Source organism: Cygnus atratus, chromosome 2, assembly GCF_013377495.2.
Source record: "Cygnus atratus isolate AKBS03 ecotype Queensland, Australia chromosome 2, CAtr_DNAZoo_HiC_assembly, whole genome shotgun sequence".
Taxonomy (NCBI): Eukaryota; Metazoa; Chordata; class Aves; order Anseriformes; family Anatidae; genus Cygnus; species Cygnus atratus.
In genome coordinates this window covers 148,052,975-148,125,063 of record NC_066363.1, presented here as the reverse complement: position 1 = coordinate 148,125,063, position 72,089 = coordinate 148,052,975, and the positions used below count along the sequence as shown (strand labels likewise).

General features: G+C 40.0%; 1 long non-coding RNA gene across 1 annotated transcript; it reads left to right on the top strand.

The window, feature by feature from the left end:
- Nucleotides 1–39,801: 39,801 nt before the first annotated feature.
- On the top strand, nt 39,802–66,266 carry LOC118252700 (uncharacterized). The gene is made up of 4 exons (XR_004780214.2): nt 39,802–40,086; nt 40,434–40,525; nt 64,009–64,110; nt 65,658–66,266. It is a non-coding gene; the product is annotated as an uncharacterized LOC118252700 (long non-coding RNA).
- The last annotated feature ends 5,823 nt before the right edge of the window (nt 66,267–72,089 follow it).

The window sequence follows — 72,089 nt, the reverse complement described above, 5'->3', positions numbered from 1 at the left end:
TCATTAGCCAGCAGGACACGTTTTGCTCAGTTTTTCAGGAATGATGATACTCCACAAAAAAAACCAATGAGCGTTAGTGTGTTCAGTCTCAGCTTGAGGCATCTGCTTTTGCTGGTCTTCTGCACTCCATCTACATGCCGACTTTTCATTTTCTTCTTGGGGTAGGGGTCATTTGGTCTGAAGGTGGGCACATCCAAATCCCTGGTCAAGTCCATGTGAATTTTTCACTATCCCTGTGTCTGCAGTATTCTGGAATCTTGCATATCTGAGTATCCAGTGTTCACCCTTTCCTTTGTGAGCCAGTGCTGCATTTGAAATGTCCAGAAAGAAAACAAAAGGTCCAGGACCTTTTGGTCCAGCATCCTAGCTAAGAAATCCAGGAGTACCATACCTTACACTACCCAAGACATGAGCAACCCGCTTCTCCAAGTGAATGCTGTGGGTAACAGTATCAAATAATTTGCTAAAGTCCATGTTAACAAAATCCACACCCTTTCCCTTGTCCATTAAGTGGGTTATCTTACCATAGAAGGAGATCAAATTTGTCAAGAAGGACCTGTCTTTCATAAACTCATGCTGACTGGGTCTGGTCACCTGGTTGTCCTGTATGTGCTGTGTGGTGGCACTCAAGATGATCTGCTACATGACCTTCCCTGGCACCAAGGTCAGAATGACTGACTTTATGCTTCAGCTCTGTCTTGAAATGTAATTAATTTCAATGTTCCCATCACAAACTTGTATTTGCCTCTGAATGAATGAAGGTCTGCTAAGGTGGGCAAGCCACGATCTTTTGGAGGTCCTAGAGTTAATACATCACTTCTCCCAATTCCTGACAATCAAGACAGTGTATCAGAATGGAACTAAAATTGCAAGTGGAGAAGGGGAGTGCAGCCAATACTGAAGGAGACCACCACAGAAGAATTTAATTTAGCTCCTCTTCATTTATCCTGTTTCAAATATTAATCTTTCAGAGAGTCTGAAGCAGTCCTTTTGAATACGTTTTAAATGCGGGGTGTGTGTGTGTGTGTGTGTGTGTGTGTGGAGGAGAGAGAAGGGTGGGGTGGAAGAGAGAATTTTCCCTCCCAGACCAATGTTTTTTGGGGGGTGGTGAAAGCTTTTATTAATGTACTCCAAAAGTTTCTGCTTGTGACAACAGTTTATGGAAGAAAAAAGTAGAATCTGGCAAAAGAACTAAATAACAAGAAGATGGTAGCTATATCTGGGCAAATCTGTAGCAGAAGTTCTGACTGTCCTGATGTGATCAGATACACAATAATTTTTCCTCTTATCTATTGCCTTCAGAAGACAATAGCTACATTACATGCAGGCTTTCTGTCTCTCTCTGTGTTTGTTTATTGTTAAGGAAAAGAAGAGATCAAAGATTTCAGTAAAGTTCTTTGGAGATTTTAGTGAATTTTCTTCGATCCTACTGATGTATGGAAGTATTTCATGCCCAGCTAAATCCGTACCTACTATTCCAAGTTTATATATGGTATATCAAACTTACTTTATTTTTTACATTATATATATATATATATAAAATTTTGATTTCCCTCAACCAATAAACCATTCCTTTTTCCATCTTGTTTTCCCATTGCTTTTTTCCCCATCCTTCCTACCCTCCACTTGAACTGTCAACACACATCCTGTTATTTTTACCTCTAAGATTTCATTTTCACTAGGGAGAAAGAGGACATTTTTAAATCAAGACAGAGGACTCAGTATACTAGGATGAGGTAAAATACCCAGGAAGAGAGTTTAATTCTGACAGATGTCAGCAGACCTGATTAAAGCCTAGGGCAGCCCCAGGGTTTGCTTTGACCCACTAACCTCTGCAAAAGCTATCAAGTACTTTGTCTTCATTAGGCCTAAGCACTATGGTAGCTAATTCAAGTTAAAAGTATATCCCTTTTCCTTGGGAAGATACCACCTTAACATTTCTGACATCCTGTTGATTTATAACTTATTTGCCATCAAAGACTTTACTGCCTGCCTATCTACTGGGGATCACACTTATTATTGTGCTCAGTGAGGATTCAGGGAGGAAAAAAATTAAATATTAATTCTGCACACATTTCAAGTAATTTGTATTTTATATGTTATTAATAGATAGAAGCATGAGTTCCGAGCTGAGTATAGCTGAGGTCTTGGATTTTACTTCAGTCCCTTTTGTGTCTCCAGTTTTTCTGTTTGCTTCTCAGTGGTAGATGTACAACACATGCAGAGAAAAGCTTGCATTAAACAGAGATTTTGGCAAAAATAGTGAGGGAACCATGATCGGTGCAGTACTGAATTTATGTTTTTAATCACCATACAATAAGCAATCCAAACTCTTTAGCAATCTATCTTCCTTACAGAAGGTTTCTGTGTTTTGTTTTGTTTTATTTTTTAATGTTTTATGTCCTGGAAGCCCACATTCGCAACACTGAAAGACAAGAAAGATATTTAACACATCAGAAAGCAATAGCTTTTTTGTTTGTTTGTTTGTTTTTAAATATATATATTCAAATTATTCTGTTGAACTGCAGTGAAGAACCCTTTGGTCAGTTCCCTGGACAGAAGGGGTAGGACTTGGTATCCAACTTTTCCTGAATGCAGTAGGTAAAAATGTCTTCAGGGAGAAAGCCAACATAAGTTTTTGGTACAATTTAAATCTCAGTTTATTCCAAAATTTAATAGTATAAAAGGGATTAAGGAGGTCACTAGCAGTCTGCTGTCCCTTTGCCAGCCATAGGCATCATCTTCTGCCAGGAGCAAGATACACCTATAACATTTATTTTTTTTTGGTGGTGCATCAGATCCCATTTTTCAGCTCTGATTTTGCATGGGAAATATCCAGCAACCCTGCTCAGTGATACTAATAAACGGTGAGGCTGGCATCAGTCAGAACTTCAAAGAGCCAGTGTCATATGCTACCATTTAGGAAACAGCAGCTGATTCCATATGGTGTGTCAATCTCATTCGTTATCTAATTTGCTAATTTCTCTGATTCCCCACAGTGGCATTTTTCAACACAATTGCAGGTCAGTTAGGCTTACCAGCAGGACATTGCCTTGTGATTATACATCCAGAAAACAAACAAACAAACAAACAAACAATGTTGCTCTCTGGGACTAGAAGAAAGCAGAGCCAGTGTTGCAAACTTCCAACTTCTTTATACTTTTTAAGGATAAAAGACAGTTAAGTAGAGCTGTTAATAGAAATATCCTTCCCCAAAAGAAGTGTGAGTCTGGGAACACGAGATAAGTGTTTGGCTGTTTATTTGTCAGAGACCTGTCTGTTCATAAACCCACTGGTCACCACATGCTTCTCTTTGCGCATCATAATTTGGAGCAAGCAGCTTTCCCAGGAGGTGCAGAACTTTTCCCTTCTGTTATGAAAGGCAAGATGAACACTGAAGTAGTAGTAGGGTGCAAACTTTCTTCCTGTATAACAGGACATCTGCAGGTTGTAGCTTTCTTTATACTAAACCTCTGGATGATGTATATACACAGTTTTATTTGAAGTGCCTAAAATAAGGCAGGAAGGAACTTTGACAGGTCATCTTGTACAGATGATTTCAAGCTGTAGTTCATGATTTCTCGGCAAACAGGAACATAGATGATTTTTGTGTGGCCTGTGAAAGCCAGACAACCATACCGTCTCTGAGGTTAGATTTGTTCTACGTAAGGTACACTCCTATGACTATTTGTTCAGGGATCTTCAAATAGAGAAAGGCAGAAACCAGGTGACTAGTCCCTTTCCCTGCCCTGAGGTTGGAAGGAACTGTATCAACATAATTCCTGATGGATATTTACCAATTGAGTATTGTGCACCGAGCAGTGGCATGCAGCATTTTGGAATGTGCTATGTCTTTTTATTTTTAAGTGAGTCAAAAAGGTAGATAGGAGCTGCTCATATAGGAAGAAATTTTGGCACTGAACTGACAAATATATGAAAAAGGAGTGTAAATGGCATTGACAGGAGGGCTGACATGATCTGTGCTAGTACTTTCAAGAAAAGAAACGTGTGATTCCATTGAGTGAAGCAAGTAGCTGAAACATTTGCCTTGCGCCCATGGAGCTGCCACCCAGGACAGTGACTAACCCACAGAGTTGTGCACACCCCAGCCTTATGACAGCTCTTTAGATGGTCATTAGAGTCACTAATGAACTTGGCAAAGGCACCGAGGAAGGGCAAAACACAGCTCCTTATCTCAGGGGTTCCTGTCCTTGCTGGTTTGATTTCTTGGAACAACCAGATTGCGTCTTCTCCCTGTTGTGGCAACCAAACCTGGATGCTCCTGTCTGTGATCAGCTGTTCAGTTCTGGTCTGACACTAGAGCTTGTACGGTCTAGTAATCATTGGAGAGTAGTGCTCGAGAGACCTGGCAATTATTTCCAGCCTGCTGAATGACTTTAGAACATCTACTCTTGCTCTCTATGTATTAACTGAAGGGGAACTGGCTTCTGTTATGAAATTCTTTTGATTATCTACTACAAAGTGTAGATAAAACTCAGTGTCATTACATATAGACTTACACGTGAAATAAGTAGAATTTTCACTAATTTAACCTTCCTCGAATGATAATTTTCAGCCTGTGTCTGAAAAATGTCCTTCATTTCTTTCTCAGTGTTTAGAAAAGGGTAAAACCTTCCTGTTCCCTAGCACAGGAAAACAAACAAAACTTCCAGTGTGATTGATTGGAAAAACTCAATTAGCTGTCATGGCTATAATTACTACATAAACACAGTCCTGGGGTAGAGACCAAGTGTGCTAGAGACCCCTTCATGAGGCCTCAGTAAACCGAGGCACCCTCCATAGTCCACTAAGTAAGTGATAAATGGTAAAGTGCTAATGCACGGGTGTCTCTTTCTGTGAGGTCTGCAGGCTGGGCTACACAGCATGGGCTCCTTAAGCAGGGGTTTAATCCCAAGGTCAGAAAAGGAAAGAAAGTTTGGAGCTATTGCTAATGTCAGTTCTTACTGTTTCCCTGAACAAATCCCTGTTCACTTTTCAGATCTTAGCTCTGTTCCTGAAGACTGTTTCTTCAGCATATTAAAAAACACAAGTTAGGCTCATACAAGCTTTTATACTATTAAAAATCTAGGTTAAAAAAAGCTTTGGAAACCATTCCTTCCTTCCTTCCTTCCTTCCTTCCTTCCTTCCTTCCTTCCTTCCTTCCTTCCTTCCTTCCTTCCTTCCCTAAATTCTCGACAGACACCTCTCTTCCCTGGCTGATATATAACTCTACACGAATGTGGCTAGCAGTAAGGTAGCCACAACTGTCAGATTCAATGCCCTGTTCTGCCAAGTGTTACCTGTTCACTGATTTTACCAGCCTTAGATCAGGTTGTAAATGTGTTAAAAGTAATTGGAGGAGGCATGAAAGAGAGTTTCAAGACTATTCCAGGGACAAATCAAGTTTTCCAGCAAGATACAATTTTTCCTGATGTGTTTTAGCACAGCACCAACACATGAGAAGGGGTGGCAAGATGTACTGGGGCATGCCAGTGAGAGAAGGGCTGTGATGCTGGTTTGCAGACACAAGTGTGCTGAGCTGGTGAGTTGGATGGTGACCACTGGCTGCTCTGCAAGCATCTTCAGGACACTGCTGTTAGTTGAGGTTCATGCTAAGGGCATGGGATTTCTTGTGTTATCAGCACCACAAATAATTCAACAAATGCATGGCACAGAAGATTACCCTGACTGATGTAACGTACACAGTTACGTGTACACATAATGTATGTGTACACGTGTACGTGAACGTAACGTACGTAACACGTAACTTACTGTAGCATATAAGAAAGCATTGACATAACAAGCACAGCTGCACTCAAGACTTAGCTGTTTCCAAGGCTACATGAAGCCACAGTTGATTAAATTTTGTTTATTTTTTTCAGTTCAGACTCTCTGAATTCAGGTTAAGTTTGAATTTCCAGATGTATAATGTGGTAAAAAATGCCACGTATCTTCATCTTCTAGCATGCAGCTATGTGGTGAGCACAGACCTGATGTTAGAAATCTGTCACTGGTGGAACTGTTAGACTCCCTTTACCTACCTGACAATCAACTGGTTCACACACTGATGAGTTCACTAGTTAAGGTGTCATCCTCCTTATAAAGTAGAAAGCCAGTAATAGTCACAGCATCTCCCACTTGAACTCCGGAGTTCAAATCTCACTCAGCCTGAAAAGAAACTACTTTTGCTCTGCTCCTGGCCAATATGGTATTTAAATGTCAATGTGTTTGAAGAACCCAATGGAGATCTGTAACAGTGGTTATGTATGAGCTGCTCAGCATGTTTACTCTGGGTTGTCTCAGGATGCTGGCTGTGGGTCAACGTGCTGTACATCCAGGCAGGGATGCTCAGGAGGGAATGGTGCCTGCTACTGCCTAGGTTTTCCAGGGGATTTAGGCTGCTGCTGCTGCTGGAGCTGAGATATTCTGCCAGGAATCAAGGCTGAGGCACAGAGGTTAAATGAAGACAGTGCATAGCTCATGATGGCTGGTGCCTCACTTCTTCCAGTGAGTACGTTGCAACTTACATTTCAAGACTTTGTGGATATGTTAAACAATAGGATTGCTGTCATGGTACCAGTCCTCTCCCAGGCTGGTCACTGAGTTCCTCATGTGGCTCCCTTTTTCTGATAATGCACTGATTTAGACCTCAATGTCTTGACCCAAAGTGCAGCCTCACCACCTCCTATACCTCCTGAAGATAGTCTGCACTCCAGCATCCCCCCTAAATTTCCACTTCAGATGCCACATTTGGAAAATCACTCTGCATTTAAGCACAGTGAAGATAATAACACTTGTGAGTTATTAACATGGAGAATTCACAACCCCTTGCAAATGCTGAGGGCAGGAGGGAAATAATTCAGACTTTCCAGATTTCATACAGAACAAATAGCTTGTGTGTCCGAAAGCCTGTCCACGTCTTTACAGCTGTGTTAGCTGGGCTAATAACAGATACTCCTTTTCCTTGCAAACCCTGAGAACACAACTGTTGTAAGGGTGATGGGGGAAAGAATATTTGTTTTTGCTGCTCATTTAGTTTATTTGCACTATGGTCACTAGTTAAAGTAAACTGAAGCAGGAAGGGCTGGGGAGTTCCTCTTTTTTGTTCCTTATTTTAAACTCCAGTGTGTGCCAACTCTTTTAACTCATTACAGTTTTGGGGATGAAGGGCTCAAGGCCAGATCTTGAGAATCTGATTCCTCTTCCACTGAAACTGGTATAATTAGTGACCTTAGGTGAGGTATTAGTAATGTATATTGATGTATATTGGAAGATAGTCAGTAGGGCCAACATTTCCAAGTGTGTCTATTAATTCTAGGTGTTGCCATATTTTTGTGCTCAACTTATAACACTTAAAAGTGGCCAGACTTTCAGAGGGCAGCCGTGTACGTGCTTCTGTCTCCATTTATGAAGTTTTCACTTGGTGACTGATCCTGAAAAATGGGAGAAGGTTCCTGTGGTAAGACTTGCAAGAATTACTCAAGGAATAGGCAACGTTACAAACAAGACTCACGGACCTCTGTCTATGTGGTCGATTGGAGAGAACGCCTTGGAATGACAACACAGAGAAAATAAATTCAGTTCAAAAAGACTCTCTGTTTAGGAATCAAGGCAAAACCACTGGAAAAACTCACCAAGGTGAGTTCTCCCTTACTAGATGCCTAGTAAAATAACTATGTGGTTTTCCTGTTGGATACGATGTAGTACATCCAAACCTATGGGACCTCAATGAAATAAACTGGGAAAGTTACTCAAGAAGTGAGATTACATACATAAGTGATTACCACAGAGTGCATCGCAAGTTTATACGCTTCATATGCCATTGCAACTAGTTCATCTGTTTCTACTTTTTTATTAAACAGCTTAGAAACTGAAGACTAAAACCCCATTGAATTATAATTATTTCAGTGTGAAACTAAGAGAAGTACGCTGGTACTATGGCTGGCTGGTACACTGGCTATGTTTTATTATTTGGTGCATGGTTATTATTTACATAGCTAAGAGTCTTTGAGTGCAGCATTGCTAGAGTGACAATACTGAGTGGAAAAGCCACATAAAAGCACTAGGAGTGGTTTGTGACTTGGAGCAAAAAACACAATTAGCCGTTTTCCAGGCTGAATCTCACAGACTGAGATGTTTGGGCTGTGGTCTAGAAATCCCCAGCTGCACTGATCCTGTCCCCAGGTGATGCTTTTTTGCTTCTGGTTCCAGGAATGGTTAACATCTGCTAGGTGACATTTCATTTAAATTCCATTGTTGCTCTGATGGAAAATAATGAAATCTATTAATGGATATTACACAGATAATTCTTTGGGAAGGAAATTCTAGAGTTAAGTTTCATGGGACCAGCTTTGAAATGGATAATTCACTAACTGTATCGGTCTTTTTTTTTTTTTTTTTTTTTTTTCCAAGAGGTGTTATTTCACATTTTTTGATGTTAATTCAATACACAAGAAATCAAAATTGTGCACACCCACTTATATCTCAAATCAGTTAAATCTGCAAAATGCCTATAGACATGTATTTTTGTGCAGCAAGTCAAGTGTGAATGTAAATGATATAATGCATTTTTCATGAAGTTCATAAACAGATCTAAGAGAAAAACTTTCTTGAGGGACTGTCTGGTATGTAAATGTGAAGTTGTAGTAGTCTGTTAAACATTTGAGATCAAAAATGTTTAAATGTAATTGTTCTGTTGCATTTGTCTGTCCAAATTCTGAATAACTCTTTAATGCATTTCAGATGCAATGTCAGCAAATACAATAAAGGATATTAGCATGAAGAACTGGGAAATTTGTTCAAGATATAGTAAAAGAAAGAAAATCTGTAGGCTGCTAACATGTTACGAAGGTTCACCCTTCAGTTCATGCAAGTTCTGTGGGAAAGTGAATCCATAAGTACAAAGAATATATATCTCTAAGCCCATGTACCAGAAAATACAAGTTTTTAGTAATTCTGACAGAAACTGTGACATCATTCCTGCTGGGCAAAGCAATAGTAGTAACCTATCTACACAGGCTGTCCCTGGAGGTTCCATTTTCCACGTTGACTAATTTGCACAAAATAGATTATACATTTTTTTTTTTTTTCCGATGGAATCAGATGGGAGTTGTCCATTTGAGTGAAAAACAAAGGAAATGAGATACTGAGATTTTTTCAAAACTTTTGATGAGCCTTGAATATAGTCACTAATAATTAAGATGATTCTCCACTATAACATCTTTCCTGAAGTTAGATATTCTGTAACATGGTGTTTGCCAGCTCACTGGGCTGAATATAGTTCTCACTTTCTACTGAATAAAGACCACTGATGTTTTGTTTGTGCTGAAGCCCCATCTGCTCTTGGTTCTGCATAACCAGAATTTTGTACTTGTGCAAAGTCACTCTGGAACCAAATGGCCTCTGTGGAGACTTCTCCCCATGGATACAGCTCAGTGTGGGGTTCATTCTGGCTAATTTAATCCATCTAGAAAATTATCTACTGCAAGCTTTTGCTACAGTCAGTGGAGACTTAGAGGCTCCCTTAGAGAATAATTCATCCCATCATAAGGCAGATGTACAAAATAAACTAAATGTATCTCACTCTGATTATTTGTCTACACTCTAGAGTGTGAATGGTGTCTAGAGGGCTGGCTTTATCTGTGCATCTACATTTAAACAGATGAAGATAGGTCAGAAAAAGATCTGAAGGTCTGAAGACCAGATTGCAGTCTTACAACTATGGCCACCATGGCTTGCTCAGTCCTTGGCTAAGTACCAAACAGTATGTTTAATACGTACAGCTATATGTTTGTTAAGACACATTAATTACTTCTACCTATTTCAGCTGCCTTCCATTCTGTGGGTTCTGTTTGTGACTGGTTGTCCCAGAATGTGTTGAGTGCAAGTTGCTAGTAGTGCTCTGAGTGCTTTTCCCATGGGGATCCTGATCTGTCCTGGATCCTCTTCATGCTTTCTCCATACATAAGCCCAGATGTGGCTAGGCAGTGGAAGCACACTACAGATTCTTCTTTGACGGCTGCACGTAAAGCCTGCATGTGCAGTCCACCTTGAACTATGTCTGATCATGAGCTCTATGTTCCTTTATAACACGAGCTGTAACTTATGCAGAAATATGGCATATAAATATAGAAAGAGTGCTCAGCTTCCAGTCAAATCCTTAGATGGCTCATCATGGCTGATTAGTGTAAGCCTTGCATTTACATCATCTTGACAACATGTTCTTACTATGCTGGAATGAAAGGATAGATCCATCATTCACATATGGGGTACATATGCTATAAAAAGAGCAATTTTGCTGAATCGGCTTCACTGAGTAAATTACTAAGGCATGACGCTGATTATCTAAATGGGAATGCTAGCCTGAAAATTAATAATGTAACTTTACAGGCTCATTTGCTGCCCAGGTGAATTTCACTACAGGGGCTTCAAGCAGTGAAAGTGCACGTGCGTATGATATATAAAATGCACCTGTTGAAATAACGTTTCTTTTCCTAGATGTTATGTTATAGGAGCATGGATTAATTTCACTTTAAAAAATCTTACCCCAATTTAAATGCCTGTTTTTTTTCCGCTGCTCTCCTGTTGATCTTAATAAAAATCTCTTCATTGAGGGAACTGGTTATTAGGGAAACAAATAAACTGCCCATAGTCAGGAGCACATATATAGCACTTTTCATCCATATACCTCACAGCAATTTACAGTAAGAGGGCAACTATACCATTTTACACATGGCAAAATAAGAAATACAGAGACTCAGAAGAAAGTCATCATAGAAAGCATAAAATAGAATGCTGCCTTTTTTTTTAAATTTTAAATATTGCTTTTATGTAGGAGATGTAATATCTGTGTATAAATGCAATCATGTAAGCATTCTCTTTAATGTATGATATGTACAGCCAGTTCTGGGAGGAGTAAGGAAAACAAGAAAAAGTAAATGGCTTTTCCTTGAATTTTGATTACTTTGAGTTTGGTGAGACAATCCATTCCTTCCTTCCTCAATTCCTCTTTATGACTCTCGCACAAGACTGTAAGAACAAACAGATTGCTGTCAGCAGCCCATAGAAACGAAAGGGTAGCAGAACAAATTATTTTTCCACTTGATCTTTGAAAATAATTAATGCTAAAATTTTATTGCAACATGTACTTGTACCAGTCTTTGTTGGGAATTGTAATGTGACACATATGGTTCAAGCGACATATGTTGGCTCCTTCGTATTAACATTTTCATTGGTTTCTCCTCAGGGCTGATACTTCAGATTTCTGAAAAGGTTGCCTCTGCACGCAGAAAAGGCCCCATCCCATCACCTATCGCAGGCTGCTACAATGCCAGGCACGTGTTAGTGGATCTGGCTGTGGGAGGGCAGGTGGAGAGTGATGGCAAGTCTCTGCTTGTTCTTGCACGTTGATTTGCTTCAGTTGCCAAAGCTCTGTTAAATAAATAGCCTGTGCACCAAGTAGGAATTTCACATGTACAAGGAGGCTTTTCTCTGAACCTTTCCAGGTGGGAATGTTTTCTGGTACTAGGCTCTTATTTAATGTTCACACTGCCCAAGAGCCACAATCAGCACCTCTGTGTAAACATCAGAAGACATAATCTTTGCCCTAAACATCTCATGGTCTGAGCACGCAGAAGGCCTGGAGTGAGCCCGACAGATGTCACCAAGTTGACAGGTGCCTGTCTTTCTAGGTGCAGTCACTTCCTTTCTAATTCAGTGAGCTTTTATATTTACTTTGGGTCTGTGGTGTCTGGCAGGGAAAGGGCGAGAGACTGGAAACACCAGGAATGAGTGCATGAGGCAGGAGAGCGCTGCTGATGGGAGACAGAAAGCAAGGACCAACAGCAGAGAGGAGATTGAAGCAGAATCCCTTCTGCCAGGAAAACAAAGTCCTTGTTTGATTTCTAATTGCCATCATTCATCTTCTGAAGCTGTGACATCCACTGGAACAGAGAACAAAGGTGGTGGCCTGAACAAAGGTTCATTCTTGTTTTCAGCTCTTACTGGAGGTGACTTGGCTTCTGCTTTCCTCTTGGAGATCCAGGTCCAAGCTCTTTTGGTAAGGCTGTGAAGAGCTAAAAGGGAGTCCAGAAACACAAGTTGAATGTGGATTAGGACTATGTTCTGACTATAGCAGTATAGGAATCAGGATATCTGCAGAGACCTCATGTCCCTGAGCAAACGGGGTTAACTGTTAAATTTCCAGTCTCTGGGAGTTGCTAGCTGCTTTATGTTTACCCCTTAAAGTACATTATAAAACATTACCTTAGCTCATTAGAAATGATTTCTTCTACCTGGAAAAATGACATTTCTGTTATACACCTTTCACAAGGAATGCCACTCAGTGGTTTGGGCACAAGGCAACGCACAAGGAAATAAGGGAAACCGAGATAAGAAAATGCCTCAGAGATGAAGCCAACACCAGAGGCCACTGTCCAGCCCCCATTCCCCCTCTGAAGAGACAATGCACCTGGAGACTCAATATCTAGAGTTGTCTTGAGGACCTGCTCAAGCAGGCAGTTAGAGGACAGCCACAGACACCTGGATGGGCTTCATGCAGAACAGACAAGCAGCCCAACCCAGCATTTAATAATCAGCTTTGCACTGAGACCTGGTGAAGGTGGCCCACACCAGTTCTCCCAGATGATGTGCATGCTCTGAGGGTGGTCTTTGCCTGCCTGTGCACAGCTCTGAAGTATCCAGGTTGGGATCGTCTGCTCCAGACCGTAGCTGGCAACCAGGGTTAGTTTAAGCCTAGGAAAACCTTTCACCTCTTGGCTTTCCCTTTGTTTCCCTTATTTGCTCTCTCCTGAGGTAGGAGTTTTACTGGAGACAGGTAAGAGGTGAGGGAAAAGAGTGAAGGTAGTCCAGCGGCTCATATAGGGAGCCCCTTCATTACTGTAGTGCTGAAAAATGTTACTGAAGTGGCCAGCTCCAGGGGGTATATGAGGATAAAGATCTTAGCTGGAAGACTGCTTCCCACCGATTCCCAGAAATTAATAGAGTTTAGGGAGTAATCGAGTACATTCAGTGCCTTATGTCAGAGCGTATCTTACATAGCAAAGGGGAGCTTGTTATGCTTTGTGCTGCAATGTCCAACACATTTCAGTTCAACACCTCTCTTTGCTTATTCACATCACATCAGAGAAAGAGCAAACTGCTACATCAGCCTGGGGCCAAAAGTTGTTGGCTCTGATTTCAGAGCAGTCCTTTTATGCGGGGAGGGTGTGGTGACCTATTGGCGAAAGCACCTTTAGAAGCCTTGAGACCTGAGTTCAGCCTTGCAACACATACACCATTTTCCCTCTCCGCTTTTCCAGCATCTGACCCAAGTGTAGAAGAGTACCTGGACACCAAGGAATAAGGTGTTGGCAGCTCAGGTGGTGCCTGTATCCAGTCCTTCTGCCATGCTGGCCTCTGAAACTGGCTGGTGTTGCCTGATGGGCTACCTGGGCTCTGTCAGGCTTTTGACTTGTGTTGTGCAGCATTTTTATTTATTTATTTATTTATTTTTTACAAATGCTGTGCAGTCTTCTGTAGTCAGGAATATCTTTTATTCTCTGCCATTTTTAAGCTATCACAGGAGCTTTTTTTTTTTTTTTTTTTTTTTTTTTTTTTTTTTTTTTCAGGAAACTCCAAGCACCCAGTGGAACAGGAGCTATAATTACTCCTCTTTGCTAACAACAGCCCTGGATGTTGGTTCGCTTCTGCGTTATACCATAGTGGGACAGTGTTGACTACTTTTGGGGGGATTGTATACTGTTAAGTTATCTAAGTGCACGTTCATGTTATAAAACCAGCAGAAACCACCCAGAAGCTGTGTGAAACTGTTTTATGGTACATCTCAGACAGACTGAACTCATCATGGCCAGGAAGAAGAGGCTGAAGGTATTGATGGTCAGAAGACAACATCTGGATGCTCCTTAGACTTCTTTTGGCATATAAAGTCTTTAGAGTGAAAACAGATTTAACTCTAAGGCTGATTTTTGTCCAGAGGAAACACCACCTACATAAGTTATGCTAAAAACTTCCCTTCTGGGATGCAATCCCTGAACCTCAGGCCAAGCTACTTGTGCTCAGACTGCTCAGGGTATTTGATTCCTCCACGGTACTATCCGTTCTGCCTCACACTTTGCTCTGGGTCTCCTGCAGGATCCTTGTTGTATCCTCTAAGACAAAATGATGATGTATAGATATATATAAAGGTATTCCCCCGTGTGAATTTATCATTTCCATGACAATGAGGGCCATGCTGGAGCTAGCCAAAAATATGCTGTGGGATGTAAATAAGGGATTGTGCTACATGCCCTGGGGTGTGACAAGAAGGTGCACAGCCAGCTGAAAAACACTGCAGGACTTTGTAAGACATGGGAAACGAACCTCCTGAAGCCTCACCCATCATACTGATTGGGAGGGGTCCTTAGTTTCAAGCACCTCCAGTTCTACAACCCACATGTTTTTTTCCACCTGATTCACTGCAAAAGAGAACTGGTGAGTAAACCTGAACTTAGGCAGCTTGTGTAATATGGTGTCTAAAAAAGAGCTGGGGAGCTCTCTTGCTTGCTCTGAGGAGCAATGCAGGGTGAGTATGGATACATCTATCCGTAGGATACATCCTGTGGACCAGGCAATAAATCACACATCCCGCAGGTGAAAGCTGGCTGAGTTGTCACAGTCACCATACAGCAGCACCTGGACGTCCCTGTGAAAGTGGTTTGTCAGCAGCAGGGTCCTGTATCTCAGCCTTGCTGCTGTGGATGCCTGGTTTCTGTGCTCAGCAATAGGTCTGGATAGAGCATTTCACAGGCATTCCCTCAGATGGACAGGACCCAGCTGAACTAGTGGTTCAGACTCAATGTAAGGACATAAAACCAGATATATTGGGCCAGAGAAAACAGCAATCTAGCTGTGTTTTGTCTCACATGGTGCCAAATGGACACAGCTAGGGAATTATACAAAATAGGGCAAAAATAGAGATATTTTTTCAAATATTTTTCCAGTCTTCAGCAATTTATAAGCTTGGGCCTGCCAAGCCAGAGTTGCCATCTGTATATTTAATTGCCTTTGATGGCTTTCTTTCCTATGAATCTCTCCAGCCTCCTTGTAAAGACATGTGATCACCTGTGATACCCATGGGAAGTTGCTCTGCAGATTGAACAGCTTCTGGTGTGAGGAAAAATGTTCTTCATTTGGTCTGAAACTGCTTCCCAATAATTTCATTTCATGTCTTCTATGTCTTGTATTACAATAGGCAGCAGATATTCAGTCCTCATTCATCCTCTCCCTGATTTTATAGAGCTCCGTGAAATCTCCCTCTGGTTGTATTTGTCCAGGAAGACAACTCTCACCTCACTTTGGTGGTGTTTGTACAGAAAGTGTCCTGTGCAGCCTGGATGCCTTTTATTATTGCCTGTTATCCTTTTCTGAACCTTTTCCAGTTTATTATATCCTTCTGTGCCTGTGATGTCTGGAGACCATGCTATTCAACATTCAGGCCGCAGATGCATAGACAAAAACAGTGGCAGAATAATGGGTTCTTACTTGCTTTTTCCTAACAATTCCTACAACTTTCTTTTTAACAGACTGTTGCACTAAGATATTTTTTTTTCATGGGACTACCCAGTTATAAGACAGCTGCTGTCTGCTCTAAAGAATTGGGAGATTTCTGCCACTAGCTCTAATTAATATAAAACATCCATTGCAAAAATATTTTCATAAAGAAAATGCAAGATAACAAAATAACTAACTAGTAAGTTCTTTTTTTTTTTTTAAATAGGAGAACCAGATGACTCAGGTAGAAAAGAGAATGACCACTCAGCCACCAATGCAAAACTACAAATTGCTGGAGTGTAGATACCTTGCAAATGAGATTAAACAAGCAGCAATTAATCAAAATGGATTTCCTTGATCATATATCATTCATCTTCTTCTTGAAATATAAACTTTTGAAATTATTTGACTTGAGAAGGAGCGGTCGCTGGGGTGTTGAGATGTCAACTTATGACACATGATTTTCCAACAAAGGTTCTTTATTTTAAACAGATGTACAGAAAGTAACAAAAAATAAACTCTCAGACACTGGTTATGGAAGTGGGCAAAATACTGGCATGGCTTCTTTGAACAACTTCACAACTGCTTTTCAGAAATCCTGAGCTTGGAATTCCCATTTTAGCTCTTCCCACCTGCCACACCCCTACCACAGCAGGCCTGATGAGGATACCTGATCCTCATCCCTATTTCCCTAAATTTTGAAGAAAATTGCATTTCTAGGTGATGGGAACAGCCTGCACTTTTGATGACAATAAACTGACCGTCAAGTACAGCTGTGCTGGTCGATTTGTGTCAAGGATGAAAAAAGAAATTATTTAGGAGTGTAACCACGATGCAGTGGCATTTCTTTGTGCTCAGCAGGGCAGACGTAGCAGAGCTATGTTTAGCTCATCCAGCTGAAGTCCACATAGAAGCCTGTGGTCATGCAAGCTTCTATAGTAGTTGCACAAGGTTCTGCAGTGTGTTTGCCAGCAGGAAGTTTTCCAGCATTGCTTGCTTAAAGCTCACGAGTAGGATTACAAGCTGCACTTGGAGCTCAGAACTGCTTCAGGGACACCCTTGTAGGCAGGGACTGCTAGGCAGCGATGCTCTGGGGACTACCGTTGGACCTCTGGGGTGCACACATCTGCTTTAAAGCACTCAGCAGAGTGCCTGTGTTGCCTGTGCTCTCTGCCAGCTGGTCACAGAGCAGGAAGCTGGGCAGCCACATTAACAGGGTGCTCAACCTGAAGCAATAAAGCCATGCTGAGCAATAAGGTATAATAACTCGGGGCCAGCATTAGGATAACACAGCTATATGGTTTCTGGACCACAGCTGGCTTGCATCCGGCTGGCTCACAGCGTGCACAGAGCTGCACACAGCTGCTGCCATTCTTTGCACGTCACTTGTATAAAAGGATCTCCCCAAAGCTCAAAATTAGCTAAAGCTCATTGCAAGCACTCTAATCAGAGCTAGTTACAGTCTGGCTTTGAATGAACCCTGCTAGTTTTAGCTCATAATCTCTGAGCACTAAATACTCCATCTGTTCCGAGCTTTTCAACCTTTCATGAGGGTACAGGGTCCTTTAGTTTCAACCCACAGGACAAAGCTCTGCTGAGGAGTTTTTCTTCCCCTGTGAGTCAGGTCTCCATGAGGGTTAAGCCCATGGACCTGTGCTTCACACCTTCACTGGTGTGATAGGAGTTTTGCTCTGTCAGACAGAGCAAATGATGGACACCATCTCAGCTGCAGGAAGAGGTGAACTGAGGCAGGAGGGAGTAAATAGCATGGTGAATCACCCTGATGAAAGCTGAATTTTTCTTGAAAAACCCTGAGTTTACTCTTGCCTTACAGGCTGTCTATTGAACATAAAAAAAATAAGGCTGTTAAAGGGACCACTTGAACTCATGTAAAAAATCTAAATTGATTAACTACAGTTCAGTTATTATTACTATTAACAGATATTAGTCTTTCAAAGATCTTCTCCGGATGTTCCTTTGTATGTTTCCCCTCTACTCTGCCCTTGTGAGGCTCCACCTGGAGTGCTGTATCCAGGTCTGGGGCTCCCAGCACAAGGAGACGGACCTGCTAGGGCAGGTCAAGAGGATGGCTATGAAGTTAATTAGAGGGCTGGAGCACCTCTCCTATGAAAAAAGGCTGAGAGAGCTGGGGATGTTCAGCCTGCAGAAGAGAAGGCTCCAGGGTGACCTCACTGCAGTTTTCAATACTTTAAGGGGCTTATAAAAAAGATGGAGAGCAAGATATTGAGAAGCAGCAGACACTGTTTTGACAAAGAAATTGGTAGGAACCATGCAGGCAAATGGGGAGCACTTGCATTCCTGACAGAGCTACTCCAACCTGCACTGTGTTCTTATGTGTAGGGTTTTCTAAGCAGTTTGGAAGCTTTCTATGTGCTAAATTTATCAATTGCTATTTTTATACCAGTAACTGCATTTATATTATAAAAGGTGTTTTATGTTTTTCTGAGTGTTTTGCAAAGGAATTAGTAGGCTTACACTCTTGAAAAAGATCTTTAATTCATGAAGTGTCCAGTTCTGCTGGTTTTCTACAGAGAACTTGTGTTGAGGGCCTAGAAGTTCTGGCAGCATTCAAAATCATTGACAATATTTGAAATGTTATCTTTATAAAGTTTCGGCCGTGGTTATATGGCAAGGCAGTGGCCAAACCCAGAAGAGTCCCTTCATGTGAACAGCAGGTTGCCTTTCTATATGGGATATGTCCTGCAAAGACTGATAACCATTTTACTTCCACTCCTGGAAGCTGGTTTACTGGGGAATAGGGACTTGGAGGGCTGTATCCCCTGGTTCTTCTGCCCCTCTCCTCCACTAGTACTGCCCAGCCTTGAGTGCCTTCCCCATTTTTTTTTGTGATGTGATTTCACTGGCTGGCTTCTGCCTGCTCTGGGGCAGGGTCATGTCACACCAGCCCAGGGCTGGCACTGCTGTTGCTTTGCACGTTCAAGGGACCTTTACTCCCAGGCAGCTGCTGAGACCAGAGTCTGGGCTTTTTTTGTGTGTGTGTGTCCAGCCTTGCTTCTCCATCCCATGCAAACCTTTAACAAGGAGAATGTGAGAAAGGTGGCAACCAGGGGACAGTGATGGAGATGTGCCAAGTGCAGTTCATCCTGCTAGCAAGTGTCAGCAAACTTGGCTGGCATGTCTCACCTTCCTGGAGATCAACCCATGCATACTGGTCAGGCAGCTTCTCCCTGTGCTAATGCTTACGACTGAAAGGGATCATGTTGACCATGTTTGTAATTGATTTAGGACTGTTGTGTGACAAAACACAATAGCTTTATATGAGGTTTTAATATAAATCTCTTGCACTAGCAGAGGCCAGTAATTAAATCAATATACAAGCAAGGCTGGAGAAGCACTATGAAAAAAGTTTGGTTCCAGGATAAATACGAAACAGATGTTCCCTGACCCTCTCCCATTCCCACCCTGTCGCCTCCCCCTTTGTCTGTGCAAACAGCAGGCAGAAATGCTCCTAGTTTAAAAAGACAGGAAAAAGGGGAAAAATAAAATGCAATTGCAGGATTCTTTGGCAGTGTTAACAATGAGCTGCTGATAGTTGAGAGCAACGCATCACATGTGTTAGGGCAAATGGCAGTGACTCAGAAAGGGTTGGGAGGGGGTGAGAGAGGCAAGGAAGGAGGCAAGCAGAGCCCTTTGGGAACTGTTCCTCTCACCCAAAGTTTGCAAAAGGGGACTGGGGAGCTGGTGATGGCTGTATACAGAGCTACAGCAGGAATGCGCAGAGGGCAGACTGCCAGGATGGTCCCAGGTCATGAAAGAGAAGTCAAAGCGTAATCTTGCAAGAAACATCTCCTGTGGTAGCTCTGTCAGAAAATGTTGGAGGTGCCAAAGGGCTGAGGGTGACAGGCTGGGCTCACCCCACAGATGAGGAGCTCTGTTATGAGTCTAGTGGCCCCTGTCCAAGAGTGGGCAGAAAACATTGAGGAAGCTGGTGAACATCAGTGATGGGCCCTGTTTTGGGAGCGTATAAGCAGATGAAATTGTCCTCTCTACATGCAGGGACGTGAGTAGGAAATCTGAGCATCATGTTTTGGATATCCAAGAAGGACAGAGCTTTGAAACATTTTTGTAAAGTTTCCAAAAGCACAGGAGCAGTAGTGTAAGAGCTACAGTTGGATGGTTTCCTGTTCCCAGTTTTTGAGTGACACAGTCAGTCTTGGTAAAGTGATGCAATCCCTGCTGGATCTTCCCCAGGCTGCTTTGCTTGGCTGTCTCTGGAGCAGGCTCTTTTTCTCTTAACAGTCTCTTTGTCTGAGTAGCTCCCAGCAATTTTTATTTTCCTTGCTTCCTTCTGAAGCCCAGGATGGATGTGTCTCCACTGCCATGGAGATGGTATGTCAAAGCCCTACCAGCCCTAGAGTGTGAGAAGTAGGGCTGACCCATAACCCTCTCAGCTCCCACTGTTGATCCCTTTTGCAGTGCAGACAATGAAGCTTTTCCAACAGTAGGAAGAAAACTATAAGAATAAGCACCTCTTTTGCTTGAGAGACAGCTAGCAGCTGCTCTTTACCCTTCTTAGACTTGCATTACTGTGCTTAGACCTATGGCCTATGGCCTGGAGTAATACAGGCAAAATCAGTCTATCCTCAGTTCACATTTGGGGGTCAGCACAGATTTACTTTGCTACTTCAGGCATGTTATTTTCCTTGCCACAATCTCTTGCTCACATAGAATGGTACCAGTCTACGGCAGCAGGATAAGAACTTCGGATATCTGCTTCCCAGAACAACTAGTCAGATTGATCTACATCTGTGAAGGGCTCCATAAACTTCAGATCTACGTGTTCTATGGTTAAAGACTGTTTGAATTGTGATCTTTCTATTCACTGCTGTGATTAGAGGACAGGGAAACAATGGTATTAAGGGATTTGATGGAGGAGGGCAGAGGGAACAAAGAGTCAACATAACGTCAGTGAATTGTGAAATATGCATAAGTAGATTGAAAGGAATGGGGTCATCGTCCAAAACTATATCCTCCTGGAAGGTGATTTATTCTCATTTCAAGTTATAAAAGGCACAAAAAAGCTTAACACTGTACCTTACATATCATAAGTAGCTTAACACTGTACCTTACATATCATAAGTGACACGTTTCACCACTCTGTTGGATGTTTTATATGCTGAAATATTCTCAGGAATAGTTCATGCTGGTGTTAGACTGATCAAGCCAAACCACTTTAAAAATAGATTAGGTAGCTTTTGTTTCTTCTGTGCGCATTCTGGCTGGGAAGAACCTCTTGGATCATCAGAGAAGGATATCTTTTTTTTTTTTTTGTGTGTGACATTTCAGACCCTTGTGTCTCCTCTAGGAAGCTTTCCCATTGTATGCATGTGATTTCAGTTGTTTTGCACATAAAAGTGACATCAATCAGTTAAGAAGATATTAGAAATCATAAAACACAAGTTCTAAAAACCAAAGACACAAGAAGAGCTTATCCAGCTTTTCCTTATAGAAAAATATATAAGCTCCTTATAGAGCTTATCCTTATCCAGCTTTAAGGATATTAGAAACAAGCTAGAAAATCAAAACTTTCCCCAAAACAGAATTTATCATCATCACATGAAAATCACGCATCTACTAAGACATTAAATAGATTCCCAGGATCCTGGGTATAATGCAGTACAGCTGGAATTTACTAAGTAAGTTCAAAAAGGAACCTAAAAGACTCTGCAGAGGAAAGAGAGGAAGTCCATCACAAACCACCACGTTTGGAATTAGCATCTCAGTAGCAGTATCTCTGAATAGAGGCTTTCCCCATTTGATCAGTCAAGGCTGATTTTACATCACCACAAACATCCATAACCATTTTTGTTCCCTGGGAAAAATTTAGGTAAACTTCAGATGTCTCAATCAAAATCCTCTTTCCCTTTTTCTGTCTTCTTTTACAATGGGGAGAACAATTTTGCATGCCAATTTTTCTCCACCTAGGTGGTCTTGAGTTAAAGATTTTTTTTTTGCATTCGGAGTGTCCTGTCTCAAGTTGTTCCTAACACTCTTCTCCATAACATAACATGCTTACAGACTGACCCCCTATTCTGTGAAAATCATTGATTTTCATAGGGCTTGGCTCATGCTGTTAGTGAATAAAACATGTCCAGAAAGCTGCATTTTAATGTTAGGACACTGAGAATTTTGGAAAGCCATGAAAATAACGAGTCCATTGACAAGATGAGCAGCATGAGACTTACAGAACATAGAGCCTGATGACAAGATCCAGCTCTGCCTGAATACGAAGTGCAGGGAGAGCTGTCTGAACAGTTTCTCAAGTGCTTTCCTTCACTGTGTGAGTTGAGAGAAAGGATGCACTGTTTGTAAAATGATCATGAAATCAGCTGCAGTCTTCTCTGTCTCCTGGAGAAAATTTCAGCTATGGCTTCCTATTAATCAAATGGATAATGCTAACAGAAATTAACTACCAAAAAAGCATTCTGCAATTGTCCTACTTGCCATCAGAGAGAAGGTCTCAGCAGATGTGTCATCTTATAAGGAGCTGGAAACAAGGAACTGGAGTACCATGTTCCTTCTGTACCTCCATTAAGTTCAGTATGCTCCAATGTCATGAAACTAGAAGGAACTTTACATTTCCATTGCCCAGGGAGGTGGTGGAGTCACTGTCCCTGGTGTTGTTTACGGAAAGCTTGGATGTGGTGCTTAGGAACAAGGTTTAGTGGGTGATATTGGTAGCAGGGGGATGGTTGAACCAGATGATTTTGGAGGTATTTTCTAATCTTAAAGATTCTGTGATTATTTGTTTCCCAGTTATCTTTAACACACTTGCACAATCCATCCAGGGCTTGCTATTTTACAAAAGTATAAGAAAAATGTATCCCTAAAAATTCTGTTGATATATACATATATAAATGCATACATGTATCTGTATATTGGAATATTTCATATTCCTCTCATCTGGGATTAACATCAAATAAAAGTATCTCTCATTCAGGTGTCTAAAATTTAAACCCTAAAATCCTGATCAGTTTCTGCTACAATTTTTTCAGACATCCTCTGAAAATGCCATTTAATTTCTTACTAAACAGATATTTACTGCATACAAAACCAACTGCAAACACCATTGATATATATGGCATTTGGAATACTCTGAGTAACGTTCAGACAAAAGCTGCTAATTATAAACCTGGCTGGTGTTTCTAAGATGGATGTTTCATGAAGTTTGATATAGTACCTAAATGTACCTAAATGTCTATATATATAGACATATATAGACATATATAGACATATATAGTACCTATAGTACCTAAATGTCTTTAACAAAGAGTCCTCCGTGTTTTTTCCTCAGAGACAATTGTTTTGGAGTGAGCAGTTCTTCCATAAAATTTCCTGTGTGTCACCTGGGTCCTACAGAGCTAAGGAAAATGGCACCTCTCCAACATGTTCGGGGTCCAATTAGAGACCAAACAATGAGGAGGGCTCTGTGTCTAGCCCTCACCTGGTTATCAGCAGTTGTTGAACCAGAAAACTCCATCCCATATCAAGAGTGGCCTGTCCCTCTCATCAGGCAAGTGTCTTGGTCTTGTGTATGGTATTTTTAACCTCTACATATTTTAACAACCTCTGCCCTATACTCTTGTTGGCATGCCTTTTGGAAGGGTGGCAAAAAATTTCGTTGCCAAATGTGGTTACAAGTGTTACTCAAAGGTTTCATATTTGGAGGCTGGTATGGGAATACACTTCAGAAATTAATCCAAACTGTAAATTAAATAGAAAAAATTTTCCACAATGCAATTTCTGGGAGACTCATTTCTCACTTGTCACATGAAAAAACAAACAAAACAGTGCTGATTTTTTCTATTTTTTCAGCATAACTGTCTTGCCTGCTTTAACTTTCAACCTGGCTAAAAAAGTACAGCATACACGATCCACGTGGTCCTTTTCAAAGCATCTATTTCAAATCACCTATCTGAAGGTCTGAGACATGGTCCAAATTGGCAAAGTGGAAGCTAGAATTGCAGCTGACTAATTAATTGCCTAAGAGTGCACGGTCTGAAGTGAAGACATGCACGTGGAGCATTTGAGCATTTTTCAAAGTTTTTATTTCTGTCTGCTTTCCAGACTTGTGCTGAGACATTTCCCACGGGAAGTCATTGTTCGTGCTTCAGATTGACTTCATTGAGAAGGAAAACTGGGAGAAGGAAACCCCCTTGGCTTCCATCTCAGAACAAGCTTAGGAACCACAGAAATCCCATTCATGGTTCCTCTGGTCTTCTTTCACTTGATCTGCAGCTGCTACAGCACTAGAATTACCTCATAACACTCAGGGGATTTTTTGGAGCTTTTTCCTTAAAATTTTTCATTGATACAATCTCCAGTGTTCAAGCTAGATAGCAACTCAGGTGCCTTCCTATATGTGTATTCTGATAATTTCCACCAGATGACCATAGTAATTTTCAAAATCTAATGCTAGATGTGTAGATTTCAGTGAAAATGGTAAATATATTTATTTTCAATGAGATGAAAAAGGAATTGGGAAAAATATTTAAATTAATAGTGTTTGTACAATATTCAAACCTCTGCTCCTCTTTCAGGAAATGAGAACACCTGTGTAAACAACTGATCTGGAGAAGTTAAAGGTCATGTTACCACTGTGTAGTCCATGGCCTCTGAAGGTTAAAATATCCTTTTACAAACAAAATATCCTTTCCTTGAAGAGGTTGGGCAGGTATTCCCTTGACTGCTGTTGCAACCTTTGGCCCCAGTCCTACGAACACTTATACGCATACTTAATTTTACGCATGCAAGTATCTCTACTGTACAGCTTAGAGGGGTGTGGTGAGGTTCCGATTATTAGTGTTATAGGGTGCTCTGATGTTACGATGTCAAACACTTGGTACTTCTCAGTTTCCCAGTTATTGGGATTGCTGTCTTGCTCAAAACAAGACAAGGCAATCCACAGACTCACTGCAACCCATGGAACTCCCCAGATGATTCTGAGTTGGAGCTTCAAAACTACTGATTTTTTGTGGAGCCTGTTCTCATCAGAATTTTTCCTAGCATGCCTTCTCGGGGTGTCAGATCTTTAAACAAAACACTAAGTACTTTAATTATGAAGTACTCATTTTGCAATTAGGTACAAAATACTTTATTTTTTCATCTTATATTTGGTATTTTTATATTCTTTCTTTCTATGGTACACTTGAGCTGTTGGTTTTAGCTTCTAGTTGCAGAGAAGAAGCTTCACAACATCTCTACTAATATTCTTAGAATGATTTGCAAATATCAGAGTGATTTAGGAGTCAAATTTCCAAAAGTGGTTTAGGTGTTAATACAATTAAACCTTATTTGAAGTCAGATGTTTTGAGAATATCTTTGGATCTGTTCTACATTTTGGTGAATAGTGTTTTCTTTTTAAATGTTTCATAACCCTTTTGGTTCCATTCTAGATACCTTATACTTTTTCGTTTGTAACCTCTTCTATAATTTCTATTTCCTGTTACACATGACAATAATGCCTGTATGATGCCTTGATCTTACAAGATTGCTGAATTCATGGAATCAGAATGGTTTGGAAACCTACTGAAAAGTTCAAATTATTGCAAGCACTAGAGATTGATCTTCCCAAAAGAAGGCAAGGGAAATCAACAACAAAGCTTGTCTCCTGGTGCAGACTGGCTCCATAACATTAATGAAGATGTGTGGTTGAATATAGGCCAAGAAAAAGTGTTGGCTTTTTTTTTTTTTTTCCTAGAGAAATCAAGCATACAGCTGAGGTCATTCCCCCAATATTTGGAAGACTACTTTCCAATGCCTGAGAACTCATATCACCCACACATCATGTGTTTCAAAAAGACATACCAACCACCTGGAGTGGGTTGCAGGTGGGTGCCTGTTGCTCAGCTACAGCAGTCATATACCAACTACAGATTTCCCTGCCTATGGCAGGGGGCTTGGAACTAGATGATCTTTAAGGTCCCTTCCAGCCCCAGCCATTCGATGATTCTGTGCTTTCTGCTTTCACCATGTTTAAATCATTTATCAGAAAAATATAATCTTATCTGATGATGACAATGACAATAAGATGTTGCTAGGTGGGAGTGAGGTGAAGGGCAACTGCTTTTATCTCTGCTCGTAATCCACCTCTGGCTATCCTCCTTCCATCCCCAAATAATATTTGCAAAATTTCTAAAGGAATTATATTTCTGTAATTTAAAATCTACTGATTTAGTTTAAAATTTACTTGGCTTGTCCTGGGTCTCCTTGTGTGTGCATCTGTTACTGGAATCTGCACATTCGGGAATGATTTTGTAGTGCTTCTGCTACTTCACATTCACTGCCAGAAAATTAAAAAAAAAAAAAGAAAAAAAAAAGTTTGTCCGACTGCAAATATCTGCCTATTCAGTGTCTCACTACAGCAATTGATCTTCAGAGCTTCACATTCAGTTTATTGGTGCAACGAGGATCATGCTGGTTCCTTCTTTGGTATCTGGAGGGGGTAAAATCAATTGCTTTGCCCTCTGGGGTATAATTACATTATTTGTATGGAGATTCCCTTCAGCATGTAGAACAATATTTCCCCTTAGAAGTCATCAGTTCCAGTATTAGCTGGTATTTTTACTTTGTAAATCTGGCCATGAATATTTCCCATAATACTATGATTTGCATCTGAAAAGACACGTGTTTTAACTGCCATGTGTGTATCTTAGTTTGGAGAGCACAGATTATCTCCTGATGACAACCTGTAAAATAGACATTTATGATTTCTAGTCCTCTTTACCCATATTTCTTGCATTTTTTAATTTTACTTTATATATATATATGCAGTTAAGCCATGAGCTAACAACTTACACATTCTTAGAAGATAACTGTCCTCTCCTGGCTGTAGAGGTTCAAGAAAGATATCCATCTAGTTCAGGTCTCTAAAACCAGCAGATGTTCAGGCTTGCCAGTGTTTTAACTCTTGTCCAAAACTTTTTACTTTCTTTCAGTTAGGTGGAATTAAAGAGTATAAATTTATCATTTAATAAGGCCAAGAGGAAAAGGAACAGTTGTCAGAGCCATTGATTTAAAAACATATATAAGAAAATGTTAAAGGGGAAAAGGCACATTTTTGACTTTGAAATTGACAATAAATACCTGAACTTCTGAATCTAAGGAAACCTTTGTCACCCTCAAGAAGCTCAGAATTAACAGGTCTGCAGGTATTTCTCATCTTCTGCAGAATTTAATTTTATATTTTGAAGACTCAGAGAAATAAAAATGTTGTGGGGACAATGACCCCTAGTTTTCAACTGTGAAGAGACAGCAGAGAAGAAAAGGAAAAAAGTAAATACAAGATGGTACTTGCAACTTTTTAATGTTAACATCCAACTCAGTGGTGTGAGATCTTCCTTCTGTAAATCCTGCTCAACTGTCAAACACAAAGTAGCAGAGAAGCTGCTCTGTGCACATGCATGTTGCCCCTGCTGGACCAAAAAAGGCAGTAATGAGTCAGGGAGCAAATATTTCTTGATATATGACTCTAATTGGAAAGTCAATCCCACTGTTAGGGATGTATTTGTGCCCTGCTGGTTGGCCAAGATCATGCCTGACTGATACAATCTAATCTTAAAGACTGGGGATGTTTAGTGCATAAGTATGCATAAATACCATCTGATCCTCCTGGTGTTTCCAGACCACGGGGTTGATAACAAAAAGGCAGATCAGGCTGCTAAGCTTTATGGAAACCTGCTGCTTTTTTCCACTCCTAGTATTATCTCCATGTCATTTGGTGGACAGGACCACAGGGAGTCATTATTGTCATGTACTAATGGAGACGAAAAACCTGTTGTTCATTAAAGTGGTGTGGAATGAATTTTGTGGGCAATGGTATATTTATGTTGGTAACTTCAGCAGCTTCTCTGCCTTGTAATAACAATGATGTCTTAAATAGCTCTCGGAGCCGCAAAGCCTTAGAATCACAGAATCACAGAATGGTTTGGGTTGGAAGGGACCTTAAAGACCATCAAGTTCCAGCCCCCCTGCCTGGCACAGGGACACCTTCCAGTAGATCAGGTTGTCAGTGGCCCAGTCCAACCAGTCTTTGAACATTTCCAGGGAGGGGACATGCACAGCTTCTCTGGGCAACCTGTTCCAGTGCTCCACCATCTTCTCAGTGAAGAATTTTCTCTTAAATCTAATCTAATCTCTCTCTTCTTTTTTAGTTTTAAACCGTTCCCTCTTGTCCTAAATCATCCCACACCAGGACCTGCTGTTCCATAACGTCTTTCTGGGTACTCTGAGTCCTGGTCATTAATAGCTGGGCACTGCTGTGCTTTGTTTTCCTGTTTGTGTTGGCTGCATGCTGTTTTCTCAGAGAGGTAAGGCCAGAGTTTATTCCCTGTTACAAATGTGAAAGCACAGTTACTGAACTAAAAATGCTGGCTGAGAAGGGAATGCACCTTGTTGTCTGAGGCTTCCTGCTTTTGCCAGGGGAGCAATTTTTGAGAAATGCTAAGCAAAACTTACCTTGATAACTGAGACTTTCTAAAGCTCTTATCTCTAGGAACTCCACTTTCGCTGCTGCCTTTGGAAAGAAAAAAAAAGAAAGAAAAAATAAACAGCAACAACAAAATCGACCTTTGGTGTGGTGAACCTTGCATATCTGACAACATAAATTAGGCATTGAATGTTAGGTACCATGTCAGACCCCCATGGTCTGGAAACCCAGGTAGCCCTATACATGCCAGGACATGCAGTTGGCCAGATGTCACCTCCACATAGAAGCTGGGCTCCTACCCATCCATCGCTTTCCCAGGAAACAAGGTGTACCTTTTCCTGGCTTGTAAAGCTCTCGTAGAGATGCTGTGTAGTAACAGATCTGGGCTTGCGCATCAGACTTCTCCAAAGGGTGAAAGCAAAGTGGAAACTGGCCTTAGAATAAAAACAACTGAATTATTCCATGAACAATTTGTCAAATTCCAGATGTCTGGAGCCGCGAATTGAATTCAACGATTGTGTGGAACCTATTTAGCAAAGGATAATGATGGATTAATGATAGTAATAAAACGAATGAAAAGCATGTGCCCTGTGAAGAATTAACAATGGGTTAAGGCAGATATATTTTTAGAAAGTCTGAGAAAGTTAATATATTTAAATAGAATTAATATAAGAAAGGAGTAATAGTTCCAGTTAGAGTGTTCTACATGGTGTAACTGGAGAAATTTTTCTTCATGCCCAGAAAAAAATGCCCTCTGGTGCATCTCCAGCATGGCTCCATTTGAGGGAGATAAACCAGTTAAGACCATCTCAAACCTAATAATATAGCCACCTTCTTCAACCTGCACTTACAGGGCTGAACAGGCAGCCAGAAGTTCACAGCACATAAATTGCAGTTGATAAATATCAGTTTGTGCTCTCAATTGCTGGCTGCAGGTGGTTTTCCTTACCCTCCCCATCCATTCCCACCAGGGAGAGCAATTCTGGCCCTTTTACCTCCAATGGGATTGCAATTTACTGGGAGTGAAGGGCACTCAGCACTTTTCAATAGGACCTCCCTCCTTCAAGATCTTTGTCTGTATCATCTTGCCCAGGAAGCACAAAATGCTCAGCTAACCTTGCAGGATGAACTGCACATCTCCAGAATTTGCCAGAGCTGTACTAAAACTTTGCAAAATGTGGCACTTTGAAAAATGTTCTCCTAAATATGTAATTAACGTGATGACAGCTTCCTAGAGGTTGCAGTGTTACGTACTTTACAATGCTATGATGTCTCTGTGCTGTGTATGAGTCTTTTATGTGCAGCTAAACAAACTATGATGGAAGAGATTTAAGCGTTCATTTGAGAATAGGTCATTTTAAGTACATCCATATTTATGATCAAGATGTATAAGAGCATATTTTTTTCTGGCTGCACAGCTATTATTCATCTATAATTGCAAAAATACACCCTGCCAGTTTTGCTTTTCAGTAACTGACTTTAATGGAGCAACTAATCTGATTTACCTTTTAGCAGCTAAGAACTCTGGAGTTCCTTTAAATGCTTTCTGCTAAACACTTTTTTTTTTAAGTATTTTTTGTGACAATGACTTTTTATGTAGATTGCTGAGGAGATATGAGTTTTGAAGAACTTTTACTCATCAAAGTCATGCTTTCAAATACCACATTATGCTGCTGTTCAGGAGATGCCCTTTAAAATCTGCTGACTGAATGCATAAATAAGTGCTCCATATTAATAGAAAGCATCTCTCGTTATCTGTAGCAATCTTTTATCCAATATACAACAGTAGTTAAGCTGAGAAATACAAATAGAAATCCTACTTTAGCTTCCTATTCAGTTAGACCACGACAATACTGCTGGTTGAAAAATTGGGTATAAACCATCAGTGTGTGCTGGCAGCCCAGAAAGCCAAGCATAACCTGGGTTGCATAAAAAGAAGCGTGGCTGGGAGGTTGAGGGAGGTGATTCTCCCCCTCTACTCTTCTCTCATGAGATACCACCTGGAGTATCGCATCCAGCTCTGGTGTCCCCAGTACAAGAAAAGCATGGACCTGCTAGAGCAAGAGCAAGACCTGTTAGGCCAAAGACACTGGGGTACTGGAACACCTCTCTTTGAAGAAAGGCTGAGAATTTATTTTTATTATTTTATTTTATTTTTTGTTTGTTTGTTTATTTATTTCAGTCTGAAGGAGAGAAGGCTGTGGGGAGAACTTATTTTGGCCTTTCAGTACAAAAAGGGGACTTATAAGAATGATGGAGAAAGACTTCTTGCCAGGGCAACATGGTCTGGTGGGAGGTGTCCCTGCCCATGGCAGGGGGGATGGATTAGATAGCCTTTAAAATTCCTTTCAACACAAACCATTCTGTGACTCTATGATTTTATGATTCTATGATTCTACAATTCATGTCAATGGCCATTACACTTAAAAATTATTCCCAATAATGCCCATGTACATGTGCCATTCCCATATAAGTGGTATTAATCAGTATTATTTGTTGCTATTAACTATAGGACAGCTTTATGACACACTGAGATATAGAGCATGGTGTTGGCTTTTTAAGACACATGACTGCAACTGATTGCTGCATGGGCTTATGGTGTCTAATCTACAGAGGTAGATTAGACAAAACCAGAACTGTCAAGAACAGTATTGGATACTACAGCCTTTAACTGGTGGAGCAATTAGTTGAAGTTAGAAATGATGACTCTTCCTGACACACTAGAAACATCCCAATGTTACATTTGGGAGTAATGAAAAATAGAGCAGAGGGTTATTCCTATGTAGCCTGCTATTTTTTTAGGGGACACAATAAAACCTCTGAAAGAATCTAGTGAGGATAATTTAATTAAAAGAAAATAGAATCCAGCTCCTTAAATCATCTGATCTCAGACTGAGTTTCATCTGCAACATGGTCGAAGAAGAATTTTTTCGGGGCCACTGAACTTGTGTGGAAATCACTGATACTTGGAATCTGACAAAAAATATCAACAGCATCCTAGGAGGTATGGGAAATGTCTGGATTTGAGCAGCACAAAAGAAACAACTACCATCTGCACTCCTTATTAAATCCTGCAAGATACATGACCAAGAGTAAGGCTTCAATCTCCTCCAGTTCTCCTTGGAAAAAATTGCACTGTTGGAAGTTTTATAAACCATGAATTCATGGCATAAAATCTAGGAAAAGAAGGAAATCACATACAAAATCACAGCTGTCCCATATTTCCTCTGAGATAGAAATTCTCAGGAGAGGGACTTCTGCAACAATGCAGATTCATACAATAGAAATTTCCACAGAGAGAAGGAAAATCTTCCTCTGCCAAGTTTGAGTGGTTAATATTTGGAAGCTTCCACATGATATGCAATAAATAACCTTCAGAAAGAGAGACCCTGAAGGCTGGAGCCAAACGAATTCCTCATTTTGAAAAAAAAAAAAAAAAAGAAACATTTGGAAAGCCCCTTCAATGACAGGACCAGGAAGACTGATCTTTAGATCTTTAGTCGACAACTGTGACTGAATTGCACTGAGATGGTAAAGTCCTTCCCCTTTACTTAAGTCCAAATAAGTTCCCAGCTGGAGTCCATCAAATTGGAAAGTGGATACAGTTCAGAAGAAGGTGAGGAGTTAAGGGGCTTATAATTTTGTTTCCTGAAATTGTTAGAGACTTCTTTTTTTCAAAGAACTCATTATCTGCCTTTTGTTAGACAACAAAGATTAAAACAAAAATGCACAAGAGAAAAATAATAGGAGAAAAGGAAAGTGGAAAGAAATCTTCTCAATGTAATCCACATCTGCTGGTTTTCTTTATTTCCAGGCTTCCACAATGGTGCTGGGAAAAGTTTTGAACTTGCTCATTCTGCCAGTGTGACTACTTGCATATCTTTGAAAACGGGTTTGCAAAAGTACTTTGAAGAAACATTTCTAGAAATAAACAAATGTTTCCTTCATGATATTGCACATTTCTGCACACAAAAAATACTGTTCCTCTGTGATGTGTAGAATAAACAGTGTCTGTCTCTTTGGAAGATAATTATCTGCCACTTTGATAATGTCTATCTGGGTGCTTGTATCCATGTTTTTGCTTATAAAAAATGCATGACACTGAAAAATAACATGTTCTGCTTGTCATGATAAGCAAGAGAATGGGAGTCCTTGTTGTGTTGTGGAAGTATGAAGGTGAAACCACAAAGAAAACAGACCCAATGGAGACACTAAACACTGAAAGCACAAGCTGTCTGGAAGCTCTTAGACTCAGAGCACCATCATCTATGTTTTTTGCATGTGTAGTCTTGTAAAGGGGTGCGTGTGTCTGTGTGTGCAAACAGGTAAAGGAGTGTGTAACCATCACAATTAAGGACTCTCTGTTGGATACCAGGGATTTTATCTGGTTGGCTAAACACAGGCATTTAGTATAACCTTCTAGTTGCCAGATGTGACAGAGGGCCCCATGGAGACTCCATGTCCATCTGGACCATCATGTAGAGGTCAGATACCAAACTCTGTCCATACGAAACAATATTTTTGTTTGTCTGAATCCTTCACAATGTGACTGTAAAAAAGACCCAGGACTCGTCTTAGCAACACTGGAGTGAACATGCTAAAATCAATTATACTTTAGAAATTAGAGGTGCAGATTTGTCTTTCATCGTACTCTACATTTGATAGAACAAATATATCAACTTGAATGTAAATATCACTTCTGTCAACATCCCTATCGAGGACTGAGTGGAAAGCTGAAGTTTTGTCTGCAGTTGATTATTTTCTTCAAGACAGTCCCACCACCCAACAAGAGAAAAGGAAAGTGAATGATACTAGAAGAACTTCCTTGGGACGCAAGTTTTTAACCACTTGCTAGCAATAAAATACCAATGTAAGGGAAGACAGGAGTTTAGATCAGGATGTTTCCAAGTAAGTATTCAAAGCAAGACCTGCATATTGCTGGTAAGTGACCATATTATATAAATAAATGAACATTGAGGGAGGTTAGAGACTTTTTGATTTGGAAATGATTGCGACAAGAAAACCTACTAGGCTGAGAGAAGTACGCATGCTGCTACTGATTATAAGGGGCCAATGCATCCTTTGGACCCTTGCATCTGCCAATTTTGCACCAGCAAAGTCATCTGTTGAGAATTCCTCCTGCCAGAGGCATGTGAGTTTGAAAAGCTCTTTCAGTGGTCTATCCACTTGCCAATGATTACTTTACAAATATTAATTAAGGCTTTGTGATCTAAGATTTACTCTACAGTGTCATCAGTGTTAGTTGTTCAAAATAAATGAGGAGTCATTACAGGGACGGTCAAGCTGAGGAGTTAAGGCCTCAGTGAAGTGGGAGGTGAGCTAAGGCTGCAGTGATAGCTATGTAGCTTATCGTGTTCTTCGCTTTTCTGTCAGTAAGTGCAGACACTTCTGCTCACATAGCTACTGCAGTTGGAACATGAGACAAGTTGCAAAAGCAAGTAAAGTTTTAAAGGTGCATCAAAGTCTGAAGAATTGTTCAGGACAAGTGAATTATAATTCAATTTTTCTGATTTTGTCACCCTCAATTTTTTCAGAGCTTCAGATGCCACTGGTTCTGTCATTGCAAAACCTGCAGTGTTCATGGAGTCCAGTCTTCTGCTGACACATTTTGTAAGCTTTGATTGGTAATGGCAGTGAAGAGAACCTACATGAGAGCATTCATCACTCAACCCAACTGAATCTCTCTTTGTTGTCTCTAATGCAAAACATGAACATGGAATTGGGGGATGAGGAAAGGATACTGAGTGTGGTCTGCTAATACTGTTCATATCTTTAAAAGTCGTTACAGCTGTTATGGGGAACCCTGGAAGAAGTACAGCATGTCATCAGAGAGCAGGAGTCACAGTAAGTGCTGCATGCCAAACAAGCTGATATTTCCTCCCCAGCTGCTCAAGCCACCTGGGTGTTTCCATTCAAAATAACAAGATTTACTGGCAGGCTGTGGTCACATCACCCAAGAAGAAATTCTATAAATTTTCAGCTCTGAAAAAATCCCCTGTGTAAGCTTTAGGTAGTATCGCTCTGCAGACAGAATATAAAAGGGAATTCCAGCAACCTCTTGAGCATTACTGGAATCATCTGCCCCTGCCGTTTAAACCTAGGAATGGTGGAGGTGCCTTGACTCAAATAGATTAGTCATGGTCATTAACTTAACCCTGGTTCCTCCCAAGTGGGTGACTTACTTTCAAAACTCACAAATATTAACTTTGAAGGACTTGAGATATTTTTTTTTTTCTTTATCGAGATGTCTTTAAGTGTTACTCTCTTTTAAAGTCAACGTTATTACAGAGCTAATTTCAACTGTAATGGGCCCTGGTCCTGAGGGTTTCAAGGAACTGACTCCCAGCTCTCTGGCTTTCTGTGTGGAAACTGGAAAAGGCAATGACTCCGTCTACCAGAACTGTAGAGTTTAGTTTATGGTAAGCTGGATGTCAAGGAATAACACTTGTTTTCAGCAATTAATAACAAAGAAGTGCCTAAAATTAAGATTCAAAGACAGTACTCTAGGTTTTGTAGATTATGAGCTGTGCAAAGATCAAGGCCAATTATTTCAGCAACCAAACAGGGGTTGAGGAGCCTGGATTTTGCCATGTACTTCTGAAAAATCCTGACCTGTGTTAAGTATAACTGGAGGGAATCCAGTTTTATATGACACAACTCCTTGCACACGGGAATAGTGTTTTCCACATGCAAGTAACAAATATATACAGACTCATGTTTACATGTACTTTAATGCGTAGCTACTTGATCAGTTTATTTATTTATTTTTTAAATTTATTTGGCCAGAACATCACCAAATCTCATTCTGGCATGTAGCTACCCAAGTATTGTGTAAGAGAACAGATGCATTTTTTTTCTCTCCACTTGGCACCAGTCATCTCTCAACTGAATGTCCAATTTCCAGGCCCAGACAAGCTATGGACAAATTGCTGGTATGACAGAGAATGCGAACAAGAATGATAGGCTGGAAAAACATGACCTTTGAAGGAACATTTAAAAGATAGTGTTTGTTTAGTCTAGAGAAGCGGAGACTACTGAGTTGATGATAATGGTCTCTGATACGTAAAAAGTTATTACGAAGAGACCACTGATAAATTGTCCTGTGAGCACCTGGGGTTCAGACAAGAAGTAACTGACCTTTCAGCAAAGAAGTTTCAGGTGAAATTTTAGGAAAATGTTTTTATAAGCACAGTTAAGCATTGCAACATGCTACCAGGTTTGCCAGTGAAGTCTCCTTCGCTTGCAGATTTCATGACAAACATCTGTTGGACATGGTCTTGGCAAATAGGAAACTTGGCATTCAAAAAAGAAGATTGTCTAAATGGCTTGTGAAGTCCCATTCTGGTTTACTTTCCTGTGCCTGTAAATTTTCTTTGTGCATGTCTCTTGTTTGCACACTAACAAGTATGATGGTTTTAAAGAAGGTGTGCCTTTGGATAGCTTTAATCTTGACTTGTTCAGCCCCTGCCATGTTTCTTCATCTGGTATCCAAGCCAGGTGCAAGACAACATGTCAGGAGCTTCCTAGTATCTCAGCAAGCCCTGGAGCATCTCTTCAAGGCCCTTGAGCCACCAGATTACTAAAGGATAAGTGCCCAGTCTTTTCAAGCAGTTTAAAGTGTTTATTTTTTTATCTTTAAAAAAAACCTGTTCTTTCCTGTGTTGCCTATCACCTACCATAACAGAACAAAGGTGATCTGGAATGCAATTCCTACAAAGAAGAAATGCAGCTACCACAGGTCTTGCTGTACTAAAATAAAGCCAGATGTTTTCCTTTCTTCTTGTAAGAGGGTATGATTTGGGGTAGGTAGGGTCTGAGGGGACTTGAATATGTGATACTGCAGATTTGTGTTTTTTGTTTTCTTCATTAGATTTTAATTGCTCTGTGACTTGCCCATCACAGTGTACTAATGCAAACCATTGTTTCCCTCTTTATAGACTGCCGGACAATGGAAATAATGGGGGAAGACCAGTATTTATGTTCCTTTGACACTGTAAATGATTCTAATTTTCTCAGCTTGTTGTTTTGTGAGGGTTATTTTATAACTCTCTCCTCCTCCAACTTCCTTTTTCCCTCATTTTGCCATAGACCTTTCAGGTCCTGCTGGGCCCCAGGAGCTGGTGTTGGATGTGTGTGTTTACAAGGATGCCACTTGCTCCACTTGGACCTTTAACTGTCATTGTTGTTGTTTGTTTTGTTTTGTTCTGTTTTGCTTTTATTTTTGCCTTTGCAACCATCTCTTACATATTGCTTCCATTATTACTCTTGTTGTAGAACCAGGTGTCCCCTTTTGTTCTCTTGGAGGTTGACTAGCCAGCAAAAATGTATATATGTTGATGCATTGTATTTCCTTTGATGACAGCATCTCCTCTCAGTCCTCTCCCTGTCTCTGTCTTTCTCTGTTCTGTTCAAGTTCACATCCCATAAATCTGTGGTTAACCTGAGTGACAATTGCATTTTACGTTTTCTGTTGCTATACAAGAGTGGGCTCAGTCCTGACAACCTGTATGTTGTCCTCACTCTCCTACATTCTCCTAACTTTTGTTATATGCTCTCTCTCATCACTCTTTAAAACCTCACTGTCACTTACTTGGGAGAGTGCATAACAACACAAACCAATATTCTTTATTTTGTGTGGTGTTTTTTTGCTTTGTTTTTGCAGTCAGATTTTCTTAGTATGGTTTCTGCTTTAAGATTGTTTTATTGTTTGTCATGTTTTGTGCTCAAATTCCCATTTGGCACTAAGGAGCTTAATTTTGCTGTGTTGTTCTCTGGCTTCTTACTGTTACAAAATGATGTTGCAAAACTTGCTCTCAGTTTTCTAACCACAGCTGATACCTGCATGCTGCCAGTAGACTGTCCTTCCAAATTAGAACTGTAATTCACTGTAGCAATATAGTGCTTTGTCATACAGATGGGTTATGCCAATTCTGATCTTTTCTCACAATATCAGATTTCAGAAAGATGTCAAATTTTTGCTTTTGCTGTAAAGCCTCTTTGCAAATGCATGCAATATGTATGCAGTGTTTGCTTTCAGCTGAATGTTCAGGACAAGGTTGTAGGCACAACCCACTGGTGTAGTTCAACCATTCCTCCATTACCAGCCTTGACACAGGTATTTGTCTTGTAAAGTCAGATCTTAAACTTGTTGGGATTATGGCTAAGTGAACTTGAAATGAAGTCCCACCTTGCACACACATCCTTGCCCTTTTTTCGGTGGGGTAAAATATGCTGTCCTAGGGTAGGTTTTCTTGCAATATGGCCAGGCTCAGACTTTAAATTGTTAATTTTTAATTGTTACTTTCCAGGACAGCCTTGTCCTGGAAAGAGCCTTACTGGTTGTCCAAGAGCATCTACCAGCAGCAGCTCTCTCAGGGGCAGAAATGTCTCTTCCCCTCCTGGCTGGAGAGTCTCCATAAAATGTGTTTGCTTGCAGATGCTTGTGGGTGACTTTTATATAGTACATCAGAACAATTTGTGCCATTCATCCAAAAGGGAACAGAGGGAATCCTTACATTCCAGATATCACAACCAACATCCTTATCCCACTGTCTTTCTATTCATATTTTCTTTCTGTGGTGGAACTACACTAGCGAATGCTGTGGGCTGACTTTACATAGCCTGCACTCCTACGTTACCACATCCTACATTCCTTCTGAAGCATCACATGTTCACTCAAACTGTTCCGTAAAGCTGTGGTGTTTTGTGAAAAATGTCTTCCTTTTGGTCAGCTTTACTCTTCCAAACTTCTGTTCTTTTGTCTATGACTTTCACCATATTTCTTCACTTTTCTTTACCAGCCTCAGGGAGACCCTCTTTCTGAACTCTCAGTAGGTATCTCTCTGTCTTGCAACCTGCATTGCTCATCTGGAGCCTGTGCATGGCTCTTGAGTGACTGAGGTCATGTTTTTGTCCCTTGGTGTATTTTGGTTTACCTGCCCTTGCAGGTTGGAAGTATTTTTCTAGGGTAGACCTGCTTGCCTCCCCAGTCTCTTCAGTGAAATGGATTAGGTGTCCTCTCTCCTAAAAGCTAGGGTTTTATTAGTCATTTTTACAACCTTTTACTAGGTATGAGCACAGTACGTATTTCTTTCCTTTTAAAAACGCAAAATGAATCTCTAGTTTCATTCTGCTCTGGCTCAGGACTTAAGCTACAATGATGAACTTTACCTGCTGAAGTGCTACAGTCACAATGGACTTTGTTCCCATACACACAGATATCTTCTCCAAACTCCTCCTTCCTCCCACACCTACTCCTTTCCTTAATTTCCATGCAGGGGGCTAGCCTGTCTTGCTCATCTTCTGCCAATGACTTCTCTAGTGGATGTCAATGAACATTTTCCTAAGGAAGGTTGTGTATGTAGTCTATGGAAAATAAGATCGTTAATCACCTATTGTATCAGGAAAATAGGAGTCTCCTGTGGGAAGTGATGAGGCGTAGTTGCATGGAGGTCTGAATTGTCACTTCATTCCAGCATGATAATGATCAAATTATCTCCAGCAAGTTCATCTTTCCTCCTGAATTCAGTGTATCCTTCCACCCACTCTCTTGTCTCTCACAAGATTGCTTTGCACTAATTCCTTTTTTTTTTTTTCTGTTGATTTCCTTTTCAAATATCAGTCATGAGAACAAAACTAATTTATTTATTTTTTTAAGAAGTAACAGTTCCCAACAAATGTTCAAGGGGATCACTTGGGCCTGAGGCTGTCTCATCATTTTTGCAACTCAAGCATAGAAAACTACTGTGACTTCAGATGTTATTTGAATTTGTGCTCAAGCCTGAGCATGTATTTAAGTGCTTCCCCATAAAATCACATTTATTTATATATTTATTTATTTATGAGGCAGGTGTTTGCTGTCTGCATGGAAGAGTCACAGATTCAAGAATGACATTTAGGGACATCTACATGCCTCCAGTTCTGCAGGAAATTCCATGCTGCAGGTCCCAGAGCCCAAGCAAGGAACTGTTGTAGCCAGAAGGACTCCATAGAAGCGCCGGGTGTTTCCCACAAAACGCTTTTTGCAGGACCAGGGCCTACATAAACAACAGAAGAAAATTTTCTGCATTTTTGTCTCATAGCAGTGTGTTCCCAGCAATAGTTTCAGAATGAACAGATCCAAAGTATGAAGCAAAGTATGCACTTGATGCTTCTTTGCTGATTGGAGACATGGGAATGGATGTTGATATTTTGGAAACTGTGAAGCATGCTTCCTAACCCAAACTGTTTCTTGATTCTCATGTGACTCAGAGACAAGAAAGCAGATCTTCTCTGCTTGTACACCAATGGTATTTAAATTGCTGAAACTGCACAGGATGGTTTAAATTAGCTCTGAACAATGACATCTATTCAGGCCTTTGGTGAATCTACTAAATCCTTTTTGGCTGCTTATAAGAAGCCTATACTTGTGAAAGAATTAATTTTCCTGGCATTTCTATAATGATAATAACTGAAAATACCTTATAAGAGCATATTTTACTATGGAATTGATTTGTTTGTTCCAATTGCTAATTTTCCATTAAATATTTTTAATGAAATTGAAAATATGTTTGGATAATTAAATACAATTTCGGAATCACCATCTACTAAAGCAGAGGATATGCTGCTGTGGAACAAGTTTGCCATGATGCTGGACAAAATATGAATTCCTAGCTAGGCTTCTTGCACTTCAGTTGCTCTGCAGTCTGCAGGGGGAAGTCATTGTCTATTCTAACTTAGTGGTATAAAAGATGAGAAGCAGGGAGTCTTCCCTGAACTGTTGATACATTTCCTTACTCAGCTTTTCTTCCAGTTGAGGTGTAAAAAAGAAGCTGGTGATGTGTACTATGTGGTAGAGAAAAAAAGATTCCATTTTTTGTGTGTGTGTGTATGTGTTGTCATGCTGATAAAATCACTGCCAAAGTCTCACTGAAATCAACTGACTGGACTGAAAGGCAACTGGCTACGTGGTCATTTAGTGCATGAAATCTTAAAAACCAATGATGTTGGTACACAGAAGGATAAAGGGTACTTACACACAGAGGATAACTCCACAAGCAAACGACAAGGTAGCTTGCATGTGTGTTTATTTGAGTCATTTGGACTGATATGGAAATGGAATGGGTTCCAAAAGAATCTTTCCCTGTTCATTTTGTCCTCTTCCAAAGAGGTGCATGGTTGTGCAGTTGCTGTCCTTTGCCCCAAAGCTGACTATTTCTGTTAAAAAGCAAGGAAGGAAGGAAGGAAGGAAGAAAGGAAGGAAGGAAGGAGATGAAGGGAGGGAGGGCAGGAGGGAGGGAAGGAGGGAGGGAGGGAGGGAGAGAGGGAGGGAGAAAAACAAAAAAAGAAAACTAAACGTCTTCCTTTTAACAAAATCTTTCATTAGAGAAACATATTCTGTTTGTTGTGAATGCAGGAACATGAAGTGAGAGCCTAAATCTCACACAGAGATTTCAGTGTGAAAAATGGAGCTGCAGAGGATTTGGGAGAACCAACCAAAAGACAAAGGTACTTTATGTCACTTCCTATGTCTCTAATATGTATTTTAACCCTGTGGAATGCTCATTACTCTTTCTCAGGCTCTCAGCATGGCCCCCAAACCATTACACACCCACTAAGGAGCTCTCAGAAGCCCCTGGGGAGGTCCCAACTTCTCTTACTCTTCCATCTCTTGCTGGTGCTGCTCCAAGAAGACGATCTCTCAAACTGAATGTTTCATCACTCCAACTTCTGCCACAGTAGGAGGCTGCTAGTATCTGGCACTGCCAAAATCCACAGCCCCTTTGAGGAGATTCTAGAGTGCTTCACAGCAGGCAGAAAGCAGCCGGCCCTGCTGCCGAGGTTACAGCATCAGATGATCATGCTCAGCAGCTGGCTGCAGCTGATGCTCGCTACTGCTGCTGCCTTACTCTGCCAGCAAAGCCTCCTGCTGGAGACATGGCTCATATTAGCAAAAGTTCTTTGATGTCCTTTAGAAGCTCCATAAATACATGTGCTGTGCTGCTAAAGTGGCACCATGTTGGGGAGAGGAGGAGACAGGCTGTATTTACATGGGAATTTTGCCTAGTGTGGATGTATTGGGCTGAAATGGTAAAGCTCTTTGCACTGCCAAGTGACTGACTTAAGCCGGTAAAAACATAGTGTCAGTGTCAGAGACGAGAACTTAGGGGCACAGGAGCTTTGATTTCAGGATGGGAAACAAATATACAAACATATATGCATACATATATACATGTATATATATTTTATAATACACACATATAAACATTTTACACAATTTATGTGTGTGTGTGTGTTCTAAGCAATATCTAAATCAAAGTCTGTCTTTTCTGTGACTTTCTTGGCATTATCCAAAAATATCAACTTCATCATGAAAATGAAGAAATGGAGTATAACAGTATAAGGCTGCATGAACACGTACAATTTCATGTCAGATATGACAAGTCCTGGGGACGCAGTTAAGCACTCTGGTCATGCTCAACAGGACATGCAAAAACACAAGACAAAAATATGCAAAAGCAGATGTTGTGCCTAGTCATTGTCCTTGATAGAAAAGATATATAACGAGGACAGATCTCTTAAAATTGCTTTTTTTCTTTTTTTCTTTTTTTTTTTTTATTTTTTCTTTTCCTTAATCAGAGCTAGCCAAATGGATCGATACCAAAGAAAAGGAAAAAAAAAATCTCAAGTTTTTTGGGAAATCTATTTGTAAGTGTTACAGTGGAGTCTGGCTCAGAGAGTTTGGGACTATCCTGTATTTAGGCTGACTTTATACACAGCGTGTCCTTCTGGGACTCTGAATGACTTTGAGAAATATGTGTTTTCTAATGACCCCTTTATGATCTAGAAGAACATGCTAACTCACATTTTAATATGATTGGCTCATAACTCAGCCCAGGAATGGAGGGTATTTTTGCCTGTCTTTTAGAGAACTGGGTGAGATTTTAAGTACTGCTGCATGGATAAGCTACTGTAAATTAGTTTCTGTTTGTTACTTGTCTGGGCTGTGAACTTTAATAGTTGTGTGGAGTGGCAATGTAACTTGGTGAGATTATCAGCTGTCTTCATCTTCCCACCACTTCCCATGTGCTCTTTGACACTGACTGACATCCCGAAACAAGGAGCAGAATGGCCAGACAAGAAAGTTGCGTATCGAAACAATGAGTTTCCTGAAATAAACAGAGCAGTTTTGCATCAGCAGGCCTGTTCCTGTCCCTGGAACAATGTTGGACATTTGCATTGGCTAAAAGAGGTTAGTGTTTTGCAAAGTCTTCTGGAAGTCTGTGTGTCACTATGGGCAGATAAAGCCAAAGTGATAAGGACTGAGGTAATAGAGAAGAAAAAAGTAAGGAAAGTGAGATCTGAACCAGGTATTTAGACTGCTATGATAGTTAAATAAAATGATGTAATTACTCCTATGTTAATTTCCCTTCTCCTCACATTTACCCCAAAACAACTCTTCGTTATCCAGTACTTTTATTCATTTTCCCATACCAACAGAGTAGCTGCAATAACATCCTGAAGCTACTCTAAGTGTCCACAGAGTGGAGACAAACATCGTCAGTCTTCAAAATAAAAGTCAAAGGCATGGCAGGAAAAAAAGAAAGGGAGAGAACCTTGTTGGGTTTCCTTCCAAAGCCAGTCCCCAAATAAAAACTGTTTTGTGCAACACAGTGTGACAAAAGCAAGATTTTTAGTTTTGTTTTATGGATAAGTCACATTGTTTCTTACTGACTTCTAAGTGACACTCTTGAGCTACTTCCAAGAAATAATTAATTTGATTTCATTTTCTTGTCTTTACTGTTTACAGCTATTGACTATTTGAACATGAAACATGTGCACAAATACATATGTATATTTTCTTTAGGGGTTGGTCACACATGTCCCTGACTTATGGTCCTTGAGCTGAGTCCATTGATGGCAGGAGCATCTTGTCCATGCACCACTCCCCTGACCTAAGCACGCAAGCACAGACATTCACACCCTGACATAAACTTCTGCTCTTCTGAACAGTCACATGAACCAAGGCATTCTTCATAGAGACCTGTTAGATATTTCCCCTAAAGCTTAGGAGGAATTGTTTGTAGGTTTGTTTTCAGGACATTTGTAGATTTCCTGTTTTCAGGACATGAGCAAAACCATCACCTGACAGATTTGATATTTGGGTTCTAGGCTGTCATTTCTAATGGCCAATAGGCTGCTGCATTTGACATCACATCCACTCCTGAAATGTCCCTGGTGTGTCCCATTCTCCACTGTCCTAATACAAGGAAGATGGCAGTATCAGGCAACTCCCCTCAGCCCTGAATATACCCATGGTGAAAGAAGAACCTGTTGTCACTGTAGGAGAGAGAGAGAGACCATATAATCTATCACTATTTTGGTACTTCCAATCTCTATCTATTTGTGTAAAGTATTAAGTACAAACTGCCATTTGCCTAAATAGTTCAGCATGTACAGAAAATAAAGAGAGTTTAAACGGTGCAATTTTTTTCCTTTTTTTTTTTTCTTTTAATGCAACAGCTGGATGTGATAGTCTTAGAAAGTGCAACAGTGTCAGTAAATCATTTGCTGTTTTCAAGAAACAATTGGCCTTAATTACCTGCTCCAAAGAAATTAAGTTAATGTGGTGCAACAAGGAAATGCCATGCCCCATTAGCAAAAGATGTTTTCAGTTAAACCAATGTTGTGGTGGCACAGTCATGTGGTGCTTACGTGTGCTTCTTTGGAAGAAAAAAAATTGGTTAAGAATGAAAGATCTTAATTATGAAAGCCTTGCTGGAAAAATTAATTTTACTCTGGTCTAAACTGTTATTTGGGGCAAGATTAGTGCAAGTACTTATGGCTCAGAGATGGTGTTCAAGGAGCCACATGGAAATCAGATAGGTAGTGAGCAAATTTAAGCCCCAGTTTGGTATTTCCTCACTATTAAACAGACCAAAGGTCTTAGGCAAATGTTTAGCTTCAGCTACACATGCAAATCTCATTGAAGTGATTGCAGCAGAAAACATAAAACTAAACATAAGCTCTATGGCAGGCTGGATAAGTATTGCTCAGAGAGTACTTAAATACTTTGTCATAACTTTGTGAGCAAGATTACACAATATACAAATCATAACTGATAATTAATATATATGTATTATATAGCATGGACATGATCTCTTTATACTTTTATTTATATAAAGAGAAATCTAAAAGTGAAAAGTTCACGTTTCTTTCACAAAGGAAAAGCCAATGAATGATGTAAATGAATCATGTTTCATCATCCTTAATCTTTGGCTCTGTACTACAGGAAGCTAATAAACAAAAAGTAATGGCCAACATCAAGCCACAGAATTGGACTGGATGATATGATTTATTACTTGGATCTCTTTTCTTCTTATTTAGTTATACAACATATATAGCTGCAGAATCAATAGCTTCCAAACATATTGTAACAGTCTAAAAATAAAATCTAAAAAGAAGGGGTCTGGAGAACCCTTTGTTCAGCCTCATCTTTTTCTCTGGGAAGGTGATGGAACAAATAATGCTAGAAAGCATTTAAAAACAAGAAGGCCAGGAAAGATTTAGATTATTCAGCATGGATTTGCTAATAGGAAATTAAGCCTGACCAATCTTTTAGCCTTCTGTAATGATATATTTTTTTTTCTCAGTGGATAAGGAGAGAAAAGTGGATGTTGTTTAAGCTAACTTTACCTTGACTTTTAACACTATCTCCCACAACATCCTCAGAGACAAACTAATGAAGTACAGGATGGTACACTGAGGTGGCTGAAAAGTGGCCAATTTCCAGTATCTAGGGGTTGTGATCAGTGACACAAAGTTCAGCTGGAGGCCAGTCACGAGTGGTGTACCCCAGGAGTCAATATTGGGGCCAATACTCTTTAATTTCTTCGTTGGGAAGGTTGGATGTGGTGCTTAGGGACACGGTTTAGAGGGTGATATTGGTGGTTGGGGAGCAGTTGGATCAGATGATCTTGGAGGTCTTTTCCAACTTTAATGTTTCTATGATTCTGTGACTGCGATGATGTGACAAAGCACACCTTCAGCAGGTTTGCAGATGATACAAAATGGGAAGGAGTGGCTGGATATGCCATTCAGAGGGATTTCAGCAGGCTGGAGAAATGGGTTGACAGAATCTTTATGGGGTTCAACAAGGGGAAATGCCAAGTCCTACCTGGTGCAAGGAATAGCACCAGGCACCAGGACTGGAAATGGCAGACCAGCTGGAAAGCTGCTACACAGAAAAGGTTCTGGGGATTCTAATGGACAAAGATGAGCCAGCAATGTGCCCTTGTGGCAAAGCTGGTTAACAGTCCCCATGTCTGCATTAGGCAGAATGTTGCCAGCAGATCGAGAGAGGTGATTTTTCTCCTATGCTCAGCCCTTCTGAGACACATCTGGGTGCTATGTCCATCTTAAGGCTCCACAGTACAAAAGATATGTTGATGTACTGGAACGAGTCCAGTGCAGTGCCACAAAGATAATTTGGGCTTTGGAGCATCTTTTTTATCATGAAAGCCTGAGAGAGCCGAGTCTGTTCTCTGCCTAGAGAAATGAAGGCTCAAGGGGATCTTATCCTTGTGGGTAAATACCTGATGGGTGTAAGCAGTAAAGGAGATGGAGCCAGACTCTTCTCAGTGGTGCACAGTGACAGGACAAGAGGCAATGGGAATGAACTGGAACATTGGAATTTCCATTTAAAAAACAAGAAAAATGTTTTTGCCTGTGAGGGTGATCATACACTGGAACAAGTTGTCCAAAGAGGCTGTAGTCTCCTTCCTTGGGAGATATTCAAAACCTGACTGGATGCAACCTTGAGTAACATGTTCTAGTTGACCCTGCTTTGAGCAGGGTGTTGGACTACGTGATGTCCAGTGGTGCCCTCCAACCTCAGCTGTTCTGTGATTCTTTACTATGGGAAAGATAGCTAAGAAGCTTAACTTAGAAAATATATAATATGAAATGCAGCATGCTCCATTGTTGAGGAACAGTGAGGAAATGAAACTCCACAGTTCATGTGATCTCTGAGAAAACTCCCCTTCAGGGTATGTATCGAACAGATTCCCTTGCACTGTTATCACAGTATGGTGTAGGAGAGATCCTTATCTTTCTTACAGGATGGGCACTACAGTATTTTTTGCAGTTCATACCATTTGAACCTGGGCGCATGGAGGACAGTTCATGTACAGCTTCTGTATTTGCCCTGAATCTTACTTTCTTTTCTTGAATGAGATGTATAAAAAGCAGACACGTTTCCTCCTCTTCCAGCCTGGTCTTTAAGAAAGAAGGAAAGTATAAATACACTTCCCTGAGTTTACAGTCTATACAGAGAAACTGGTGTTGTAATATTAAAACCACAGAGTTTACTGTCCCTATAAGGACCTGTTCTGTTCAACTGACATGTCACACCAGGTTAATGTTTACTGTTTATTTTACTGCTTGCCTAATGCATAAGTTCAAGGATAAACCAAAGAAGGTAATAGGTTAAAATCTCTTTTCCAATGAAAGCAATGAGACCTTTCATATTCATTTCAAAAGAGCTAAGATTTTACTCTGTGTACATGGCTTAACAGTCTGCAGGATCTGTAAAAGGATGCTGTCTAACACAGTAGTGATATCAACAGGATTCCAAGGGTTAGAGCAGATACAGAGAGTCTAATTTTATGCTAAATGCATTTTAGTTGTTATAATGCAAGTGACAGAGCTCTTTCATAACCTTAATAACTTTTTTTCCCCTTTGTTTATTTTGTGAATGTTTATAGATGTGGGCAGAAAAAAATATATTTTTGAGCTATAACAAAACTGTTTCAGTTAGCGAAAAAGCAAAAACTTACATTTCTGAAAAGGGCACTGTAGTGTCACATTTATTTATTCCCCGGCAAAAGCATGGTTCCATCTCTTGCTTTTTACTGCTTTTTTTTTTTTTTTTTTAATCCATTCTGTGAAATAAAGTTGTCTACTTTCTGTACTTGCTGAAAATACACCCATTAATTTCAAACCAAACTGAATTTATTCAGCTTATTTCTGACAAAACAAATCTGCCAGAATCAAAAACCATGGTGAAAAGAATGCTTTATTTATTGCTAAGATATTGTATAACTTCAGGCAAAACAGGGTTTGTGGGACTGCAATCAGATCTGGGGGGACTCTTCTGTGTCAATACACTTTCTTCTCTTTGAGTTTTCCTGAAAATAGATCTCTGTGAAGTGAAACACTTCACATTTCTTTCTTCTAAAAAGGTTCCTTGCCACAGTTTCCAGCTTAACCATGACTCTGGCTGCTTTGTAGCTGCCTTAAGAGCCTCAGAGGTGTCTTTTTTTTTTTTTTTTGGCTACCAGCTCTTCCCTACAGTCGTTCAGGTTTTCTTCCTCCAGGCCTGTTTTTTAGGCTACCTTCTATGACCAACTGCAATTTCTGCAGAAGATTTAAATTCAGTTTAGCAGCTGCAGTTCTCTTCTCTAAGATTAAGCGGGGGCTAACCACTTCTGAGCTGTACGGAAGGAGCCTGAGTATCCTCTGCTGGGCAGCTAAGCTTTGAGAGACTTGTGACGTGGTTTTCCTTTCCATTGTGTATTTACAGCAATTTGGTGTGCTGACAAGTGAGGAAGGTGTCACTTACACTGCTCAGGGGGCCAAAAGGATGTTCATGAGCCATCTCATAAAGATTCACAGCAGGTTTGCAACCTATGGACAGGAGTCTCTGAGGTGTCCATGGTTCTATGGCATCCTTCATAATCATCATCTCACACCAAAAACGAGAATAAATAAATTACCAAACGCTCACTGAGGATGGAATTGCCACATCTGCAATGCCATTAGGCACTACAGCGTTCTGGACAGGGCCCATCTTTGATACATTTGAACTACAGTTATCACATTAAGTCCTTGAGCCTTAGTTATTAATGCAATGCCAATCAATTAGTAATGATTAAGTCTTCTTGGGATCTAAGTAGTCCATGGACTAGTTCTCAGCAGAATTTCACTTTTTATGTTATTTTTATATTGTTAATCTTTCAGTAGCCTCTTTTTTAATGTGTTCTTGCTCAAGTTTTCCACTGTACCCAGCCCATACCCAGCCCATAGATAACAGCTGCATCTACATGGGCCTGCCTTTCTTTATGTCATTGTGCTTTGTATTCACAGAAGATCAAACACAGCATAGATGCAGCCAAAGTACACTTATTGTGCTGCGTTCAGATGATCTGGGCAGCAGATTATTGCTGCCTGAATCAGAGCAATTCCTTAATAATTTCTGAGACCAGCAAGAACTCAGGTAATTCAAAAATGGTCTGACTGTATGAAAAAATACAGATCCCTTTGCTTTGGGAAAATATTGGGTGTATTGAATGGCAGGCAAAAAAAAAACCTTGCGCATAAATGAGTTAAGAGTTTCCATGATCTTTGTTCCATGCTCTCAGGCCCTCGGTGCAGGTTTTGCCTTTGCAGGACAGTGTTATCTCATGTCACCACTTGGTTCCGGTCAGAGCTGGCCCCTGGTGACACAGCAGCTGCCTGACAGGTCAGCAGCAATCCCCCGTCCCCGTATCACCTAGCACTCTGTCTCTAGCCTTGTTTGTGCCAGCTTAGCGATACCAGGTACATGTTTCCATTCATTACTGCCCCTGCTTACTTTGGTGACAGTGCTGAGCACTTTGATTTCTACTGTGCATGCGCTTGAGGGGACAGATTTTTTTTTCCTTGTCCATGTTTTTCTGCATTTTGACAAAGGACTTACAAAATGTAGTATCCCAGAGAGGAAATACTGGGCATGTAAAACTCTAATGCATCTTGGCAATGTGCACGTCTTTTTGTATAGCTAAAATTGGTAGAAGTGTTAACAGGGGGAAAGGACTTCATTGTAAATGTCAGTTCTGTTGTTTAGTTTTTGGTTCTTCCACTCTTAGCCAGGGTTTCTTTTGGGACCTTTTGAAGGGCAGTGTTTCAGAGGCAGAGGGTGAAAAGCCACAGTTCCCATTAGCAGTTCTGCTCTAACTATGCTTAAGCAGTTAAGACAACACTGATGATATCCAACGCTTAACATTACTGGCACCATCAGGTTGTGGTTCTGGGCTTTTTTAGACCCCATTGGTCAAATGGATTCTCGGCTGGATTTAGGGCCAGAGATAGGTTCCCTTTTGGGCTGGGAAGCTCAAAGGTCCTCAAGCTGGGGACTGTTTAATATGAGACTTGCCTTCCCTGTTCATTACATTCCCCATTGTTAGGACGGCTACAGCAGTTTGTCTGCATGTAAGCACTGTGGTGGGAATCAACTGATTATAAAGGGCTTGCATATGTCTGTGAAGGCCTTGAGAGGTAGCAGACAGTGCATGTTAGCAAGGAGTTATTTGTGTGCCAAAATCCAGGGTTGCTACATTGATATTAGGAAACTGGGGTTTCTGCTGTTTTCTGGTGACCTCTGGGATTTGCCTGAGAACTGGAAGCATGAGGAAGCCAGCTGCAACCCTTGCCAGCCTACAGCTGCTGCAATCCCAATCCAGTTTTTTGCAGTTTTAGGGTGCTGGATCTGTGTGAGTTGCCTGTAGCCCTTTTGCAACAGGACTGTTCCAACACATGCAACTAAATGTGCTAGGTATATATCCTTGGTCATCCCCTGGCTCTCATTTCGGCATCTGAAAAAAGGTGCCATCAATGCTGTTAGAGCATCTGTAGACTCTAGGGATGTCATTCAGACTGAGGAAGCCCTCTGCAGTCCAGCAGCTAGTCTATTTCTGTTTTGTATGTGTGTGAAGGTCACCAGGCTTCATTTGAAAATATTTGTGCTAAGCTACACTTGTAGTTCAACCGTAAGATCCAGTCAGGATGGGCAGGAATTTCCCTAAGAGAGAACTACTGTTTGGAGATCTCTGAGGGATCATGTGATTTGAAAACTTTAAATTTCATCTCCTTTGTGTCAGCGTTATCTTTCCCAGAAAATGTTTGGTTTTGTAAGATTAACAAGATCAGATAACATGCATTAATTATTCAGTCCTGTTCAAATTTTATTCATGTTAGATGCAGTGGGATCTTGCTATCTGAAGCATGGATATGTGAATATTTTAGATACAGAAAATCTGGCAAATGTAGATTTTGTGGATTGCTTACTTGAAGTTCTTTAGTTTGCTGGGACATGTTTTGATTTCATAAAGCATAGCTGACATACCTCTTTATTTATAAATACACAAATTTGTATATATCGGTAGCTGCCTGGCATGTTGAACAGCTGTTTAATGATGGGGTTTTAAAGACATGAGTAAACAGAATTTTTAAATGTGTTTGTTTTTCCTTCCACAGTTGCCTAATGACAGTGTTGGTATTGGTTTAGCTGGTTCTGAGCATACAGTTGTTGTAAGGTAATACCAGCAAAATACTCCTGTGAGCAGATGGCAAGGGAATGGCCCCACATGGCCACAGGAGCAATAAGTGGGTGAAACCCCTCTTTTAAAAGTACCGGGGCTTTCAGGTTGTCTGTGGGGTGTGTGAACAAGGACTTACATAAACTGCTTGTAAACTGTAAGTTCAGACATCAGACTGGACTCAGATCTGAGAGTTTCAAGTCTGTTGATTCAGCCTTTGAATTTGTTTTGCTTCACTGCTGCTGGGAAGCAGATGTAGAGAGCATGTTTACACTATCAGATAACTTATCTGCCTAGTTTACACCTGGTCCCCTGCCTAGATATTAGTCCACTCTCAAGCTTCCTTTTCCAGTGAACCAGACTTCTCCAAAACAAAATATAGATGTGGTTCTAGGGGGAGTTACTCTCAGAGCCCATTTTTAATGGACTCTGGAGGTCACACCCTAGCTCTCTTTGCACTGTGCAAAGCTCCAGCTTTCTCCAGCAGGCCTTGTACCTCTCTCTGCTCCTCTGAATGCCCTTGCCTTATGGTCTCACACTATTTTAGGCACTTTGAGGTGACTCCTTCTGCTGCTCCATCACGACTTGGTGTCCAAAGAGATCTGCAGTCAGATGCTGTGCAATGTAGATGTAGCCAGTATTGGCTTGAGATGTAGGGCTTGCTATCTAGGATGGTATTTGTGTACAAGTGTAGACACAGCCACTGTTAACTGCCCCCAAAAGTGTGTCATCAGGAGCACATGGTGGTGTTTTAGTCTTGCTACTCACATCACAGCAATGTTGTCCTACACATCACCCAGTTTAGCAGAAATTGTGGGCTCCACAGGATCTCCTGAATGGTGAACAATATGGGATCAACTGGACTAAATACTAGCAGTGTACTTTCAAAGACCTGGGGTTCTAGGCAAAACTGGTGTGGATTTTATGTATCTCTGGGTTTGTAATCATCCTGTTGGACCACTTGTATTTACTCACAATGTGCAGATGTGAGACATGATGTCAGACAGATGCTCATAAGTCCTTTCCCTGATAAGTTCCTTCTGTTTGTAAAGCAGCAATGACAAGCTACCTCAAACAAACTCAAGGACCCTTTGAGTCGGACAAGGGGCAGCCAGTGGCAACAAACCACAGTGGCCTTTTCCAGACAAACTCTTGTGTTATTAGTGCTATTTTTGAACAACTATAGCATTTGCTGTAGCTCTTGATTAGAAAAATTCATTAAAAAAAAAAAAAGAAAGAAACAAAGAAAAAAAGAAAATAAGCAAAAGGAAATCTGTAAGTTGCAATTAAAACCTATCTCAGATTTTACTGGTGATCTTATGTATATATTTATACATATATGTATGGGTTGGTTGCAGTGAATGTTCAACTTCTAGAGGGGTGAATTTATTATTCCAATTTTCAGGGAATGGAAGAGAAATTCTCATCCACACTGCAGTACCTCAACCCACTGTATCAGCCGAGAGCATACAGATATCTCTCCAGAGACTACTTGAATAAAGTGTCAGTTCCAGAAGAACGTGGATGAAATCCACTCTGAGCTGGGTGATAATTCAAGAAAACATCAGTCTCACTGTGTTTATATCTGCTCCTTTCCTGTTAGGCTTTGAAACTTATATGTGAGGACTGACAGAAAATACAAATGAACCATGGTTTGAAAAACAAATGGAACAATTCTTTGAAAGTTTTGAAGGATACATTTTAACTTTGCAGTGTAGCTTCAACTGAGAACATAATGCTGTAGCTCTAATGTCATTATATGCACTGATGATTACTTAGGCTAAAAGGAACTGGCAGAACTGGGGAAGAAAGAAAATATGGGTTAAGCCTGTTCAAATGGAAATTCTTGCAGTTATTGTACTCAGTGCTTTAATGCATAAATAACAAACAGGAAAGTGAGAAGTGTTAAGGTGCTGCCTATATAAATAACTAGCGAGAATTTAGAAGGGGGAAAAGGTTGTTACTCATGGTCTGGAAAAAAATCAGACAGATGCAGTGTCTTGTGTTTGCCTCTCTTTCCTGTCTGGCTCTTTACAAGCTTTTTCTCACTGCTTTTTAAAACACCCTTCGTTCTTACACTGTCTCTCTTGTCTATGCTGCTTTGCTCCCTCGTGCATTGCCTTGAATGTTGGCAGCAAAGTGAGACTCACTGGAATGATAATCTTGGTGCTGCCTGGATGAGCAGCCCAGGAGATCAGCCTCCTTGTCCCTTTCTGTTTCCTGGCAACACATTCCTCCCTGCCATGTAATGGGGCGGAAGGGTGAGGAAGGGGATGGAGAGCAACACATCACCACGAACAGTGGACCACCACTCAACTGAGAGCTGGGGTGGTCAGATGGACATATGTACTTCTTACTGTCACCTTGGTCCAAACCATCAGGTCTCTGAACCAGACTCAGTTTGGAAGCTGTTTAGAAACTATGCATAGGACACAGCTTGTGCTGTTAGAGCTTAATTAGGGGGATAAAATTTGGATGCTAAGCCAGGCATGCATTACCCTCAACCTCTTCTGTTCATGCTGCCCGATGCACTCTGTTCTGTGTTGTGTGAATTTGGCAGTTCCTTCATCCATGACATAGCAGAACTTGGTCTTCTGCTAATAGGTCTGTAGAAGAGTGGCTGTCTGATGTTTCAAAATCTTGCAATAAGTGAAGCTACCAGCCTGTTTTTCCCACCTGACTTTGTAAACATGCTTACTCATAGGCTTTACAGTAAGGACTGATACTGGCTTTAGAAATGGCAGTCCTGAAATATTTTCTTTCCTCTACTTAGTTTTATAAGATCAGTCTTCCTCTGAAACTTCTTCCCAAAAGGTTTTAAGAAAGTTATTAAGATATTGTCACCTTTTCCCTCCAGTGGAAAGTGGTAGGCTCAGAGGGGATACTCTTAATTCATGACTGTTTTTGACTCGGCAGCTCCCTGGTAATATTATCTTAAACTTGCTAAATGGGTCTTCAGTTCACTTTCCCTTAAGATTGCACTGTTATTCCAGGGAAGTGCTGTGTATGCCTGGCCTATTTGTTCCCTTCCCTGTGCATCTGTTTGCAGACAGTGTTGGAGATAAAACTTTGATCTGAACCAGTGCAGCTGCTTCTATTCTCTAACACACTGGTGTATCCTAGTATCTAATATCACAACCAGTTCATTTTGAGAAGGTTCACGTATCTGTTCAAATATAAGAGGTTTGTAATTTATCTACCCATGGCATAGTATAGGTAGTCAGGTATTGTTGCTATTAGTTCTTCATTGGTTACTTTATCTTACACACAAGCACAAAGTACAGACATACGCAGAGGACAAAATGATGTGTCTGTGCATATACATATATAAATAAAGATAAACATAGATATGTATACACCTCTACCTACAAGCATGTGCAATTAAACTCATGAATGGTGACAGATACAGCAAGGCAGAGGGACAAACAAAAGCACCATAAAGCTGTCTTGGTTCACTTCTGCACTTCTAACATTTCCCTTCTTGTTTCATGACTTGAGACTGACAGAACTTGGACTGTATCTTTTGGCAACATTATTCCTAGCAAAGGCCAGGCTGAAGAAATACAGTAAAAGATTATCCTGGGTAACAGGAAACAATAATTCACATCAATGTGAAGTTAACGAAACTTCAGCCAGACTTGTTTCTACAAAATCTTTTTTTTATTCCCTGGCAATTAGATAGATTTGGCTAGCAAGTCACAATGTCTTGTAAAATGTTTAGTGCTGTATTTCTGAAAGTAAAAGTGGAGGCATAACTTCAATGAGAATATCCTGTAGGTAAAAAAAGGAATGAAGAGCTGTCCTGTGGATCTAACTGTGCCAAAGCAGTCAATATATAATGGAAGCGTTGATATGATTTTACACAATGATTTTTCAGAATATTTCCTTAGTCCTTTTCTCTAGGAGATCATGTGAAAACTGCCCCCAACATATTTAGAATAAGAAAAAATTTGTATTATTAAAACTGCCAAATCAAGAATTTATAAGAAAAGGTCACAATTTAGTTTGCTCTACATTAATTCAGTCCTATTGGGTTGAAGTGGGTAATTCTTCTTCTTCTTATTTTTATTTTTAATTTTGGCATTTGTCATGTGTCAAAGAAAAACTGCTTTGGGGAGGTCAAAAGTCTTGAGAAGTCACCCAATCTGATTAATACTATGTCTGAAGCAAAATCTGGAGAGAAAAAAAAAATCAACGTATTTCACTAAAGCATTTGGAAACATCTTGTTGGGGCAGTAGGGGTTCAATGTAAGGCACCATTTCCTAAACAGGGTTACAGGAATAATGGTTCTCTCTTCTCTTCTAGAGCCTAGTTTGTTGGAAAGCCATAGCACAAAACGTTGTTAGGACCCAGGAATGAGGGTCTGGCCTGAGAAAGCTAAAAGGTGAGATGACTTCCTGGGCAGCTGTCCCAAATGTCTGTGGGTTCCAAGCAGCAAGACTGAAGCTTCTCTCCCAGTTAGAGAATAAAGTCTCCTTGTGAAAATAGATTTGAGTTTTGTAATTTGCTTGTATTCAGCAGCTAAAATGCCCAAAAACAAATGATCAAACATCAGAGTTTAGCAAAATATTACAAATAACATAAACTTTTTCTTTCCCTTTCTTTCTTTTTTTTTTCTTTTTCTTTTTCTTTTTCTTTTTCTTTTTCTTTTTCTTTTTCTTTTTCTTTTTCTTTTTCTTTTTCTTTTTCTTTTTCTTTTTCTTTTTCTTTTTCTTTTTCTTTCATTCCTTCTTTCTTTTTTTCTTTCTCTTTCTTTCTTTCTTTCTTTCTTTCTTTCTCTTTCGTTCTTTCATTCTTTCATTCTTTTCTTTCTCTCTTTCTCTCTTTCTTTTTCTCTCTTTCTCTTTCTTTCTTTCTTTCTCTCTCTTTCTCTCTTTCTTCCTTCCTTCCTTCCTTCCTTTCTTCCTTCCTTCCTCCCTTCCTTCCTTCCTTCCTTTTTCTTTCTTTCTCTTTCTTTCTTTCTTTCTTTCTTTCTTTCTTTCTTTCTTTCTTTCTTTCTTTCTTTCTTCCTTTCTCTCTCTCTCTCTCTCTTTCTTTCCCTCTTTCCCTCTTTCTTTCCCTCTTTCTTTCTCTCCTTCCTTCCCTCCTTTCCTTTCCTTTTTTTTTTTCACACAAAACACCCTATTCTTTCTTGATCAATTTTGGGTTGTTCCAAGACCTTTTTAAACTGAAGAGTGAATTGAAAAAGTACACATTTACATCTGCATTTTTGCAGATGTTTGTTTGTACAGACCAAAGGCTTTTGTATTTTTTTTTTTGTAAGAATCTTTCCAACAATGCTAGGAAAATGTGGTGGGATGGCGCAGTGCTGTATTTCTTGTGAATCTTCACAGAGTGAGGACAGCATATGGGGGTAATGTGAGTTCTTCTGCTTAGGCAGACAGAACAGGGGATTTGGAGGGGGCTGTTCTTGTACGCTTGGCATAGGCATTTGCTTCCGTATGTACAAAGGCTAGTTTGTCTCTTCTGAATACAGCCAAGCTCCCTGGAGAGAATGTCAATATTGACAAATAGGGAAAGTGGGGAGATAAGGGTGGGTGCTATGTCCTCAGCCTGATCGTAGTGAGGTAAGGATTTCAAGCGCGGCCTCTTGCAGTAGGTAGGGTTGCATAGCAACCTCATTTGGGTTCTCATGCAAACAGTAAGCAAAAGCAGCTCCCTTGTTTACTTGAGCATTAGCCTCGTTACCCTTCCTCTTCTCATTTGAACCAGTGGCTCCCAAATCTTCTCCTCCTACATACAACCGGCAGAGCGTTGACGTCTTCGAGCACTTTGGCTGATACGCCAAATGACTATCTCCTAATCCTTGGTTGCAAGTTTCAGTACACACACTGTCTCTTCATGAAACACAACCACGTTTGAGACAAATGCACTCTGAAAGCAGGTCCCCACCTCTTGGTGTAGTTCTGTGTGAAGGGAGACGGGGCCCCTTGTAGTGTCTGGATTTTACTTCCTAATTCCTCCTCTGTGGAGGGGAACAGAGGGGGAATGCTGTCAAGATATTCCCTCCTGCCAAAAATGAGCTGATAGAGTGGGTGTATGTTATCTTCTTGTAACCATGGGAACAGACAAAAATTGGTGGGTTGGATACAACCAGACTGTTTTCAATTTCTACAAAGGCAAAGAGCTCCCTTTCATCCTGGCCTGGCATTGACAGCATTGGTTCGGCAACTGGCACTGGTCAAAGTTATGTTCACTGCAGAGAATATTTCTACTGTGATATTAGGTCTTGTAGTGCACCAAACTTCAGAAAAGCTTGTTTCTCTTGAATTTTGAGTTTTCTTTCTTTGCTTGTTACAAACCCCCTCAGTAAAGTATCTCCCTTATTAAAGTCACAACTCGCCTATGATGTCATTGCAGCACACATCTGGATAGTGCATTATGAATACACTCCAGGAATGCTAGAGTGCAATTTATGTGAATAGTTTTGTAATTTTTATATTTTGCATTAATTTCATATTATTGGACATACACAGTATGTAAAATATATTATAAACTTTGCATGAATTGTGCTAGTGCCTCCTAAATGAATGTATTCACTTGTAAGCATTCAGAAGGCAAATCAGCATTAGTGGTCTGTACTTTAAAACTGACAGCATAAGTACTGAAACAACTGAAAACTTACACCCAGATGACAAAATATGCTTTCCTGAGTCCCAGACTTTATGGTGTATGTACAACCCTCTTTCAGGGCTCTCTTCTTGTGATTACGGTATATAAAAACGTAGGGATAAATCAGTAACAATCACAGCAGAGTTAAGGTCTGTGGTGGAAGGTTACAAATTCCATAAAATTGCTCCTAACGCCCTATGCTGGCTGATATGTCCAGGCAGACACAGGGTTCGAGGAACTTCACTTTTTCCCCGCAACAGTTTCAGAGCTGCAGCTGAGACTCAGCTGGATCATGGTCAAACTGAAGCAATTTTTGGTTGCTGTGATTCATGGAAACAAGCCCAGAGCTTCCTATGGGCTCCACCTCAGCCAAGAATCTACAGAGGGCTGAAGGCTATAACTGCATCCCGCTTGCACTGATAGGTCCCTACACAACTTACAGCCATATCTCTTTCTCTTTGATAATGTGTGGAAAAGATAGAGTGAGACTTTGTATATAAGACCCTATGATGGTGCCATCATCAATCATTTTTGACTCTGCAACTCATGAGTACGATGAATAATGTCTAGAATTAGGTCTACGTGTTTATGGATGCCTAAGGTGAAGGACAGAACACCCTGCTTTATCTGTCTGCATATATGAATAAAAAAAAAAAAACTGTATCATGGAATGTAAAGTAATTATTTTCTGGATGAAGCATTAATTGAAAACAGAATCATGAACTATATGTGTGTACATATATAATACATACACACACATAGTATATATGTGTATATATTTACCCATGTATAAAATATGTGTAAATATGCATATATGCATAGGTAGATGTATATATTTGTATGTATATTTGTATAAATGGTTGCATGTACATGTATATATGCCCAAATACATTTATATGTTATGTATATATATGTGTACGTGTGTGTGTGTGCATGTACACATTTACCATGTGCCAGGGAAACTGCTGCAGACTATCTCTTGGTTACTACATCTGTTTCCCTTCAGTCCTCTCTGCTGGTGTGTTTTATCTTGGTGTTCCAATTTTGTGGACCATCAAAAATCTTCCTTATATTTACTCAGTCAAAATTCATACTGTAATTGCTGTCAGAGCCTGGCTGCTTGTAAGGAGTCACTTGGAAACGTTCTCCTCACGAATGTGAGTTCAGAAAGTGAACTCTAATGAGCCTTTTCCTCCTCAATTAACTCACCATGGAAAGAAGTCTGGTGCTGGCTGCTTTGCCTTCAGTTCTGCAGTCTAAGATGGGGGTGAATGCTGGAAGATTTGCGTGGTGTTAGCACAAATGCAAAGCTTGGGAAAGCTCTCTCCTGGGGTAGGCAACTGCTCAGGATATCCGTCAAAGGTTATCTTCCCTCTGCAGATAGGCATATTCCTTCTTTCAAATAATCTCTCTCCCTCTGATAGGGGTAGCAAGAGCCTCTAATTCATTTTGCTTTTTTGGGTGCCCTGCTTCCAACAGAAGGAAAAAAAAAGAGACTTAGAGAACATTATTTGGCAGGATGTACTGCTTTTAGTTATTAAATGAGTGTGTTTGATTTAGCTCTAATGGGCCTTTGGACTCTAGACAAATGTCAGAACCAAATAAATACTGGATCCTTGTGAAATGCAACAAATTTCTTTATTTCACTGAATTCTATCTGTTCTCAGAACCACAGAAATTGCAAAAAACAGACAAGATCCTCATCCGTAGAAATGGGAAGGAGACTATTTGAAAGAAAGACTCAGCAGTGGGTGGGTAGTTGATTTTGTTGTTGCTGTTGTTGTTAGAAACTGTCTAACGAAATGGACAGAGCTGTAAGGTATCGCGAGAGCTTGCCTAGTCTCCTCTTCCCTAATGGCAGGATCAGCTCAATCTGCAAAATTTCTGGCTAGTGTTGGGCAGTCCTGTGATGAAAGACTTCAGTTGTGGAGAGTCTAGAGTCTCCCTGGGCAGTTTATCCCAGTGTATTCAACTATTTATCAGCCATTTATCAACTAATTTAATCTTTAGCCTTAATTTTCCACATTTTTTTTTTTTCCCCACTGGCCATACCAGATATAGAGCACAGTTGATTTCCCGCTCGTTTGCAATAACTTATGTATTCAACGGCTTTCAGCAAGCCTTTTGTGTCTTGACAGAACATAATTGTTTTTTAAAACATGGAGAAATAATGTCACAGAACAGCAGTTCTACCCCTCTGGGGATCTGTGAGAAGCTGTGCTATCATGAACTGGTCTGCTGCTCAGCATGGTTTCACGAGCCTGGTGTGGGCCACTTACTACTCATGCTCCACCCATTGTCCATAGACCACAGTTTAGAAACCATTGATAATTTTTATTACTATTATTATTATTTTTTTTTTTTTCTGTGAGAACTCCTATATGGGGCAGTTTTTTCTTGGTGTGGTAACATTGATACGGTACTTCCTACCCTGTACTATGTAGTGGAGCCAGATACTTTTGTTTAGTTTGCAGTGACTTTTGCTTGTCTTCACTGCAGTGACACAGGAGACTGACCACTGTAGGAACGGGTAAAATGCTCAAACATTTTGAGATCTGTATGAATGGCTAATCTTCAGAATCAGATCTTGCAGTTAGAACGATGTCTATGGAATTAATTTGGATTAAGACCTACAGTAGAGAGCAATTTAATCTTGCATTCAAATTGGTAGCAAAGGTTAAACACTTGAAAACATTGCCTGTGTCATGAAATTAACCTGATGACATACATTTGGTGAATGATATATCACAGATCAGAGAATCAAAGATTTACAGATAGTATAATTGAGAAGGTATTTGAACGAGTTTGAGTGTACAGTTCTTCCTTGCTCTAAATATAAACGTTTTGCTTGAATGGTGTCAATCAGGCCCTGAAGAGCTTTCTGTTATAATCATAGTATCCTTACAGCTTCATTTTTTTATTTTTTTTATTTATTTTTTCAGTCAGAGAGTTGTTTGGTTATATTATGCTTTGTCCTTTCTTTGTGTGCTCCAAGTGCCAATATCTTAGATTAAAAAAAAAAAAAAAAAAAAAAAAAAGCTGACTACACTGAACCATTTGCCTCTCTGTCTTCTTAGTAAGATCTGGTGGCAGGACAGACATGGAGCCCCCTTTGCTTGGGTTCTGACACTGATGCTTGTTCAGTCATGATATCTACAGTGGACCTTGCATGCCTCACTCGTTCATTCATTTATTTATCCATCAACTTTCTCTGTGAAAATTATTTCTGGACTAGGACTGTCTGAAATATTGAAAATTCTTCAGAAATGGACAGGTATCTGAAGACTGTAATATTTTGTGGCTTCTGCATTTTTAATAACCGTCCAGCATGTTTCATGCTTAATGTGTAGTCAACCTATAAGAGAAATGTGAGCCAAATATGTTCTAAATGAAGTTAGAAGAATACTGGCTGAGCTGCAGTGAAAAACAACATCATATAACATCAAATGAAGCAGCAATTTAAATTCATCTGCTTTGCATGCTTGAACAACTTCTGAAATCATTGAAAAATGTGACTGATTAAAAAGAAATGGCTATATGCTGTTGCAATGCTTGCTTATTTGAATTTAACAGTCTGATTGGAAATCTTTCCTCTATCTATATTAAATTTTATTAGGAGTATTAGAGCTAAGAATGGTTAATGCAGGCTTTGCCTCTCATAGCAAGGATCATTTACAAAATCCCCTTTGACTGTAAAGGAGGCAGTATCGTAAAACTGGATGAGGATATATGTAAAGCTGACTAAACATTGTTAAATCATAAATGTTGAAACAGGAAAATGCCTAATGACGCTAAACGGGGTATCACGTTTATCATTCTATTACCATAGAATCAACTACAAAGAATCTATGATAGATTAGACAGAATACCAGAAACAGGGAGTTTGAATGTATTCAGAACATACCCATACAGCATTGTAACTACAGCAACTGAAGATATTTCCATCTTGGGTCAATATAAAAAATTTTTTTACCTATTTGATAGTGATGTTTTTGTGTCTAGAATTAAATCTGTCATGTTATGGGTTATCCAGGGGATCTGCAGGGCAGTTCTAACACTGTAAGAATGGAAAAGTGTTTGTATTATGGCCTTTCAGAGGTGTGGAAACTTGATGATATATTTCTGCATGCAAATATAAGTCTACATTTATGTCCATCACTTACAGTTAATCAAAAGGTGTGTGCTATGTGTTTTGGGTAGGGCTTATGTTAGGAAGAGTCCTGGACAGTATGCTCAGAAAATATCTGGAAAGGGGATGATGTGACAATTTGCTGACAAGAACAGATACAAAGAGTTTCGGAAGGATCTTATACTACTAAATTTCTGGATGATGAAATGACAGATGAAACTCCATGTAAATATAAAGTGATGCACAAATGAAAAACAGTACTGTATTTACATATTCAGTAATGAACTCTGAACTGCTATTACCATGGAAAAATGAGAATCTGGAGTTATCACAGTCAGTTTTATGTGCTCGTAACAGTAGTCAAATCCAAAAATTAAATGTAGGGCTTTTAGTATGAATTAAGGATCAAAACAAATATCACTATGTCTCTGTACAATTCCATTCTGTGACCTCATCTTGAATATACTGTATAGTTCCTCATTTCTTCACTCTTTTCTTTCACCATATAAAGAGGTATTAAAACACAACTGGAAGAGGTACAAAAAAGGCATAAGAAATGATCAAAGATAAGGATACACTGCTGTAGAAGAAGCAAATAAAGAGACTGAGATTCATCAGCCTGGAAACTTCTCTGAGGAGTATATAAAATCATAAGATGTATGAAGAATAGCAATATGAAATGATCTCTCAACACAAAGAGTAGAAGGTATGAAACCTCTAAAAGTCTAGTTCAAAATAAGAAGAATAAAGGAAATATTTCTCCAAACACTGTGATGCAAAGGATGTATTGCAGTACAGTAATTTAAAACAAAACAAACAAACAAAAAAAGCAACAAAACCAACCAACCAACCAAAAAAAAAAAAAACACCAATGTGGATTTAAAAGGTGACTGAGCAAACTTTTGGCAGAAAAATCTACGGCAATCTGTTAAGTACAGAGATCATAGATGCCATCTTTAGCTCAGAAAGTTTATGAGCAATAAATCATTGAAGTCTGGTGAATGTGCTGGGGAAATATCATTATATCCTTCTGCTGTCCTTATGCTCTGTGTTAGGCATCCACAACTAGTAGCTGATGGAGACAAATGCTGGGTCTTTATGTCTTAACTCAAATTGGCTGCTCAAATGTCTTTATGGTTTATCAAGACCAGTAAGGTGACAGTAAGGATGAGAAGAAGCCAGGAATATCTGTTAACAGCTATGCTAGCAGCTGGCCTTCCTCCAAATGCTGTTAAGTACCTGTCTCAGCAGGATAAGTCACCTCCTGGAAGTCCCTATCTCTAAATTAATTTTGAAGCAACCTGGGTAATTACCTTAGATGGGTTGCTTGCAGCTAATCCCTGGTCCTGTGAGATGGGGGGACAGTCTTCAGGATCTAAGAGCTCTGTGTAAGCAGTGTAAGACTGCAACTTTGTGTGGTTGCTTCAGAGGTTATAGAAATTTATTTTTTTAACAGCAGTACTGCTATAAAGACGTGCAAATAGACCTATGAGTCAGGTAAAGAGAATCAGCACCAAGCATCTAGCATTGCTCCTTTCCAATTTGTGTAAACACATTAGTTAAAATCTCCCTTGACAACAGTCTGTTCACAGCATACTCCTTCATTCCCATGTTATCTTTTCTTGTAGTTATCTTGTTTTGGCCTACCATAGCACTGTGCCCATCTGTTTATTCAGTTTAGTATCTTTTGTCACCTCCTGTTCTTTTTGCAGTGCTAAGAATGATAGCCCAAGACCTGCCCAGTCCCATTGGAGAAACATTTTCCCTGTCCTGAAAACTTCCTTGGGAATTCCTATTCCCTTTAAGAAAGATCCCTCAGGCCCTTCATGGCCAACCAACCACCATATCACCTAGCTTGTGACACTAAACTGGACCCAGGCCAAGATTTGAAACTGAGTCTTCCACATCTCAGACAAATTTAGGAAACTAAGCTAAAACCTTCCTTCTGTTCTGAGCAGCTCGCTTCCTAACCATATGGCTACTGATCACCCTACTGAGGTAAATGGAGTTTTCTGTCTTGGTCTGACATGTCTTTAAAACTGGCACATTCTCATGAAAAATTACATGACACACTGTAATCTCTTTGTTTAATCCCCATTTACAATATTTCGTTCAGCTTGATCTTTTAGGGCTAAGTTTTACCATCAGGTCTTCAAGAAGTGATTTTTAACAGAGTTTTATTGTAGGATGCTTATTTTAGTTCCAAGGTTTTATCACCTGTGATGAGCCAAACAACTTGGTTGAGTCATGCTGTGAAGACATTTCTCCTAAAGTACATGTGACTTTATTTTTTCTTTTTCCATTTCTACCTCATTGATATATGTGATCTTTTGTCACATTACATATGAGCTTGAATTTTAAATTCTTTGAAGTAGGTGTTGCTTTCAATATTTCCCTTGTTTAAGACACAAAGGAATAGTCACGGGAACCAATAAATAAGACTTCAAAAATGTAAGTGGTGGTAAGGTACCTTCTTGAAAGTGTAAGACAGCAGTGTTTCTCCACCCTTCATTGGACACACTTTTACAGATCACAATCAATAAATGAGTGAAAATAAGTCTGTAATATCAAAAGTAGTCTTTTTAGCTGCTTGAGAAAAGGCTACCATCATTACCCATATCTGCTCAACAGAAGCAATTCACTTAACATGTAAATGTATTTTTCAAACCAGGAATTCCTTGTTTCCGTGCAGCTGCCTTTTTTTTTTTTTTTTTTTCCCCAGCATGCCTGCTTTTTCTGCCATCTAATAACACTTAATGGAGCTGCAAATTGTTATCAGCTTGGTATTGCTGTAGAGCCAGCTTACACAAATACCTGATAAGCACTGTAACACATTTCAGTGGATGAAAATTCATTGTACAGCGTTGCTTCCTTTTAACTTAATGTATTCCAGACCACTTGGACAGCTCACTTAATGAATCCCATTTTGTGCGGACAGCTGTGTTTGAGAGTCTGCCAGCCTCTCAAATGCTGGGGCCCATGTATGATGACCCAGGTGAGATCCTATAACAACCAAGAGGGTCATGATGACTGTCTTGTAACAAAGTGAAAACGGACCCTGGAGGGTCTATGGTTATAGCTATGGTTATAACAGGGATGAAGTGCTTAAGAGTTCTATTTTTTGTCAGGCACCATGCACAATGTGTTGAGCAGCAGCATAGCAGAAAGTGTTTCTGTGGCAGCTGCACTGGCTGCTGATCTGTTATTTGGAAAGTTATCTGTATGTCTCTTACCCTCTGCAGGCATAGTCACATAACAGCAGTTATTTTTTATGTGTTAAAGTATCTCAGTATATGTAGGGAGTTTTCTTCACACTGTTCAGGTCAGATAGCAAAAGGTTATCATTGTTTTTATAGTGGGGAATTGAAATAATGGAGGCACCTCTGCTATGTCTAGCCACCTGAAAATCAGGCTTCAAGGCTTATCTGGTTTTTCAGCCTCTCTACAAAGTCACAGTTTTTTTTCTCAGGACTGTTCACCCCATGAGAATGTAGACATCAACCCTGGGTGATATTTATTGCCTTCCAGCTGTGCATCTCTCCTGGTTGATTACAGCTGAAGTCAGCTGGGATGAACATAAGGATACTAAGACTGGTATTTGCACTTTCTGAAGGCATTTAGCCATCCAAAGATGCCGACCAGGTACTTAGGAAATCTTTAAAAGTGTTTTGCACAAGCCCAAATCTCAGTGAGTGCTCCAGCTAGGCCCGGATGGGCTGTAGTGCTGTCCTCCTCTGGAATGAGTCCAGGAGACCTGTTCTCCCCTAGCATGCAGAAATGACCAGAGTGATTATGGGTGGCAGCAATCACTCTGCTTAATCTTGTGCCAGAAGCTCCTAAATTCTTCAAGTGGTCTCTGAGATCAAGGGATGAAGGATCTCTCTCTGACAGGAGGAAATAGGTCCGGAAGGATTTTCTCCAATGGTAGCAAGAAATTCTTGGGTTTTAAGTGGACGCTACTGAGCCAGGTGAAATGTAAGTCTGAAATTTGTGCAGCTTTTGAGATGATATGAGAGTTTCTGGAGAAAGTCAAAAGTTCTGAAAACTTGGGGCTTTTATAAGTAGCCTAGACAAATTGCTGCAGAAATGTAGTTTGGGAAACCAGCCAGCATTGGCAGAGAAAAGAAATCCTGCTTCCAATACATGTGACTCTAGGATTAATTCTTCTCTGACAGTTTTTTTTGTTTTTGTTTTTTTTTTTAGTTTTAATTGACTTCTGTTAATAACTTTTTGATCATGCATAATATGTATGATGGCTCAAGTGTTAAACAGTATCAGCATTGTACCTCAGGTGTGGGCATTCTCCTGTGGAAGAAGTGTGACTCCTCTAGAGATGTGGGGAAAAAATTGGGAAAAAAGAAAGAAAGAAAGAAATTTGGCACATAACTTACATGTGCTTTCCTTCATGGCAGGGTGTCTACCTGAACTTTTTGCCTTTGAAACTTTCCTTCACAGTTGCTAAAGTTAGTCTGTAAATAACTGAAATAAATATGCATGAACGTACTGTTAGAATAATATTATTAGTTTGTTTTCTCTTTTTAGGAACCTTGCAGAGTGTCAGACTCTGACGTCATTCCTGAACTACAGACTCATCCTCTGGACCACCCTTCATTTCTATTTGTACAGAACCTAGCACTAAAAGGACTTACTTTTCCTGTAGCCCTCAAGCCATATAAATACATGTAAACAGTAATAACTGTCCACCAATGCACTTCAAAGAGGACCGCAGAGATCAGCAGAGGTCAGGTCCTCTTTAATTCCATGAAAACACTGGTAATGACCTTGAAAATTAGTAATGGTGGAAAATGATAGATATTTATTCCTGAGAACAAGCTTGCTGTTTCCAAAGAAGAAATCAACCCATACTTTGTGAGAGAAATGCACCACCTCTCTAAATTTAGATTTGAAAGTGGCAGCCTCTCTACTCATGAAAGTGTGCATTCACCACTAAGGTACACAGTGGCCAGCTGAAAATCTACATGCCATTTAGTTGGTATTCAATTTACCTCTCTCTTGCAGGTCTCTTGGAATTAACATTCAGTAAATTTTAAGGGGAGATGTGGTAAGGACAGGCTGAGGATCTGTAAGTTCTGTAAACTCTGCCTGTCCTTTGTCTGAATAAATTAGGACTATTTAAAAAGCTAGTATTTAATGATGCATGTGTAATAAAAATAATAAACAGTGTCCAAATTTTTAAACATTTCACTCATCTGTTCTTCAAGCAACATCAATATTTTATTTGCTGAGATTTGAGTCCAAATGGTTTTGTAATGACAACTGAAGAATGTGCCCTGTGGTAGGAAGAGCCCAGGACCTCAGTAGAGAGGGACAGGTGTGACTTCATCACAGATTTTAAGTGCTGATGGTAGGGGGAAAACTGCTTTGGTTATGTGTTGCCCCGTCTGTTAGATAGTATTATAATGTCATATGAAGTTGGAGCTAGAAAGTTCAAAACTGCTCTAGAGATGTTTAATGGTGTGGGTATTTAGTTAGCAGAGTAGGTGGATGTTGGGATTATTTCAGATCAGAGCAGTTGCTTTTCCAAAATAACATCTCAAGTTTACAGATTATGAAGGAACAGATCAGATTGGGTGGTCATGGTGATCCCTATAATCTACACACTTTCAAAGCAGGCAAATTTCCAAATAGAAAATGTGTGAACTTTCTGTGTGGAGCCTATACACAGAAATATTCCTCTGGAGTGTACTTATAGTCAGTGGAGAAAAACAAAATTTTAGCAAAAATCCATTTCTTCACTAAGTAGCTATTGAAAACAAGCCAGCTGACTCTCCGAGGTGCCTTGTCCCTCTCCATTGCTACAACAGGGTTCAGGTGAGCAGTTCACCCAGATGTCATTAACTTGGTGAAAAATCTCCTGCCAGGTGGTGGTGGTGAAACAGCCTTCTCTTCAGAGAGTGAGGAGACAGGACAAGGGCATGCCTCTGGCTGCTGGGGCACAGTTGCCTATACTGGTAACTTGTTGGCCTGGTTGTTGCACTGGGACAATTCACACTCTCAGACAGTTTCCAAGAGTGTCTTAAAGTTAGCAGAGGCAGGGGACCATTCTCGTCCTTGGTTTGGGTGTGACCACTCCGTTTGGTGGGTAAGAGGGTCTGGTCTGGTCAGTTAGGTGGAGTCTGCCTGGCTGACCTCAGCATCAGAGAGAGGTCTCTGCTCAGTGTACAAATACAGAGGTAACTAATGCCTCTGTTGTCAGTGATGTGTTTTTTCTAGTCCCTTGAAAATACTATTAGGTAGAAATATTGCATCTGTGCATTACCATGAATCTGCAGATTCTGTGAGGTGTAGTGTAAATAGCTTGTTCAGCTATGTTGGCCTGAGCTTGTGGTGCCTTAGACAGATTTTCAGCCTTATGCTCCCCGAAAACCTGCTCTACAAAAGTTTAATCAGTTTCTAAGGATGCGGGCAGCCTTTTCCTCACCCTCAGGGACATCCCAGCACGTGCCTCCAGCACAGACGTTCAGAGCTTTGCAACAGAAAGAGGAATGATATAAAACAAACATCTTCTATGTACTGTTTCATTTTCTTTCCTCCTAACTTTTCCCTGTATTGTTCTTCCCACATATCCTCTCTCACCCTTATTCACTGACCATGACTGGGGAAGATTTATGGGGAGAAATGTCCTTCTTTCCTTAATTCATTAGGAGAATCCGGTTTTGCTCTCCCACCTATGCTTGTGTATGTTGTATGGAAGCAAAGGGTAAATATTAGGTTTTGCAGTGTTTGAGAATGGGCTAGCCAGAAGTGTGGCTGATGTATTCAGATGAATTCACGGTGTATTTCACAGTAGTTGTGATTAAGTTTGAATGAAGTAGTTAATGAATCAACATTTTTAACTTCATTTTTTTATTGTAACTATTGGGCAAGCTAATCTATTGTAAACTCTTCTAGAATTAAGCATGGGCCAAATACACACCAGTTGTGACAAAATGGATCAGTGCCATGGCTTTTGTAAATTGTTTTGTATTGTAAGACTGGCTAACATGCACAATTCAGCAAGAGTACTCATCAAGCAGGATTTGAACAGAATCTCTTGTGATCCAGAGGTAAACCCAGTAGCGTTTTTTTTAAAGACTCTTGTACAGTAGTAATCTTCTGTTTCCATCACTCTCAAACTGGAACAGAAGCAGAGAAGAGCTCATTCTTTAGTGGAGAATGAGAATCTGTTACCCAGATGTAAGCCATGGCCTTAAGGTGCACACCTTCCCACCATACACTGCAGCTGACGTGTGAGCCCATATCAAAGCTGTTCCTTAATCACTGCAGCTGGTAGCAAATTCATCTCATCTAGTGTGTGCCATACTTACATATGCCAGGACTCTACTTTTATTGTATCTTCTCTAACACCAGGACTGTAAATCCATATCTGAAATTTAAAATATGACTTTATGACGTGTACATTGATCTATCTGAAATTTGCTCAAGCTCAAAAGATTGTAATTTTCCAGGTTCCTGAACTTTTTCTCTTGTGAAATATACTTTATTTGTATATATATACACACATACACAAATGTATGAGAATGTATACATAACTAGTACAGCTGTTTCTGTACTGTTAGCGAGTTATATAACAGAAGGTAGCGTGTGTACTTTCTTGAAGGAAAAAAAAATGATTTATGTTCACTCCAAATCAGAAGAAATTGATGTGATGTGTGTTTTGGAATTTTTGCTTCAAAGTCTCATATTTAACAATAGATTAGACTAGGACAAGGCTCATCATACTAAAATAACTTCAAAACAGGCTTACGGATATAGAAATCAAAATGCAGTAAAGTTAACATTGTTCATACTAGAATCAAAGTAATACTATTACAGAGCTTGACCTCGTCAGCAGTTTATCATTTTCCTAGTCGCAGCATCCTTAATTTAGCTGATGTTAACAGATGTAAAAATTCCATTCTGACAACAGAAGGGAAGCTTTCCTTGAACATACCTACTAAGAACACAGATTTTCTTTTATGAATGTATGTAACACAACAGATGGAGAGAACCACTATAACCCACAAAACTTTGGTGACATCTTAATTTTATGAGAATATGTCAATTAATTTGCCAACAGCATTGCTATAAATATCTCACACATCTTTCAACTACTTTCCCACCATCCTTAGGGTGAGAAGGATCCTATCTCACAAGGTGCCTTATCAAAACATCCTCATGTAATCCACTGTACACACTTCAGTCTGTCAGTTACTGTTTTATTGTTTCTGTCTTGATAAGAAATTTTTACACAAATTTTCTTATTTTCATGTCTGTCTTTCCTCAGGATTGTACTCCTCTTTGCATTACTACAGTTTGCTGAAGAGGTTAAAATTGTCAAGACGTTCTGGGCAGAAATCTCTGGAATGTGAAAATATGTTGTTTTAGGGCTAATTATGTATGTTTTACCTAAAATGCATGCAGAAAGGACCAGCCTCAGGATATCCCAGACTGGACAATGGAAATCTGAACCTAATTAAAAAAAAAAAAAAGTAAGGTATAAAAGAAATCAACAAAATTATTTGTGTTTCTATGTAATCCAGTTAATCTGATATTTATATTTTCCACATTGGTTTCCATAAATTTATATTTGTGCTTCCTGTCTGCTTGTCATGGTTGGCAGTATGGTTGAACTTGTTTTTATAAATTTAGTTGAAAATACACCCCAAAATATTGTATTCTCCCTTAGTTTGTAAGGTAGAGAAAACACAGAGGTGCAGGTATGGTCTTCTACTAATATAAAGATGCAACAAAGCCTCAAATTAATGCTTAGATATCAAACAATCACAGGGACAGCCAGAGGAATCAGAGGGTTTTTTGTCAGTTTTGTTTTTATTTTGCTAATCACAAAGTAGCTCATGACAATGAAGACATTCTAATTCTGCTCTCAGCACCTCATGCAAACATTTGAAGGAACATAATCATCTCACATATGTTGGTAATTAAAATTTAAAAAAATCAAATAAGCCAAAAATCTCTTTAAATGCTTATCCTTATTCTCATTTTAAGTAGTAAAATAAGTAAGAGACTGAGATCTACTCAAGGCCTATGGGAAAGAGAGACTAAATCCCTGTTTTCCAGATGACAAATTATGTCTCCTTTCTGTACAAATGGATAAATGCAAACAACGTGTGGTTGAATGTGAAGTGCAAGGTCTAAACCTGGGTCAAGGCAATCCCAAACATGAATACAGGTTTGGCAACAAGTGGACAGAGAGCAGCCTTATGGTGAAGGACTTGGGGGTACTGGTGGATGAGAAGCTCAAAATGAGCCAGCAATGTAGCCCAGGGTTGCATCAACAGAAGTGTAGCTAGCAAGTTGAAGGATTTGATTCTGTCCCTGTACTCAACTACTGTGAGAGCCCACCTAGAGTGCTGTTATCAGCTGTGGGACCCCCAACCTAAGCAAGACAAAGACCGGTTACAGTGGGTCCGGAGGAGGGCCACAAGGATGTTCAGAAGGCTGGAGCACCTCTCCTGTAAAGAAAGGCTGAGAAATTTAAGGCTATTTCGCGTAGAAAAGAGAAGGCTCCCAGGAGACCTTCTAGTGGCCTTCTAGAACTTAAAGGTGGCTTACAGGAAAGATGGTGAGAGAGTATGAGGGAGTGTAGTGATAGGACGAGTTAACGGTTTTAAACTAAAAGATTAGAATGTAAACTAAAGGTTTAGATTAGATATAAGGAAAAAATTATTTACTATGAGGGAGGTGAACACTGAAACATGTTGCCAAGAGAAGCCCTTTAAGTGTTCAAGGCCAAGTTAGATGGGGACTCTGGGCAACCTGATCTAGTGGAAGGTTTCCCGGCCCATGCCAGCAGGGTTAGAATTAGATGATCTTTAAGGTCCCTTCCACCCCAAACCATTCAATGATTCTATGATTCTATGGACTTAATATCTTTGTGCCTCCTTTTGTCCATTTCTAAAGATACTTGCTTTCGTTGACACCCACATTATTTTTTTAATGTAGAGTGAACATGAACACTGTTTAAACTTCCACGATTTCCCTAAAAAAAAGTGTTCAGGGCTTTAGTAGGGGAAAAGTAATTTTTCAGTTGTAGGTTCTCAGAGAATCCTAAAATCGGGTTTATATTTAAATAAAAACCTAATCAAAGGCCCAAGAAGCCAATAACTACTCTTACACTTGTTTCACTTGGATTTGGTCATGCTTTATATGGAGAAATAAGAGTCACAGGATCTCTTTTCCAAACTCAGCTTCCATATTTTTTTGGTGGGGACAGTAATTATGTTCTCACCATGAGAGCTAAGATAGTGCATGAATACATTAGTGCTGCCAAACACTAAATGAAATACACTTGTATTTACTGTTGTACCCTCATTGAAGAAACAGTGATATGGTTAAACAGCAGATACAGTCATGGAGTTGCATGATATAGCATCAGCTGGAGACTGTGCTTACTTCTCACTTCCAAGATCTTTGATCTCCCAAGTCAGAGTGAGCAGAGTTGCAGACTACAATGGGAAAATGAAGAAACTGCTGATGCAGCTCCTCAGATAGTTGATGTGGCTTCGTTTCCAGCAGAGGTCCAAGATCATTGAGCTTGGTCCTCAGCTGGTGTCAGCTCAGCCCCTTGCACGTTGAGTTTCAGGGACACAAGATACTGGGCACAAAGTCCTCTATTCCTGAAAGCACACATACTCAAAGTGCTTGGCCCAGATGCAATGCCTTATTATTCCAGAGTTGTGGTATTGAAAATAAGCTGCTGTGTGAGCACTGCTTTTATTTCGTATAAATTTTACTAATTCCAGTTGAATAAAAGGATTTCAGAGGATTTGAATATATCCTGAAAATATTTATTAACCCACTGAAGAGATGTCTTCCTGTCTAGACATCCACATTAGTGCTCTTACTCTGTGTCTGTTAAATTAGAAAGGAAGAAGTTAGCATATGTGCTGTACTTTCTTCAAGAAACAGTGGTATAACAGCTCTGCAAGAACCACCCCTGGAAGAAAATAT